This window comes from Neophocaena asiaeorientalis, unplaced genomic scaffold (genome assembly GCF_003031525.2).
Source record: "Neophocaena asiaeorientalis asiaeorientalis breed wild unplaced genomic scaffold, Neophocaena_asiaeorientalis_V1.1 scaffold15, whole genome shotgun sequence".
In the NCBI taxonomy this organism is placed as follows: Eukaryota; Metazoa; Chordata; class Mammalia; order Artiodactyla; family Phocoenidae; genus Neophocaena; species Neophocaena asiaeorientalis.
The window spans coordinates 7465553-7529286 of record NW_020185328.1 but is presented as its reverse complement, the minus strand read 5'-3'; the positions used below and the strand labels follow the sequence as shown (position 1 = coordinate 7529286).

Sequence of the window (63734 nt, the reverse complement as noted above, 5' to 3'; positions counted from 1 at the left end):
TAGTGGCTACATTTGCTGTACTTCACAGCAGTTTGAAAATCAGCAAAAAATCAATAAGACTTTCACTGTGGCTCAGGAGCATCAGAATGTAACGCCTTGAAGAAAAAGACCAAGTAAACCTGAAAGCTGACAAAATATAAAGTAGTGATCACAGGCAAAAACATGAGATGAAGCATCACGCCCTCAGAAGTAGCCTAAGAATTTTGGTAGAATTAACACAAATGAACTTTAGATAAGAAACTCAAAGCATACTTTTGTTTTACAGTTTTAAAATTAGACAAAGTAACAAAATTCATTCACAGTCCAACTAAGGGAAAAATTAGGGATCTGAGCCCAGGAAAATGTTTTTCAAGGACAGTACTTTTCTAGGAAATGTCATACTCCTAACCTTCTATTTTATTAAAACTAAATATCTTAGAATATTTCCACAAGCAAAAATGACCCCTAGTGTTAGGAAATAGATCCCTTAGGGTAAATCATAAGCAGCAATATCATTTATAAATATAGTAATGTTAGCACACACATTTTGTCACTGTTTGTAATACAATAAGCAGCTTTAGCGTACACAAAGACATAAAGCATATGATAGGCAATCTCTTTTCTATTGCCCATCAAATAAAAGAATATCTAATCCTCAGATCCACTCAAGCAATTTTAGATTTTTGTCCTCAGAAAGGACTTTTTTATTTTTGCGAAACATATGCTTATAGCTATGAGTTATAGCAGATGTAACTATGAAGAGAAAAAAAGGCAGGATTTTTTAATAAAAATTCTGGTAGCATTGTCAAGGACAGTGTGTGGAACAATTTCAAGGCAGGCTTCTTGAGTAGTACGTTACCTCTGTATAAGAAATCCTAGCTTTTATGGACGAAATGGGAAATTATTCAAGCTGTTTTAGCTGTGTAAATCATTAGACACATTATAACGAAACTCTACAATTTGTAAGTATTTAAAAGCACTTGTATCATTAAACCTACACACAAGAATTTTGCAGTAGCCATTTAACAGTTAATTTTTATATCTTAAAGAGAAAATTTTGGAAGGAAAATATAACATTAAGGAATAGAGTTCCCACAAGGTAACAAAGAAGTGCAACACACGCATTGTAAAGGGATCTCTTTACCAAGAAAAACAGTACCGAAGGAAGATTGCATTAAGATTCAATAATGAATAATTAAACACAATTATGACTTTTTTATGTGTGTGAAAAATAAATAAACCTAGTAACGTCAAATGTGGTTTAAGAAGCAAAGAGGAAAGAAAACAAAAATTAACAAAAAAACCTTGCACTTGTGATAAATGAGTAAACGCAAAATGAAACATTAAAATACAAAATATAGGCATATGTTTAAGCTTTTTAGAAGCTATTGATTGTAAATGATAGCTACTTATGTTAAAATAAGAGATTTTGTTTGCACTGCATAATTTATCAATGAATATTAGAAAAAATGTAAAAGTAAGAGCTAATAAAATACAGATTTATGATATAGGTTAAAAAATCAAAATTACTTACCTAACATCAAGCACAATGTAATTAAATTCAGAATAAGTTAATATTACATACATTTTGCATGTTAAAAATACACAAAACCACTTTCAAATATATGTTTTGAATTTTGTTCTCAGTTTAATTTGAAAGATTTCCTGAAAGAGGAAAACACCATGTTTCTTCCTATGTGCTTATTGCTGCCAGAGTAATTATCTAAGAAGAATATGCTATGATGATAAACTTCATTACTCAATAACATCAGTAAACAGTAAAATATTTAAAGAATATTGTACTGCATTATGGTTTATTCTATTTAAATCTCACAATTATAGCAGCCTTTTCTTCTTGTATTTCTCTAAGGGATGAATTGCTAGGATTTGATAATCTGCTGTTAATGCAAGCTGATATTACAGTCATATGACCTAATTAAACATTGGGATGCATATTTAAAATATATAATTACCAGAGTGTCATTTTAAAAAAATGTAATTACTAGTTTCTACTTTAATAGCAAAAATTGATGTTCGTGTCAACAGACTATGGAAAGTTTTCTGGAAAATATTTTTCTTCTCTGACTGTAAAGAAACAATGAAAAAAATCTCACTGTTGAAACCCATTATTAATATTTTTTCATGGAATAAATTCTCTTGTCTTTCATCATTGTGGAAATTTCTGCTTCCAGAAGTATATTATGTGTCATTTCTTATTCTCACTTTGAATCCATTCATCTTTCTTTATAGGAATATATTTTCATTTTCGGCATTTGAGAAATCCACGCACAACACTAACGTGAAAGGTAAGTGAAGCAACAAACTTCCATTTTTTAAAAACAAAATAGACTCGAAGGTTTGGGGCTTTGGGGAGGAATTTTTCATTTCTGAATTGCACAAAATCATTCATAATTACCTCTTAGTGATTTGAATATCACAAATCCCTTCTGATTAGCCGTCTTAAAAAAAGAGAAGAATCTTCTTCAGAATTGTTTGGCCCTGTTGGAAGCCCTGTCTTAGAGAATAGCAGATTATGTAATTAAATTGAATCGTGTATTTTCCATAGAAACAAGGCATGATGCTGGAACTGATGCAAGCTATATGCTCATTTCTATATTTAGACTGCTCAGCGTCAACACTGCGGCAGTCCACTGACTGATGAACCAAGAGTTAAGGCATCCTACGTAGCTTTCCAATTTAAAAAAGTACGGAAAAACAGAAATAAGTAGTGACTGTAGAAATGGCTGATGAAAAGTAACTCTTTTAAGGAACTGTTCTTCATTCCTTGAGTGAAAGTATGTCCCCACAAATAGTATTTTCCCATTTAGAGGGTTGATTTGCTTAGAGTGCAGTATAGAGAAGTCTGGGGAAACAGTTAAGTTTAGGATCCAAAAAGGAGATCCAGGCAAGAAAGCAAAAACCTAAGTTCACGGAGGAAACATGCCAAGTCCTTCCAGAAGTTTGTAAGTGAAAATAAGAATGTAATATTGAAGAAAAATGCTCCTTCATTTTTCAAATGCAAAGTGTAACTTAGAGATTACAAGGACAAACCAGGTGTTATTGTGACTACATCTAACACACAACAGCAGTAAGAAGGAAATAAATCGCTGAAGATTTGTCAGCATTTGATGAACTTTATCAAGGACACTCTTTCATACCAGGCTTCACATCCACACCAAACTACAATTGTAGTCCTAAGTACCCAGCTGTGCTGTATTTTGAAATCCTCAGCACTATACTCTAGATTGAAAGTGTACCTTTTACATTTTACCTATACAATCAGGAAAATAATTCAGTGTCACAGAAGTCCCTCAAAATCCAGAGATCAAAAAACTCTGTCAGCGCCTGTACAAAATCTAGGATACGTTGTCATCAGGAATCAAGGAACATCAATCTTAGAATGATTGTTTTAAATCAACAGCAATGGATTATTTATAGACTTGGCGATTGAATGTAGATATTTAAATTTTGTAACTACTTGTCTAAGTATTGAACATTATATTTAACATAAAGAATAAACGGGACTGCATGAGGCACAGTAACATTAAAAACACTAAAGAAAAAGTTTGACATGGAAATCTGTAATCCAGATAAATTTCACTATAATTACCCATCCTTTTTCTAGGACACCTGTAGGTGGAATACAGATATACTGTACAGAGAGAGACGGCAATTTCCTTCGGAGCCTATGCACATATAGATATATAGATTTATCTTTTGAATTTATAAAAATGTTTATTATGAATTCTTTACACAGACACATGACTTATGTGTATGAAAAATATTTAAAGATATGAAGATGATCTTATAATTCTATGTAGATTTTAGACTCAAGAAGACTAAAAATTTGAAGTATAGCTTGTTCCCAGTATTTCTTTCATTTTGTGCCTTAGACATAATGTAATTTTAATAGCATACTGGAACAACAAAGGTGAAAGCTTCTGGATATTTAGCTTCTGTTATTAAAATACCAAATGATGAAAATATCATTTGATATTATGTGATCTTATTTTTTAGAAGAGTAAGTGGGAGAGTTAATTTTCTTAGTACTATTTTTTCTTAAAAATAAAAACACCAAAATATTCTGTATTGGTGTTGTAAAGAAAATAAAACAAAGCAAAACCCACAGCATCTCAGTTTTAAATGATGCTCTAACTGCTCTGCTAGGTCCACTGTGTGTAGTGCTCTGCCACCTGGTGGCTACTTGTGAAAGATCTAGACAGTGTGGACATTCTGTTTCTCTTTTTTCTTTTACCCTCTCCTTTACAGAACTGATGAATTAAACTTCAGTTTGACAATATGCCTGTTGCTATGGGAAACACTGGCTAGTTCATGTGACTTACTAATTTTCTCTTGCCTCATTTCAAAGCATCAGTACAAATTAGCTGCAAGATTAACAGGAGGTTCGCATAAGTTATTGGCAATTGTTAAGTAAAATGAAATTAGCTAGAATTTCTTCATCTCTGCATAGTGCTTTCCTCCAAAGAGTGAGGAACAGCTTATTTAAGTCTTACCATATTCTGCAAACTAGGTAGGGATAGATATTAAGTCATGAAAAGCTGAAGAACAAAGGAATTCATATAATGAAACAGCATTTCCACATATTAATATGAATATTCCTGCTGCTACATCACAGAGGAATGAACTTAGTAGACAGTTTTATATGTCATTTCTGTCATCACATCTCATGGATGGTGTAAACTCCTGGATCCAACCTTTGAATGATGATCACTTAGTAACTGATTATTATGCACTGATGAATCATTCCATAATTATTTAAAAAAAAAGCCACTTGCTGTCATGTCACACCTAGAGTTCAGAATGTAGTTTCTAAATGCCAGGGAATCAGATCTCTTTGACTGAGAATGTGATACACACACACACACACACACACACACGGGAATATTATTCAGCCATAAAGAAGAAAGAAATCTTGCCATTTGTGACAATGTGGATGGACCTTGAGGACATTATACTAAGTGAAATAAGTCAGAGAAAGACAAATATTGTATGATCTCACTTATATGTGGAATCTAAAAACAAAAACAAAACCCCCCAAATCAAGCTCATAGATAGAGAACAGATGGGTGGTTCCAGAGGTGGGAGATGGGGGAGGTGTGGAGGAAATGGGTGAAGGGGACCAGAAGATACAAACTCCCAGTTATAAAATAAATAAGTCATGGGGATGTAGTATACAGCATGGTGACTATGGTTAATAATACTGTAATGCATATTTGAAAATTGCTAAGACAGAAAAATCTTAAAAGTTCTCATCACAAGAAAAAAAATGTTTGTAACTATGTATGGTGATGTACCATTGACTAGACTTATTGTGGTGATAATTCACAATGTATACAAATATAGAATTGTTATGTGGTACACTTGAAATTAATGTAATGTTATATGTCAGTTATACCTCAATTAAAGGAAACAAACTATAAATTAAAATAATTGGAAAAATATTTGTTAGAAGCCAACAATGTGCAAGGCATTGGAGATACAAAAATGATAGAAATATAGCTTTCTCCTTCAAGTAGTCAAAGTTCATTACAGTGGTGGTGGTGGATATGTATATGTGCAATTAATACATGTTCAACTGCCCTTTTTTATTGTTTTTAAGAAGGTGTGGTACATATACGCAATGAAATATTACTTGGCCATAAAAAAGAATGAAATAATGCCATTTGCAGCAACATGGATGGACCTAGAGATTGTCATACTGAGTGAAGTAAGTCAGAGAAAGACAAAATTCATATGATATCGCTTATATGTGGAATCTAAAAAAAGGGTACAAATGAACTTATCTACAAAACAGAAATAGAGTTACAGATGTAGAAAACAAACTTATGGTTACCAGGGGTTAAGGGACAGACGGGGAGGGACAAACTGGGAGATTGGGACTGACATATATACACTACTGTATATAAAATAGATAACTAATAAGGACCTACTGTGAAGTAAACAGTTGTTTACTGGCAAGTAAACAATTTGGTTATTGGGAAAGATTTCACTTTTCCTCTTTCATGGTGTATATTTGGAGGAAGGACTTTCTTTTCAGTGATCCTTGGAATAGCTAAAGAAAGTAGGTCATTTCTGTGATATTCAGATGTGTGAAAAGTTTGTGTTAATAAAATTGACAGAAATCTGGAAAAAGGTATATACAAAGGGAAAGAAATTCCTAGAGCATTTAAATAATCTGCCGCTGATTTGAAAGTGAACCAAAGAGAATTTCCAGAAATAATAAAATAATATAGTCTGTGAAATGTAAAACTCAGTGGGCCAGCTAGACAATAGATTAGATACAGCTGAAGAGGGAATGCATTTACTGAAAGATAACCTGAATAAATGACACAGATTGAAGCACATAAAGTAAAGAGATAGGGGCAAGGGTTGGGAGTGGATGAAAAGGTTAAGAGAGATAGAGAATAGGTAAACTAGGTCCAATATATGACTAATAGCAATTTCAGAAGGAGAGAATAAAGATGAGGAGAATTGTGAACTATAGACTCTAGTTAATAATACTGTTTAAATATTAGCTCCTCAATTGTAACAAAAGCACCTCACTAATTTAAGTGGGAAACTGTAACAGGGAAGGGAGAAGTGGAGAGATGTATGAGAACTTTCTGTACTTTTTTCTCAATTTTTCTGTTAACCTAAAACTGCTCTAAAAAATAAAATCGATTTAAATAAATAAATAGTAACATATGCAATGGGTTAAAATTAAAGTTTAAATTGAACCATTTTAGAGGCAAAAAGAAAAAGGGCTGAGAAGTAAATTACTAGCAAAAAACAAATGCATTAATAATCCAGGACATTGAACATAAGCATTTATGGGTATTAAAATTATTTTGCAGTAAAAGAAGTCTGCATGTTGAGAGCAGTATGGTAGAGCTGGAAAAGGAGAGGCTTGAGGGTCAAAGTTCATTTTTAAAGGCCAAAAGTACTAACCAAAAAATATTCCTTATTATAAAACTTCTAAGGTAGGGCTAGATTTACTCCCCCATCAGCAACAACCAAATTAAAGCCTGTTCAAGGACCACCCACAGAAGGGTGACAGCAGCCATTTTTCAAGATTCTTCAACACTTAGCCCAGGAACATACACAACTCCTGTCAAAAATGGGGGAAGCCCTTGTTTTCAAAACATGGTGCTCATCACTGTTTTTGCTCTCATTTGAAATCAGGTGGCTCTGAAGGAGGCTTTATTTCTTTGGGGTTAAGTTTAGCCCTCGAGACCTTTGCCTTAGCTTCCAGAACATCAGTGATGAGTGCTCAGGCCTTGCAGGCTCCCAAACAGCCACCCATGGTCCTGCCACCTCAAGGGTGCTCCAAGTTCAGGCACATCACAGAACCTGCAGCACTCTGCCCCTTTCCTAGTGAGGGAGGAGGGTTAAACACCCTGGCAGCTATTCCTGTCTTCAGCTCTTGAAGCACCAAGCCCGCAATCCAGGACTGGTTTATGGGTATAATAACATGTGTGGTTGCACAGGTCCCCCTGCTTAGAAGAGCCCTGAACTTACCTTAATGCTCTGTTGTTACCATTTTGTAATTCTTTTTTTTTTTAATTTAATTTTATTTTTGGCTGCGTTGGGTCTTCGTTGCTGTGTGTGGGCTTTCTCTAGTTGTGGTGAGCGGGGGCTACTCTTCGTTGTGGTGCACGGGGTTCTCATTGTGGTGGCTTCTCTTGTTGTGGGCTCTTGTGTGAGCTTCAGTAGTTGTGGCACGTGGGCTCAGTAGTTGTGGCATGCGGGCTCTAGAGCACAGGCTCAGTAGTTGTGGCGCACGGGCTTAGTTGCTCTGTGGCATGTGGGATCTTCCCGGACCAGGGCTCAAACCTGTGTCCCCAGCATTGGCAGGTGGATTCTTAACCACTGTGCCACCAGGAAAGCCCCATTTTGTAATTCTTTTTCTTTTTTAAATTTTATTTTTAATTTATTTTTTTGGCTGTGTTGGGTCTTCGTTGCTGCACGCAGGCTTTCTCTAGTGACAAGCGGGGCTACTCTTCGCTGCGGTGCGTGGGCTTCTCACTGCGGTGGCTTCGCTTGTTGCGGAGCACGGGCTCTAGGTGTGCGGGCTTCAATAGTTGTGGCACGCGGGCTCTAGAGCGCAGGCTCAGTAGTTGTGGCGCACAGGCTTAGTTGCTCTGCGGCATGTGGGATCTTCCCGGTCCAGGGATCAAACCCATGTTCCCCTGCATTGGCAGGCTGACTCTTAACCACTGCACCACCAGGGAAGTCCCTGTAATTCTTAAACATTATTTTTTTAGCTGAAAACAATGGAGGTTTATTCTTTTCTTTTCTTTTTTAAACCGTGAGATGAGGTTTATTTAAGAAAGCATTAGATGTTTTTGTAAGTCCATTAACTTTTCTTTGGGATTTACATGAAAATTCTGTTTCAGTGTGTGTATTTGGATAAGGATTTTTTTTTTCCAATGGAAGTATAGTTGATTGACAATATTGTGTTAGTTTCAGATGTTCAGCAAAGTGATTCATTTATACATATTTTTATATATTTAAGATTCTTTGCCATTATAGGTTAATACAAGAAATTGAATATAGTTCCTTGTGCTATACAGTAAATCCTTGTTTATCTTAAACATTTTTAACGAGGGGCCCCACGTTTCCATTTTGCAGTGTCCTCTGAAAATTATATAGCCTGTCCTGCTCTAATCTCTTATTTATTATATAGTACACTAACATAATAGTTTAACTCCCCCGAATTTCTAACCAAGTGTTGCCAACCCTGGTGCCCACAGGAACCAAGTGTTGAAGTGTGAATGATTGCAGCAGGTGAGACAGGGAGCCAGTAGGTGGTGCTGCAGCTGTAGTGAGCAGGAAAACAAGCATGTCCAAAAGGGGGCGCCAGTCCTTGGCTCTGCTAAGAGCTGGCTCAGTGTAGCCAGATCCTCCAATTTTTCAAGAAAAACTATGTACTTTAAAAAAAAATCATCATATTTTAAAATATTGTTTCAATTAGGAAAAATATCCTCTGTGTGGGCCAAACAAAACACATGTGCTTGGCTGTAACTCAGCCACTAGTTTATGATGTCTGGCCTAAGATTTCAAAAACAAAACCATGTTTTTTAATTTCCCTCTCTGTTTCTCAATAAACTTGACTCAATAAACTTTTCCCTCTCTTTTAGTACACAAAGGTAGTTAACAAAATTAAACAATGGAGAATTCGGGACTTAGTAATAGGTGCTTGCCTCCGTCCTGGGGGAAGGGAAAAAATTTCCTTTCATTATGGATGGATCGATGACAATAAAAACAAACGACAAGGCAACTCTCAATAGGTTATCTTGTATTTTATTACTAAATATCCCTGCCGCAGTTATTAATATTGTTGATCAGGCATGTGGTTTGAATATATAAGTAAAATAACATGTTAAGGGACGCTAAGGAGTGAGTGGGATTCAGTGTCTTCTTGGGCTCTTGGCAGCACCTGGCCGCTCTTCTCTAACCTAAAAGGTCCAGGGTGGTTCTGTTACATCAGGCAAAGGGATTAGGGGGCAGCCCCTCTCTTCCAGAGTCTCATGCAGATACCTTATAGAATTCTTTTTTATTGAAGTATAGTTGATTTACAATGTTGTGTTAATTTCTGCTGTTCAGCAAAGTGACTCAGTTATACACATATATACATCCTTTTTAATATTCTTTTCCAGTATGGTTTATCCCTGCGCTACACCGTAGGACCTTATTGTTTATTTACAGTAGGACCTTGTTGTTTATTGAATCTTTGAACCATAGTTCCCTTGGGGGTCAGTTTGGATGAGTGAAAGAAAGTCAGTGGATTACAAGGCCTTTAGAGAGATTTTTAAACAACAGAATGTGTAGTCATTCCATCACAGGATGCTGTCCTCTACACGCACACGCTTTTCCTACAATTCTTATGTATTTAGGGCTTATTTTCTAAAATTGTTTTCCTTCTTTTTCCATCTACCTGCCTGGCAAGTATTTCCATATTCTACTCATTAAATTAGAAGAAATGTTCCAGATATTCTGAGATTAAGATTTTTTCCTCCCCAAATTCCCTCCTAGCAATACTGTCTATAAGAATGTGCACTGCACGACTTCAAAGAGTGGCATGCACATTGTCATCTGTGGGGAATGTCTCCTTCTCCTGGAGCTGTACAGAGTCCAACACGTAGCTATGCATGTGGCCGTTCCTGCTGGCAGCTGCCTGAGACCTAACGATAAGGACAGTGACTTGACTAATTAAAATATGGGAAGCTCCTCCTATATTATAGGAGGAGCTATGACATGAACATAACATGAATACACAAAATCTGTGATACAGATACCCTGTAACTATAATCGTTGCTTTTTCCTTTTTCGTTAAAAAATCTTTAATTCCTCTCCAGTGCCTTCAGGATTACGTCTGTTACCAGTGGCTTCTAAAAGGGCTGGGTTGATTTTATCAGAACCATTTGGATGAGTTGTTTAAAAAATAAAGATTCCCAGAGAGAAAGGAAAAAAGAAAAAGAGATTCCAAGACTCTAGATTGAAGATTCTGGCTTGAGAGGTCTAGAGTAGGGCCTGGGATTCAGTGTTTTAGAAAGCAGCCTGGCATGCCCAGTCCCATTCCCACCAGGGAATTCTGTTGAACAGCCCTGTTTAGGAAACACTGGTCTACTTCCATGCTGGACCACAAGGCCCTTCACAATTGTGCTTCAACCAGCTTGACTCATTTCATACCACATGTTGTATTTCAGCTTTAATGGAAGATTCACCATCACTGAATACATCATGTTCTTTGGTGCCTCATATTACACATTCCTCTGTCTACAAGAGTTTTGCTTGGATTTTTCTGTCAAGTGAACTTGTGTCTTGGCCTTTAAAACCTAAATGACATGGTATCCCCTTGAATTGTGATGGTAGTACTCCGTTGCCTAGAATCAATTATTCCTGCCAAGTTCTTATAACAGTATGTATTGTAGAAGTGATCCTCAAATATTGTTGTTTCGATACTTCCCCCAAAAGAATTTTTAAAACTCTGTACTTAATATAAAAATTTATTTGCCTCATAAGTTTAAATCACTACCAATGGTATAACTTGTAGCACATTAAAACATCAGCTCTTTATAATAAACGTATGCCATCACTTTCTCAAATATAGACAAAATAATCTCAGTACTTTAGGTCAGGTTCTTGTAAAAGAAGACACCATTCTAGTGCAAGTGATTTATTAAGCAGGAGCTCCCAGAAGAAATGGGGAAGGGAGTGGGAAAAACATGATAGGATTAAGGTGACGTCCCAGCCTTAGCCTGATGCTGCTGGGAGCTTAAATGGCAATTGCACATCCAAGTTTATCCCATTTCTGGGCAACAGAACTGTTTTGAAACTCTGCACTTGTCATTATTGGCTGTGAGACAGTGAGTGTGTGTGTGGTGGGGGTGGGTAAAGGGCAGGAAACAGACTCCCAGGCTTTTTCTCCTCTATTTTAGAATGAAGATGCTCCAGCAGCCTAAAGCAAGAACAGCCAAGCATACAAACTGGGAGATGGGGCACAGCACTAAGTAGATTATATTATCTGGGCAATCTGGATGGGTTCCAGAGGTATCCTCAACAATACCCCATGATGTGATAATATTATTACTTTAAAAAATATATTACACTTCTGATTCTGGAAGATGGAGTAGATATACTTTTTCCTATTCCTTTCACTAAGTGCAACTAAAACCTCTGGACAGGGAATTCCCTGGCGGTCCAGTGGTTAGGACCTGGCACTTTCACTGCTGGGGCCTGGGTTCAGTTCCTGGTTGGGGAACTAAGATCCTGCAAGCCACGCAGCACAGCCAAAAATAAAAACAAAAACTCTGGACACTATGTATAGAATAAACATAAGAAGACTCTGAGAGATGACAAGGGAAAGGTAGACCAGCTAGGGATTTGGGGACCTAAAGAACAACGTAATTGTGAGTTCCTTGGGTTTTCTTTTTACCTCACATATCCCAGGCTGGGCATTGGAAAAGCCAGCAACCCGGAAATGTCAATGGGCTCAAACAAACAAACAAACAAAAAGCCCCAACAAAAGTCTGCTTTCTCTAGCCAAAGAACCAGGAAACAGTCAAACAAGAGAACACTTTTGAAAAGTCACAGCTCTACTGGAGAGGCCCAGCAGTTAGTCAGAGCATAGGAGACAGAACAGGACAGGAGAGGCGGGAGTCATTGTCTCAGAGGTGAAGGCTACTGGGATGGATGAGTTAGCTGGGGTGCAGACAGGAATGCAAGATGAAGGCCAAAGACAGAAACCTGGGAATGCCTACAGCGTTATTACCCTTTAGTTTCCAATTAGAGAACGACTTGAGAGCTTTAAAAGAAAAAATACACGTGCTTGTCCCTGGAGATTCTCAGGTCTTTTCTGCATTTTTTTCAAGGTTCTAAAGATGATTCTAAGGTGCAATAAATGTTGAAAAATATTAAAGTGTTGGAGAGAAAAATAACTGTTGATTCACTATAAACAGGGAAATGATTGAGAAGAAAGCATTCAGGATGCTGATGAAAGGGCAGATTCGGGGGTCTAAGAGTGTTAATGGGGCCAGATGTTGCAGGATGGCAAGAAGATGGAGGACTCAAAATGACTAAGGGAAATATTAGTATCTTACTTTAAAGGCCAAAGAGAGAGTTCAGAGCCATGATAGAAAAAAGGAGTAAACCTGGGCATATATCCAGACAAAACTATAATTCGAAAACATACATGCACCCCTATGTTCATAACAGCACTTATAGTAGCCAAGACATGGAAACAACCTAAATGTCCATTGACAGATGAATGGATAAAGAAGATGTGGTACATATTCACGATGGAATATTACTCAGCCATAAAAAGAATGAAATAATGCCATTTGCAGCAACATGGATGGACCTAGAGATTATCATACTAAGTGAAGTCAGAAAGACAAATAACATATGATATCACTTATATGTGGAATCTAAAATATGACACAAATGAACTTTTCTATGGAACAGAAATAGACTCACAGACAGAGAACAGACTTGTGGTTGTCAAGGGGGAGAGGAGCAGAGGAGGGAAGGACTGGGAGTTTGGGATTAGCAGAGGCAAACTATTATATATAGAATGGATAAACAAGGTCCTACTGTATAGCATGGGGAACTATATTCAATATCCTGTGATAAAATCATAATGGAAAAAGAATATGAAAAAGAATATATACATATGTATAACTGAATCACTTTGCTGTATGGCAGAAATTAACACAACACTGTAAATCAATTACACTTCAATAAAATTTTAAAAAATAATAATAGTTTAAAAAAGAAAGAAAAAAGAAGTAAAGAAAAATCTCACAGTAATTTTGGAGCTTCCTGTACCCTATCCCTGATAAATTTGCTTAGAGGACAGCAGATAGCTATAAAATCAATTGACTTTAAAAAATGAGAGTATGAAATGGTGTCTGTCAGAAGATAAGCATCTGGGATACAAATCTAAAACTAATTTATATGAGGACTTAAGCAAATTATAAAAATATTAGGAAATGCCAAAATCACAACTCAATGTTGACTGCCTCATATAATTTTTCTTACTTGATGTTCTGGTGTTTTTGTCTTTCAATTTATTAGTTCTATGACTAACTAGAAATTTCTCTTTAAATGTATACTTTCTATGATTTGATATTCTGAAAATACATTGTGAAAAATCTTCAATTTATAATGAAAATAAATAGCAAAGTAAATAATAACATATATGCAAAATGGTCTATTAAGTGCTTTCACATTTTTATTTAACTTGATCCTGTCAACACTCCTCTGGTGTAAATATGGGAGGGATCAGAATTACTATTATGCGGAAGAGGAAATGGAAGCCCTTGGAAATTAAGTGATTCGCTTAAGGACCATCTACTTCTCTGTAGCAGTCAGAACTCAAACCCGAGGCTTCTGATTCTTTGCAATTTTTCATAGCACATTTGTTCTATTGAGATTCCTGTGTCATAAGTTATCATTTCTGACCAGGCGTAGTGAAAAACTATGCCCACCTGCTTCATGGAGGATGTGCCAGTGGCAAGCTCTGGTTTGTGAAAAATAATGGGGAAAGAGGGTTCAAGTATAATATTTTGTCCTGAACAAAAAGGGTATCAGTTGTTTTATCCACAATGGCTAAAGAGAAGAAAAAACTTGTCCTTGGACTCCATGGCAACAAGAAGCAAAGTGACCCCCTTGAAGGTTGGAGATTTCGAAGTTAAAAATAAGTAGGGCTTCCCTGGTGGTGCAGTGGTTGAGAGTCCGCCTGCCGATGCAGGGGACACGGGTTCGTGCCCCGGTCCGGGAAGATCCCACATGCCGCGGAGTGGCTGGGCCTGTGAGCCATGGCCGCTGAGCCTGCGCGTCCGGAGCCTGTGCTCCGCACTCCGCAACGGGAGAGGCCACAACAGTGAGAGGCCCGCGTACCGCAAAAAAAAAAAAAAAAAAAAAAAGTAAAATGTTGTTATGATTTTTACTCTAATATTCCTAATGTTAAGGCTCTCTTGAAAGGGTATTATAGTTCTTCTGTTTTATAGAAGTAGAAACTGAAACTTAAGGATAAGCATTAAAAATCATAATTTTATTTTTGCAATGACTATGTGACTAAAAACAATGGTATTTAAGAGCAAATATTGATATTATACACAGCTATTTTTAAAAGCTAAGGGTTTCCCTAAAATATAGAGAAAAATTAAATCTTGTTTTTCTGAAAGGCTGATACACTCAACTAACTAAAATACTCCTATAAAGAGCAGCTTTATAATGTCTATTAGAAACATTATTCTACCCAGACACTTCAGAACCAAATCTCAGTAATCTTCAGGGAAGATAGTAACACTGATTCCTGGATCATCATGATCATCATTTTCAAGTTCTTTATTATTTTCTTCAGTAATACATTTGCCACATGCTTTTTCTGGGTTTCTTTTTTTCTTGTGAGTATATGATGAGTTATTTTTCTCTTTGATTTTCTCTTTGGGATATGAGGTCATAGAAATAGTTTCTTTTTCCAAAGCATGTTGTAGGCAGTTGTAAAACCTGTAAAGAAATAAGGTATTATTGTTATATCTGTGTGTTCTGAAACAAAATGAAATACACCTAGAATTTATAAATTACATAAACCTGATGTCTCATATTAACCTCAAGATATAGAATAAATCACAGAAATAACGTGCTTCTTGCTTTTATGATTTTTTACTTAGGAAAAGAAATGTTTCAGTTCTTTAAGAACAGTCCTGAAAACTGGTTTGGAATCACCTCTTGATAACCTCTATCCTACCTTAATTTCTATTCCAGATATAGGAATCAAACAAAGATTAAAAAAAAAGAAAATATATATTCTTTCAAAAGAATCATAAATGTAATAGAGGCTCATTTTAGAGAAATTGCAAAATATGTGAAGTTACAAATACAGATCACCTTTACATATCTACCTAAAAATAATGACTCTCATATTTTTTCTTTCCAGTTTATTAGTGTATTCTGAATTAACACATCTGTACATGTATACATACACCTACTGTCTTTTATACAATTGTGATATTACATATAAAGTTTTACATTGTTTTTTCAAATTTAATATTTATTGAAAATACTTTCCATATCACTAAATGAACTACAAAATAATACTTTTTAATGGTAGTATAACATTATGCCACTTAGATTGGCCTTAATTTACTTTCAAATTTTCCCAATACAAACAACAATGTGATAAACATTTTGGAAATAATGTGATCTGAGTTTCTAGCTATTTAGGATAGATACCTAGAAATGTAACTGCGTGGTTAAAGGTTATAAATATTTAAGGCTCTTGATAAGTACTACCTGTTTTCCAGAATGGGTATTCAAAAAATATGCTTCTAAGGGCAGAACTTGAGAGACCACTTCACTCATACAGTGAATATTACATCAAAAAACACGCTTTACTTATAGGTGATTACGGTCTCTCATTATTTATATTTTCATTGCTTTGTTTGAAAGTGAACATTTTTTATTAGTTATTTTAATTTTTTAATGTAAATTATTCTTTTCCTTTACTCATTTTCCTGCTGGAGTTTTTGTGTTAGTTTTCAGCATATGTTGGAAAGCAGCAGGATGGCTTGGTATGCTGTGTGTGCTTCACACGAGTGGTCCCCTGGGAAAGCTGAGGTTGGCTAATTCCAACCTCACTGAGTCTCGATTTCCTCATTTATAAAACTAGCTATTATCCTGTACCTAGCAGGGCTATCAGAGGGATATATATGTAAGTACCTAGCACAGTGCCTGGCACCGAGTAAGTTCTCAGAAACGACTATTTTTACGGAATATAAACTCCGTAAGACCAAGGACTCCATCTATCTCGTCTTCTGTTATATTCTTAGCATGGAGTACAGTACAGCCACACTTGGGTAAAAATATGCCAAATAAGTGAATAAATAACTACTGAACAAAAAAGGTAAATATGGATGTATTATCTTAGGTCCCAAATAAAATGATCTAAAAGTTGAGAACTCCTTTGCCGCTGTCGGGATCTCATCATGCTTTAATATCCTATTATAATGGGAGGCTATGACAGGAAATTTCTGACATCTGCAGAAGAGATTGCTATTTGGGCCAATTTTCTTCTTTCTTTAATTCAATGAACAGGCTAAGTTCTGCTTGCAAAAGCTCTAAAACTGCCCTTAAAAACCCAAGATAATCACCTCTTACCAAATACTCCACACAATGCTAATATATACATAACATGATTACTAATATCCTATCCATATTTCAAGAACTTATATACTCATCACTGTACACCTTGATATCCAGCACCATGCCTGGCAGATAATAAGGGCTAATTGATATTTCTAAAATGAATAAATCAATCTCAAAGAGGGAGGTACAGTAAAAGGGAAAACAGTATTTTAAGAGTTATAGCAAAAGGCTTTGAAAAAATTAACTGATGTTTAATTTTTTAGACCCCATAACATGGTAACAACCTTTTCATTTAATGCATTCCTTATATCCTTACTTAACTGAAACCTGGTTTCCCACAAAGACACCACTGTCCTGCATTCCTCTTAAGTGAAGACTGCTTATTATTTCCATACCCTGCCTCAGAGTTGAGTGATAAGGTGAGAATTCACCTGCCTCACCAACAGTTTGCCAGACTAAACTCCTTCATGTGCCCCTCTGGTTATCTAACAATATTCTGTTCAGTCCTTTACATTCATGGAAACTTCTACACTTGGCTTTATCTTTGTCTCCAGGTCTTGCCATCATTCTGGGTGACTTCAATGACTGGTTTTCTTCTCATCTTCCACAATGCCTATTTAGAATGGTTTTAAAAAATGACCCAGTAGCATAACTCATTTTATCTAAATCAAATCCAAGCATGCTACAAAAGGGTATGAATCACCCTTATCTGATAACAAGAGGTTATTCATGATGTGCAACTTTATCTTCTATCACTCTCTACCCAACCCTGCTCTTTAAACTTAGGTAACCAAGTCTTTTCTCTGGATTCTACTGCATTCCTAGAAAATTAAAGATAAGACTAAATTCCTCTTTTATGATCACAGAGAATTAACAGCTGTGTAAAATACCTTGTCAATTACATTAAAAAGGTAATTAAAGAGGAACAGGTGCCTTACTTTAATCTTCTATCAAACAACCTAAGAATTCAAAGCTATATCCTTGGGGTACCAAAAAAACAACTGGTAAAACGGAACAAAGACCTTTCCATTTTGAAAGCCAAGAATAAAACTTCAACTACTTTTTTGTTTTCCTTGGTTAAGGGAACTTTTAAAATGTCCTTTGGGAAACTATCTTACTCAATAAGTCAGAAATTTGTTTTCCAATTACATGTTCTCTTCTCATGATATGACCCTTTATACAGCATTCTAAAGCCCAATTCTCAAAGTGTAATTTTCTCAGCTCTCAAAGGCAACAAAAAGAGTTTGGAGTATAAAAAGAAATATATGCTCAGGTAACTGTTTTTTTCCCCCCTCAAAAGAAAATCAAATTGTCTTCAGTTTTTCTACTTCCACAGTCAAGATTATCATGACATAGGGCAACCTGTATATACTTCGCTTCATGAGAGAACTTTTCAGAACAGTTCTGGGAAAATGAATTCTTGTTTCTCGGATCTGTTAGAGGACCATGTGCAATAAAAAGCTGGTATTTCGTTGACTTCCGAAATAGGAACATAAAATTAATGAAATCTAGGCACAATTTCATACCCTTTTAAGGCTTCCATTATTAACAAATAACAAAAGAAGGCTATTCTCATATATCATGTATTTGGATTTTTAACTGATTTTAAGCTCTAGAATTTTTTATTAAAAAACATGTATGTGGGCTTCCCTGGTGGCACAGTGGTTGATAGTCCCCCTGCCGATGCAGGGGACATGGGTTCATGCCCTGGTCCGGGAAGATCCCACATGCCGCGGAGCAGCTGGGCCCGTGAGCCATGGCTGCTGAGCCTGCGCGTCCAGAGCCTGTGCTCCGCAACGGGAGAGGCCACAACAGTGAGAGGCCTGCGTACCGCAAATAAAAAATAAATAAATAAATAAATAAATAAATAAATTAAAAACATGTATGTGACAGGGCCTGTGCCAGTGCTAGAAACAGGTAAGAAATGTGGTCTGTGCCCTCAGGGAGCTCAGGGTTTAATGGGGGCTGCAGAGCCATAAAGATACACTCAACGTTCCATGAAAGATCATGAAATATTCCTTGGAAAAAAAAAACAATGCCTGGGCTGAATTGCAAGGATGAGTGGAAGCTGGCTAGTAAAGGGAGAGGAATTATGAGAGGAAAAATTGAAGGGAGGGGACATCCAAGGAGGAACTATCAGAAAATACGTGTTTTCACTATTTACTTCTCTGATCTTCATTATCTACTTCTCTGATCTTAAGTATATAGGGAAATGTGTGAGTTATTTATTTACTAGCTTTAGTTCCATTTAAAAAAATAAGACTTGACTCCTTCTCTTCTCCCCCCATTTCTATCTGCTGCCACATTCGGGTTATGTTCTGCAGTATCTCTCCCATTCATTTTGTTACTCAGGGTCCTGTTAATTCTTGCCTGGACTGTGTAGCAAGAGCCTACTCCTGCTTGCCCCATGAGTAAGCCATTTTACATCTTCCAGAATAATCACCCTCAGGCTTTGAAGCCATAAAAGTAGTACTGCTGTTGGAGTCTGTCAGCTAAATTGAGCAAGTATTTATTGACCACTATGCTCCTGTCAGACACTCAGAAAATAATAAGAAACTGTCTTTGCCTTTGGTGAACTCAATATAATGTGTTAACTTTTAAGTTCCTTTATTGTTTAGGATGAACTCAATAAACATTTATTGGGTTTCTACTGTGAGCCAGACACTCTATAAGGTTTTAGGATGAGAGATATTTGAAGTGTGTATATGTATGGGTATGTGTTTGGTTGGTGGGAGGGGAAAGTCAGTCCTATACACAATGTGACCAAGTTGTACTGGGGAAAAAAAGACATGTGTGCAGTTAAACAACTGTAATTTAATGTGGGTCACATTTCTGTTTTCACTGAGGCATAAACTGTAATAATGCTGGTAAATGATAATGAGAATTTGAACCAAGGAAATGGGTAAATGACGTTGAGGTTAAGATAAGAAAGATATTAAAGAAAGGCTGATGGGATATTTTGGTTAGATATATTCAATAGTTATTAGACATATGGGCCTAGGACTCAGGAGAGATTTGGAAGATCTACCAGTATCTGGGGAAGTAGCTAAAGCAATGGGCCAGGAAAGGAATCCTGGAGAACGACAGCATTTAACCAACAGATAGAATAACAAGAGAAATCCAGAAGGAAGCTAAGAAAAAGCACCACAAACAGGAAGGAAAGCAGCAAAGTGATGTAACAGAAATTCTTACCGACAGGTATATGAAATAGTGCTCAATGTCACTAATCATGAGGGAAATGCAAATCAAAACCACAATGAGCTATCACTTCACACCTGTCAGAACGGCAATTATCAGAAAAACAAAAGACAACAAGTGCTGGCAAGGATGCTGAGAAAAGGAAACCCTCGTATACTGTTGGTGGGAATGTAAAATGGTGCAGTTCCTGTGGAAAAGAGTATGGAGGTTCTTCAAAAAAGTAAATATAAAATTACCACATCATCTAGCAATTCCACTTCTGGGTAAATATCAAAAAATAACTGAAAGCAGACACTCAAACAGATATTTGTATACCCATGTTCACAGCATCATTATTCACAATAGCTAAAAGGTAGAAAAAACTCAAACATCCATTGATGAATAAATGGATAAACAATATATGTTAAATACAATGGAATATTATTCAGCCTTAAAAAGAAGTAAACTTCTGCAAAGGAGGCAAGACTATACAATGGAGAAAAGACAGTCTCTTCAATAAATGATGCTGGGAAAACTAGACAGCTACGTGTAAAAGAATGAAATTAGATCACTCCCTAACACTATACACAAAAATAAACTCAAAATGGATGAAAGACCTAAATGTAAGCCCAGACACTATAAAACCCTTAGAGGAAAACACAATCAGAACACTGACATAAATCGCAGCAATATCTTTTTTGATCTGTCTCCTAGAGTAATGGAAATAAAAACAAAAGTAAACAAATGGGACCTAACTAAACTCCAAAGCTTTTGCACAGCAAAGGAAACCATAAACAAAACGAAAAGACAATCCTCCGAATGGGAGAAAATATTTGCAAACAATGCGACCAACAAGGGATTAATCTCCAAAATTTACAAACAGCTCATGTGGCTCAATATCAATAAAACAACCCAACCAAAAAATGGGCAGAAGACCTAAACAGACATTTCTCTAAAGAAGACATACAGATGGCCAAGAGGCACATGAAAAGATGCTCAACATCACTAATTATTAGAGAAATGCAAATCAAGACTACAATGAGGTATCACCTCACACCAGTGAGAATGGCCATGATCAAAAAGTCTACAGACAATAAATGCTGGAGAGGGTGTGGAGAAAGGGAACCCTCCTACACTATTCATGGTAATGTAAAGTGGTGCAGCCACTGTGGAAAACAGTAAGGAGGTTCCTTATTTCAATAGTTATTAGACATATGGGCCTAGGACTCAGGAGAGATTTGGAAGATCTACCAGTATCTGGGGAAGTAGCTAAAGCAATGGGCCAGGAAAGGAATCCTGGAGAACGACAGCATTTAACCAACAGATAGAATAACAAGAGAAATCCAGAAGGAAGCTAAGAAAAAGCACCACAAACAGGAAGGAAAGCAGCAAAGTGATGTAACAGAAATTCTTACCGACAGGTATATGAAATAGTGCTCAATGTCACTAATCATGAGGGAAATGCAAATCAAAACCACAATGAGATATCACTTCACACCTGTCAGAACGGCAATTATCAGAAAAACAAAAGACAACAAGTGCTGGCAAGGATGCTGAGAAAAGGAAACCCTTGTATACTGTTGGTGGGAATGTAAAATGGTGCAGTTCCTGTGGAAAAGAGTATGGAGGTTCTTCAAAAAAGTAAATATAAAATTACCACATCATCTAGCAATTCCACTTCTGGGTAAATATCAAAAAATAACTGAAAGCAGACACTCAAACAGATATTTGTATACCCATGTTCACAGCATCATTATTCACAATAGCTAAAAGGTAGAAAAAACTCAAACATCCATTGATGAATAAATGGATAAACAATATATGTTAAATACAATGGAATATTATTCAGCCTTAAAAAGAAGTAAACTTCTGCAAAGGAGGCAAGACTATACAATGGAGAAAAGACAGTCTCTTCAATAAATGATGCTGGGAAAACTAGACAGCTACGTGTAAAAGAATGAAATTAGATCACTCCCTAACACTATACACAAAAATAAACTCAAAATGGATGAAAGACCTAAATGTAAGCCCAGACACTATAAAACCCTTAGAGGAAAACACAATCAGAACACTGACATAAATCGCAGCAATATCTTTTTTGATCTGTCTCCTAGAGTAATGGAAATAAAAACAAAAGTAAACAAATGGGACCTAACTAAACTCCAAAGCTTTTGCACAGCAAAGGAAACCATAAACAAAACGAAAAGACAATCCTCCGAATGGGAGAAAATATTTGCAAACAATGCGACCAACAAGGGATTAATCTCCAAAATTTACAAACAGCTCATGTGGCTCAATATCAATAAAACAACCCAACCAAAAAATGGGCAGAAGACCTAAACAGACATTTCTCTAAAGAAGACATACAGATGGCCAAGAGGCACATGAAAAGATGCTCAACATCACTAATTATTAGAGAAATGCAAATCAAGACTACAATGAGGTATCACCTCACACCAGTGAGAATGGCCATGATCAAAAAGTCTACAGACAATAAATGCTGGAGAGGGTGTGGAGAAAGGGAACCCTCCTACACTATTCATGGTAATGTAAAGTGGTGCAGCCACTGTGGAAAACAGTAAGGAGGTTCCTTAAAAAACTAAAAATAGAGCTACCATATGATCTAGCAATCCCATTCCTGGGCATCTATCTGGAGAAAACCATGGTTGGAAAGGATATATGCACCCCAATGTTCATTGCAGCACTGTTTACAATAGCCAACACATGGAAGCAACCTAAATGTCCATCGCAAATGAATGGATAAAGAAGATGTGGTACATATATACAATGGAATATTACTCAGCCATTAAAAAGAATGAAATAATGCTATTTGTAGCAACATGGATGGACCTGGAGATTATTATACTAAGTGAAGTAAGTCAGACAGAGAAAGACAAATATCATATGATATCACTTATGTGTGGAATCTAAAAAAATGATTCAAGTGAACTTATTTACAAAACAGAAACAGATTCACAGACTTAGAAAACAAACTTACGGTTACCAAAGGGGAAAGGTGGGGGGAGGGATAAATTGGGATTCTGGGATTGACATATACACACTACTATATTTAAAACGGATAACCAACAAGGACCTACTGTATAGCACAGGGAACTCTGCTCAATATTCTATAATAACCTAAATGGGAAAAGAATTTGAAAAAGAATAGATATATGTATATGCATAACTGAAACACTTTGCTGTACACCTAAAACTAACACAACACTGTAAATCAACTATAGTCCAATATAAAATAAAAATTAAAAAAAAGAAAACAGCAAGCCCGCAAAAAAGAAAAAAAAAAGGTAAACTTCTGATCACACTACAACATGGATAAACCTTGACAGCATTATGCTAAGTGAAATAAGCCAAACACAAAAGGATAATGGAGGCAAGACTATACAATGGAGAAAAGACAGTCTCTTCAATAAATGATGCTGGGAAAACTAGACAGCTACGTGTAAAAGAATGAAATTAGATCACTCCCTAACACTATACACAAAAATAAACTCAAAATGGATGAAAGACCTAAATGTAAGACCAGACACTATAAAACCCTTAGAGGAAAACACAATCAGAACACTGACATAAATCGCAGCAATATCTTTTTTGATCTGTCTCCTAGAGTAATGGAAATAAAAACAAAAGTAAACAAATGGGACCTAACTAAACTCCAAAGCTTTTGCACAGCAAAGGAAACCATAAACAAAACGAAAAGACAATCCTCCGAATGGGAGAAAATATTTGCAAACAATGCGACCAACAAGGGATTAATCTCCAAAATTTACAAACAGCTCATGTGGCTCAATATCAATAAAACAACCCAACCAAAAAATGGGCAGAAGACCTAAACAGACATTTCTCTAAAGAAGACATACAGATGGCCAAGAGGCACATGAAAAGATGCTCAACATCACTAATTATTAGAGAAATGCAAATCAAGACTACAATGAGGTATCACCTCACACCAGTGAGAATGGCCATGATCAAAAAGTCTACAGACAATAAATGCTGGAGAGGGTGTGGAGAAAGGGAACCCTCCTACACTATTCATGGTAATGTAAAGTGGTGCAGCCACTGTGGAAAACAGTAAGGAGGTTCCTTAAAAAACTAAAAATAGAGCTACCATATGATCTAGCAATCCCATTCCTGGGCATCTATCTGGAGAAAACCATGGTTGGAAAGGATATATGCACCCCAATGTTCATTGCAGCACTGTTTACAATAGCCAACACATGGAAGCAACCTAAATGTCCATCGCAAATGAATGGATAAAGAAGATGTGGTACATATATACAATGGAATATTACTCAGCCATTAAAAAGAATGAAATAATGCTATTTGTAGCAACATGGATGGACCTGGAGATTATTATACTAAGTGAAGTAAGTCAGACAGAGAAAGACAAATATCATATGATATCACTTATGTGTGGAATCTAAAAAAATGATTCAAGTGAACTTATTTACAAAACAGAAACAGATTCACAGACTTAGAAAACAAACTTACGGTTACCAAAGGGGAAAGGTGGGGGGAGGGATAAATTGGGATTCTGGGATTGACATATACACACTACTATATTTAAAACGGATAACCAACAAGGACCTACTGTATAGCACAGGGAACTCTGCTCAATATTCTATAATAACCTAAATGGGAAAAGAATTTGAAAAAGAATAGATATATGTATATGCATAACTGAAACACTTTGCTGTACACCTAAAGCTAACACAACACTGTAAATCAACTATAGTCCAATATAAAATAAAAATTAAAAAAAAGAAAACAGCAAGCCCGCAAAAAAGAAAAAAAAAAGGTAAACTTCTGATCACACTACAACATGGATAAACCTTGACAGCATTATGCTAAGTGAAATAAGCCAAACACAAAAGGATAAATATTGTATGATTCCATTTGTATGAGGTACCTGGAATAGTCAAAATCATAAGAGACAGAAAACAGAAGAGTGGTTACCAGGGGCTGGGAGTTTGGGGAGTGGAGAATTATTGCTTAATGGGCATGGAGTTTCAATTTGGGAAAATGAAAAGGGTCTGGAGATAAATAGCAGTGATAGTGGTGGTTGCATAGCAATGTGAGTGTATCTAATGCCAATGAACTGTATAACGGTTAAAATTATAAATTTTAGTTATGTATATTTTACCACAAAAAAAACAACCATTGGAAATATTCATTTACTTTTTCAGTCTAATTTGCTTTATTTTTATCAATCTTATATGCCAATATATTTGGCCCTTTTACTCTATATTTAAAAAAAAATTTTTTTTAAGATGCCATGTTTTTTTAAATTGGAGTATAGTTGACTTACAATGTAGTGTTAGTTTCACGTGTACAGTGAAGTGAATGAGTTATACATACACATATATCCACTTTTTTTAGATTCTTCTCTCATATAGGTCATTACATAGTATTAAGTAGGGTTCCCTGTGCTATGCAGTAGATTCTTATTAGTTACCTAGTTTATATATAGTAGTGTGTATATGTCAGTCCTTACCTCCCAATTTATCCCTCCCACCACCCCCTTCTGCCCTGGTAACCATAAGATTGTTTTCTACATCTATAACTCTATTTCTGTTTATTCTACATTTTATTTAACATTTATTGTCTTATTACAGTTGGTGAGAAGAAGAACATGGCTAATTCCATCCAACCCAAGTCAGTCCTGATCTCTTATTAACAGCTACAAAGATAGCCCTCCACTCGTAATGGGTAAATAGATCTCCAAACTTCATATTTTTTTACCTGGAAATCATTATGTATGAAATTTTCTTACTCTTCCCACTAAGAAGTGGGCTTAGGAATTGTTTTTTTACAAAAGAGGCTTTTTTTTCTATTAAAATTATTTTACCTTTTGATTTTCGTATCTCAAGAATATTTCTTATTGCTGGAATGTTACACATTAGGATTTTAACTTTTAAAAATTCTCTTATTATAGTTGTTTGAATTATGAAACTTTGGTCCTGTGAGAAACCAACTTTAGTACTCAACGTCTGATTGCAGAACTCATCACCTCCAGTGTTTATTTTTTCTCTTTTCCACAGCAGAAGAGTAACTCTTTCTCTGCATTTGGTTGAATATACAGCTGTTCCCAAAGGAGCTCCCTAATTTGTTCACCCTTTCTGAATTCACATGTAATCTTCTAATCAGTATCTTAAGAAACTTTTTACCCTTCTTTAATTTTTCACTGATTTTATATGATGAGCATGACTCTCTAGATAGCAGCATGCACACCATAATCTCGAAACATATTTTTGAGTCAAGGGATTTAAAGCATAATTTGATTTTATAGTTGGTGAACGTGACTCAGTTAACTTCACCAGGTGTATAGTTAGTTGATCTTGGGCTATATTTATAATCTTATTGAAATTCAAGTAAGGAAACAGAGAAACTGATTTGCTACCTCATACATTTTCACAAACAGTCTCTCTAGAATACTATCTAACAACCGTAGTCAACTTTTGGAATGCTACCAGTAAGTACCTACATACAGTTCAAACTCTGTAGTCTGGTGGAGTGGCTGGGTACCTTCAGTTGCTTACTTGAAATCATCACTATATTTAGAATGTTTGCTCAAAGAACCTTGTGTCCAGGTAACCTCTCAGCTTTTTTCAGCCAGGCTTCCGCTAAAAAATTCAGTCCTAATGCCTGAGGACATCCACTGTATGTCATGAATTACTTCTCTCCAATGTGTCTAGACTAGTACAAGTTATATACCACTGTTGGGAGAACTGAGAAATAGTCACTCGAATAATTTTGTTAATTCTGTGGTTCAAATAAGGAGCCCTGGTTAAGAAAGCCTGGATGGTGGTACTGATGTGATTATAGGTTTATTCTCTGTATGAGTCGGTGAACAAGGAGAAAGGCTATCCTATCCTAAGAATCCATGACATAACACGGACAGGGCCTGTCATTATACATATGCCGTCTAGTGTATACTAAAATTGTTCTTTATGATAAGTAGGTACAAGAAAAATGAAGCCAAGAGAGTTGAGTAAGTTGTGGGGGAAGTAGGATTTGAACTCAGTTCTGCCTCTGGAGCCCATTTCTACCCCTTTCCACCATGCCACACTGCTGCCACTGGCACTTCTGGTCTTAGCTGCTTCATAAAAAGTTCTAGGTATTAAAGAATTTTAAGCAGGCAAATTAAGCAATAGTATTCCTTTTCATTCCAGACAGGATTCTGATGGTGATACGGAGAATGGCTTAGCAGAAAGACATACTGGAAGCATTCTACTATGAGACCAGCTAATAAGGTTACTGCAATGGTCCTGAATAAAGAACATGGCAGGAAGGGTGGGGAGAGAAGAATGACTCAGGAGTTACTTAGGCAGTGATTGGCTAGTTGTGAGGTGACCAAAGGGGTGGGGGAAAAAGCAAAAAGAAAATTATAAATGACAACAAGATGACCATCAGTCCTTAAATAACTCAGAAATTTACATCTTACTGATGGTAGGTCAGTGGCATTTATCTTCATATATAAAAGGCAGCATAATAGTTACTTCTTTACATCAAAGATTCTATTCTTAGGAAAAAGCTGAAAAAGAAAGTCATGTAAAATTAATCTACCAGGAGGTGAAGTTTAAGAACAAGAGAAATATAAAGAAGTGACTGGATAGCCATAATCCTTCTGACTGGTACAATTATGCCAATTCAAATCTAATGCATGACAGGAGTGGGGTTCTGAGCTAGCCAGAGGTATAAAATATTTATCAGACTAAAATTAACCAGGCTGTTCTCCTCAAAAGGAGATTCTAGGTAGTCTTCAGTAGTTTACAACCAGGAGGCAGAGTGTACCTCCTCCCTGGCTGCCTTCAACTGGATCAGTTATGGTCCCTGGGGCTGCTGGGCTCACGTACCTGAGTGATTGTTTCTCCTTTATGCCTGTTGCTGGCAGTCACGTGTCCCACTAGCCTCCATGGAGCTTCCTCCCCTTTATGCTCCATTTAGTACCCACTGCAGTCTGGCCTACTCTCATCAATTACTTGCATCATCTTAATTATTCGTGATAAGGCTACAAATATAAAAGCAGTTGGGAGTATAAACTGAAGATGGTGTATATTAATAGTTTCAAAGAAGCCCAAGGCATGTAAGATTGTACCTTTCAATTCTCTTCTTGTTTTCCTCCATTTTTTGATTTGCTATCTTTATCAGGAAGTTGATATATTCCTCTGTCACCATCAGTTTTCCTTTATGGGTTAATGGAACTTCTAAGCCATGTGTGCTCCGGACAGCCTGCAAGGAGCAATTTAGATATGATGACTTATGTACTGGAGAAACTGAAGGTAACTAAAGAAAAGTCCCAGTCAGGGCTGTGTTTATATATAGTTTAGCTCCATTACAACATTTAAGTTTGTGCTTTGATATAATTTAGTTAAATACAGTTGAAACAAAGGAGATTCAAATAGATTTTCCCATCGCATAAAATCATTTGTAAAGCAAGTCATTCTATACATTGTCTTTCAGAGAAGCACATATTATCAAAGAATCCAATGAACTTAACAGTATCACTGTCACTAAAGCTAAGGAAGCTTTAATACACTATTTAAAGAAAAGAAATAAATGAAACCTCAACAGAAGCTTCAAGGGAAAATCAAAATGGACTGGATGCTAAAGGGCCTCTTAGCACTGCTTGAGCAGGGTTGTTACAAGATAAACCATGCCTTTTCTACCTCACAAAGTGGCTGCTTTCTCAATGCTTTAGGGTTGCCGATGAAACAGTCAACATATTCCAAGTAAATCCAAACACTGGATATAGGTTAAGAAACAACAAAAACTATTATGAGGCATAAAAATTCATTCAACAAGCCTTTACTAAGCATCTGCAGTATTCTAAGCCCCATGTAAGGTATGAAGGTACAGGATGAATATAACATGGTCCCTGCCCTTAAAAGAGCTAACACTTCTGAACTGGAAACAAACAAGTGAACAGAGCATCACAATACATCATGGTGCTACGACAGAAGAAACACATACGTGTACATGTGCATGCATGCACGTACATGTGCACACAAAATGCTAAGGAAATGTAGAAGAGGAGCAACTAACTGAGACAGGTCGTGGTTTTACGGGAAATGTGGCATCTGAATTGGAATTTTAAAGGGTAAGTGTAATTTCACCAGATGTAAAAATGGGAGAAGGGGAGCATTCCAGCCAGAGGATTAACTTTTCTATAGTCATGGGAACATCAAAAGCATAATACATTTGGGAAATAACAAATAGTATTCTGTCTGGCTGGGGTGGAAGTATGCTGGCAGAACATGAACATAAATAAGGCCTGAGAAAACACCAGGAGACCTTGACTTCTTTAAAAGGGGGATTCTGACAGTGTTGGCTAGAGGGACTGAAGGAGAAGATGGGTAGGAGGAAGACCAGTCAGGAGAGCACTATAAAGATAAAGGTGAGGGACGATGACAGCTCAAGCAGGCACAGTGGCAGAGGGCTTGGACAGGTGGAGTCAGGAGTGAGGAATCAGAGGTAGATGGGACAGGACTTGTCGCTAATTGAATATGGAAGATAAAGGAGAGAAGGTGAAAGAGTAGCTCTGTTCTTGCCTGGGCCACCACATGCAGTGGGGACTGAGATGGGGATGCAAATCAGTACTATAAGCTTTCATTTTCTATTTAGTCATGCTTTACAGATGTCTTCTTCTTAAGCCACCTCATTTTGGAAAATAGGTTGTCTGTTAAAAATAGAAAAAAGTAAAGTCTAGGGAGCTAGAATGGAAGCCAATCTGAAGTAGTTCAAAAGCAAACAATGTACACCATGCCAAACAGTAAACACAAACAGTAGCTACCACGTGTGATCAGAGAGAATAGGGCAAAATCACTAGGGGTTGGCTTGGCCAGGAAAGGACTCAGAGACGCTGTGGGACTTAGAAGGAGCCTTAAAGATCTTCTAGTCCAGGGGTCGGCAAACCTTTTCTGTGAAAGGATAGATAATAAATATTTTCAACTTTGCAGGCCATATAATATCTGTCACAACTACTCAATTTTGCCATCGTAGCACAAAAGCAACCTTAGACAGTAATTAATCAAATGGGTGTACTGGAACTGCCCGCCTGGGGGCTGAATGTGGCCCTAGGGCAGTAGTTCGATAGATCCCTGATATAGCTGAGACAATTCAGTCCCTGATGGATCCAGGCAGAAGACTTTAGACGCCCTGTCTGTGATTCTTTCCACTACATCATGGTGCTGATTAAACTGGGCCTTGACTATTTAGGGTGAGGAGGACGGAGAGAATCAAGTTAAAAGTAAGTGGAGGGGAATACTGTAAAATAAGACCTCAAATGTAAATCTAACAACTCTAGACTTCGCCCTGTACAGAAAAGTCAGTCACTGAAGGTTTCTGAGCAAGGGAATGACAAGAAGATTTGAGTAGAAGGTTATTCAATAATCTGGATTACTTCATGATCAAAATATTGCTTTTTGCCAAAAGGTGTCGTACCAACATAGTCTTTCCTCTCTTTCCCACTGTTATGCCGGAGTTCCTGAAACCAGAATCTATTGCCACTGAATGCTGTAAGAAAATAAATTTGTTAAATTTGGACCATCTGGCTAATCAAATAAACACTTTAGCCCTACAAACTGCAGAAACATTTATAACCCCAAATCTATAATTAAATAAAACACTAGTTGATTAAACTAGCATTGCATTAATTTTGGTAGAAAATTTAAAGTTTAAAATTAAATCTACTCACATACCTATAAATTCAAGTATAATCACAAAATTTTACCAGAATCTGTGCATCCTGCAACTGTCGACACTGCACATGAAGAACAAGTGGTTCAAATTTCAAAATGGCATCGCCATTCGCTTTCTTTAGGGCTACAATCTAAATAAACGGAAAATGTTAGGATCAGACACAAGTACATGATCCTGTTCTTTGGTGAACCTTTATCCTACATAACTTCAATTCTTCCAAGGAACTTTCAGACTTATTCTGCATCCTTCCACAGTAACTTTTCCCTCTGTTTTCTTGGCCCTCTTTCTCCAAAACTTATTGATCCACTTATTCTTTTAAGAGACCTGATTTCTAATTCTCCCATAAACCTTCTGTGTCATTCTTTCCAACCATACCTCAAAAAAGTCAACTACTACTCTATTTAATTCCATAGCAGATTTTTCATTAAGGAATATGGTACATAAAGACTAGAAGGTCTAGAAGGTACTAGAAGGTCTGTCTAAATGTTTTGCTGTTAGATCGAGGTTTGAGACACATATACTATTATGTCTCAGCTAGAAGCTATATAAGGCAGTTGTTACTTCTGTCTGCCTAGTCTCCTTGCACCATCTTCCCTCCTTCACATCATTTGATTCTGGTGGCACTGTCAAGCGTGACCCTGTCACTCATCACTCCCACTATCATAATATCAGAGACGCCAAGTGCCTAGGTGTGATCAAGGATAGCATTCCATTCTACTGGCAAAAATAGCTGATCTCAGTGGGGAGAACACCTAACCAGGAAGGATGACTCAGTGTCCTTTGGAAATGATACATGGATCTTAAAAAGTAAATCTTTTTCTGCTGGGGTTGCTGGCAGCTATCTTTCCTGCCACAAAGATTATCTGCCACAGAAGAGGAGAAGGGCAAATATACAGAGAGAACCAGTACCCAAAGGAGATGGAGACTGAGTGAGCTTTGAAGACAACATTTAAGCACCTGAGCCAGTAATGTAAAATGCCTGACTAATGCAAACTTATATGAACTCATCTAAACATTTTAATTTAGGAAACTAAATAATCCAGCGCAGATAATAACCTCCCACAACTTAAAAAAAAGCCATTGTAATGAATTCTCTTTAGGCTTTATAATCTAGTCATTACGATTCTATACATAAACCACCTTGAATTTTCTATTCTTTTCATATGTATTTAAAGTGACTGTGAATTAAAGTTTATTTCTAAATTTATATATAAAAACTTACCACATCATCTTTCACACAGGGTTTATGTGTAACCAGTAGCCAGCAACAGTTTTGTTTCTGAACCTCAGAACCATTTATACCCTAAAGTGAAAAAATAACATAATTTAATTTATCATATAATATTTACAAAATAATAAGTACAATGTATAGCATATTTTAGGCTTTCTTAAATTAATAATCCCACGTGATTTTAAGTATTACTGAGAACAATTCAACAGGCTTTTGGGTAAAGTTAACATAAATGTTAACAAAAATGAAACCAAATTATTTGAGATAGAAAGAAAGTAATTTGTTTATTAAGGTAAAAGAACTTAATAAATATTTTCTGAAATACGGTCATGATTTTGTCAGAAGCAAAGGGATTATCACAAGGGACTGTACACGAATAGCCCCTAAATTGTACTCTAGCTGTTTTATATGATTAGCACAATATTAAAAAAAATATTTTTTGAATTCCTTTTGTAAGAAAGCACTGTTCCAGTCCCACACAGGACCTACCACTTTTTACTGACACGTGATCTGTTCATACCTTCCTATGTCCCTAGTCGCTATAGGCATAAATTTGTGACCTCTGGATTAGACCTTATGTGTAGTCCCAAAGGGCAGAGCTAGGATTGAAAGATCAAAATTTCAAGAGGGCAAATATTTTAACGTAACTTTTTGCTTATTAACTAGAAAAATGTTTATTTGCTAAGTTCTATGAGGTACTTTAGATATAAACAGATCCTACCCTCAAGGACACTGGAAAGAGGATGCAGGAAACACATGCACTTTTAAATCACTATACTTCTACAAGGTAACTTCTTTTTTTTTTCTTAAAGTTATGCATTTTCTCTTTCTTTTTTCTACAACGTAACTTTTATACAGTGGGTACACAGGGGACTTTGCTGTCTGGCTTTGGAAAGGAGAAGAGCTGTGCTTGTCCTAAATAACTGATTTGTTTTCACTGAATGACCTCAGTGACTTATGTTTTTGGTCTTATGCTGGCTGCTCTAAATCTTACAGCCAAATGTGTGGCCCACCTCTAGCAAATTTACAGAGTCTAGTGGTATATTTTGAGAACTAATGCCATCTCTGCTTCATCTTATCTATACTCCCTTTATGCAGATTTTCTCACTTTTTTTTTCTATTGCCTATTTGTAAGTTGATCCAAATTCTTCCAGAAATAAGGCAAAGTGAAAATAAACACAAGGTATAAGATAATACATAAAATGAAAAGAGGTTCTGAAAAAGTCCTAAGGCAGTTCAGAAGAAATAGTCATGGCTTCCAAATGGATGTGTGTGTTTGTATTCAGGTAGAAAAGGGGAGTCTGGGGATGTACATCTCAGATATGCAGAAATGGGGGAAGACATTTTAGGAAAAATAAACATGAGCAAAGGCAAAGGCAGATAAATATAAGAGGGAAAAGAGAATAGTTGTTTCAGTAAACAGATTAAGATGAAGAGAAACAGCGGAAAATAGAGCTGAAAGGTATACTAGAGTATTTCAGCATAGATGAGTGACATGCACAGAGCTGTGCTTCAGAGAGGGGAATCTATTAACTGTATGTAAAATGGTTTGGGGTAGAAAGACTGGTAGAGTTCAGTGAACATGTAGAGTTCAGTGACCTGTTAGGAAACCACTGCAGAAATCCAGGTAAGACAGGGCAGGAGAAATGGAGAAAGAGAGAGAGCTCAAGACAAGCAAGAGTGCCAGTGCTCAGGGGGCAATGGAAGCAATATAAGAATGAGCAGGCCCTGCTCACCTGGGAGACCGGCAAATGGTCTGTCAGTGAGGAGCTAAAGAGTGAATTTATGAGTGTGCTGTCTTTCATGCTCTGAATTCAGTCCTAATGTTAAAGTGAACACACAGCTAACTTTTACAGTGCACTTAATATGCCAGGCACGGTGCTAAAGGTTTCAAATAAATTATCCCATTTCCTCTACATAGAATCCCTATGAAGTGGATACTCTATTATCCTTAGTTCATGGGACAAGAAGGGGCTAAGTTTAGATAACTTCCCTAAAGTCACATAGCCAATAATACCCAAAACTGATCTAGAATCTAAGCAGTATCACTCCAAAGCCTGAGGGACTGACCACTATCACAGACTACATACTAATGTACTTTCTCAGGTAATGTAAAAATTACCAGAGTTGTAATAACGGAGTGAGCCACTAGGAGGCAGTGAACTTCTTAACCATAGCGATCTTCAATCAAGTGGTTAACAACGATTTGGTAGAGCGGTTAACGAGAAGACAGCCGCCTCGCCAGGCTGGGAAGTCCTTAAAATTCCTTAGTATTAAAAAAATAAAATTCTCTAACCCTTGCAACTCAAGATCATTCCCAGGCCAGTAGTTTCAGCATCACTTGGGGGCTTGTTAGAAATACAGATCAGACCCTACTCTAGACCTACAGAATCAGAATCTATTTAAAAATATCTCCAAGTGATTCACAGACACATTAAAATTTTAGAAGCATTGGTTTAAGTCACCCTCTCAGTTTCCTTGATAAAGAAACCGAGACCACCGGTCAGAAGAATAAACACAGACAGGGTGTTACATTGGGTGAGCACAAGGCTCCTGGTGTTGCACACTATAGGGCAGGCGCTGGAAGGACACAAAGGGTCCTGCTCACCCGGTCTAGAAGGATGATGCGGCCAGCGCAGGAACTGGTGGTGAAAAACTGTTCTCGCCCATTTAGGAGCTGCACAAGCTCTACCACATCCTCGTCCACACTGCCTTTCCGGCTGAGGTCCGCTTTGCTCAGACACTGCGCCTTCCATCTTCTGAACTCTGCGCTACGATCCATGCGATGAGGGAGTCAGGGTCTGCACTTTCACATTAACCCCGCCTTTCCCTGGGGGTAGCCATATTGAAGCCAGTGGTGGCCGGAAAGGTCCAAACTCCTTCCTCGGGCCCGCCCCTGGGGGCGGGGCTAGGCGGAGCCTGAAAGCGCCGCGGATGACGCGGCCCGTGTCTTTTTTCCGTGGAACCTGAGGGATCCCTCGCAGATTTTGATTTCCCATTCTAGAACCGGGTAAGTGGTTTAAAAAGCCCCCTTAGTTCAGGCTGCGGAACTCCCCCGCGCTCGTCCCAAAGGAACCGAGCCGGATTTTGGCTGCGCTCCTGTCCTGCGTTCCGTCCTCCCCTAGAACCAGTGAATAAGGTGTTCGTGGCCGAAGTTATTCCCCTCCAGGGGCTGCAAGTTGGTCATCCGTAAATCACCAGGGCAGTATTACTTGCTGGTCCTGAGAGCCCGGCTTTGCTTTCTGGCAGCGTGAGCGTTTCGGGTGCCACAGCGGGGCGCCCGTTGGTACTCCCCCCATCCCGCTCCCCCTGCCTATCCTCCCTCTAGATTTCCCCTCGGCCCGGTCTGGGATCTGGATTCCTGCGGCCGCGCGCGTTTGCTGTGACCCCCCGCCACAGGCAGCCGGAGGAGCCAATTTCTCCTTTCAGGCTCCTGTTTCCCAGGGCTCTTTCTGTCCGGCCTTTCCTCCTGCTTTGCCATCAGAGTTGCCGTCTTACTTTTGGAGAGAAATGTGTAGATTTTTTTCATCCTCCGCCCCCCGCCATGGCTCCCACCTAGAAGAATTTTCAAAAGAAAGAAAATTAACAAAACACGCTGTGAACACATCGTGGGATATTTACGCAGTTCCTAGAGGAAACTTATATCAGTGACCAAGAAAGGTGTGTTAATGATTGAACCACTGAAAGGCTAAGGTTTGGACTGTTGGTCCGCAACTAGTTGAAATGGCGGTGTGATTCCCACTGAAACCACTGGGATGCTCCATGAGTGTCTGGTCAGCAGTAGTAAATCCCACCGAGCTCTGCTCCATCCAGTCTTTTCCTCAGAATACCTGGCGGGGTTTAGAATAATTATCTATTCAACTCCTCCTCCACCCCTTCTTATCAGAAGTGGGTACTGAGATCCAGGCCAGTGAAGTAACCCGACAAGGTCACATGGCCAGGAAGAGACTTTTCTGTGGCTACTTTTAATTGTTAAAATTTTTTCTGGGTTAAGAATAATAAATAATATGCTGACATGAGTCATTCTTGATCAAAAGCAGCACATTTTGTGTTTTATTCTCTTTCCAAGTTTTTTTTTCTTGCTAGAAATTCTTACTTAAGAATTATTTAAAAATTTTCTGTTTGCTTTTATGATATGCCTTTGCTTTGGCTTTGTGAATTGATCTGTTCATTTTGTGTGAAAATATATTTCCCACATTTTCCCTATCTCTTTAATTTTCATTTAAACCAAATGGATTCAAGTGTAGCTTGGAAAATATCACTATTTGAGGAAGAATTTTAAATTCTGTATTTCCTCCATTTGCAAAGTATGGTTGGCAACCTTTCAGAGGTAAAAAGTAAAACCAACATTAAACCAAGGTGCTCTAGTTTTTTAAAGATTATATTTGATAAATAGAAAAACCTATTTGAAGTATGGGCTTAATTAAAATACACAAGCAGTGTGACAAGCCTGCTGCTGACTGCAAATGATTTACTCTGAATAATAGAGCTTACAGCATGTCAAGCGTGCTCTGAAGCACTCACCATGTGCTGTTGCAGTTCATCTTCACAAGGACCCTATGCTAGGGAGTGTTGGCCCCATTTTACAGATAGGGAAATTATTAGTTTTCCTGATAGAATCACATCCAGTGTATCTCTAGTGGAGCCCTTAACTTACGGGCATTTGAAAATTTTCAGACTCAGAGCAGATACCTTAATCATAAAATATGTAATGCTACCTGCAATCTCTAAGAAATTAAAGGTCCTATATGCCAGCATTTCAAAGGGTGAGATGAAAAGGATTTTACAGTAAGGGGAAAAAAACACCTAACAATATTTAAGGTGTTGGGTTCCAGCTGTGCTTCCGTGTGACCCTGGTGAGCCTCTTAACCCCTTGAATGTTTTCTCATCCATAACATGGATAGTGATTTTATTTCCACTTCTGCATACAATTAAATGGTGGTTTTAATAACTGTTGCTTTTCTACCTATTGTGAAAATTATATCAATGGGTGTGAAAGATGTGCTTTTTAGAAGAAATCAGGTATCTCAAGGGTTTAAGAATTGTAATTACTATTAGTGTGTTGTGTTATTTTATTATTTCTTTAGCATAGTACCTATATTATGAAGCAGATGAGGATCCTGTGGGTAGTTGAGGGGGTTCAAAGGCAATGAGTGCAGATTGGAGCCTGATCAATCATGGTGGCAAAGGTTCAGTGGGAAGTAAGATCTCCAGAAACAAAGTAGAAGTCAGAGCTGTCAAGGTCATGCCCTGTTTCCTTACGAGCTCCATAGGATAAGGTGTAGTACTGGGCAAAGAAGGGGGGTCTTCTAAATCCAGAATTAAGGATGAATCTCCTCCTTCCTTTGTTCTTTTCTTCCAACTTAGCAAATGTCCAAAAGTGAGGGGAAAAAATGTATGTGCTAGATATTTTTGACAGATCCTATTTCAGGGTAATTTTGCTTTTATTATTGCTACAGCTTTTTGAGGGTACCAGTGATGTCTGTTGATGAAAAGATAGATGCGAGAGCTTGAAAGAAATAAATAGGTAGGAAGTAGGTAGATATTGAAAGTGGAAAAAGAGCTACTCCTCTTAACCTGGTATGTGTGTGCATTGGGGGAGATGAGGGCGGAGTGGGCAGGAGCTGGGGAGCAGGGGGGCTTGTTCTCTTTGCCCTCTGTGCTCTCTGAGTTTGGTACAGTGCCTTGCTTACAGTTAACGTACAAAAAATACATGTTGAATGAATAACAACCAGTGTTTGGTATTAGTGTTTTGTTTAAATGATCCTCTGGACTGTGAACTCTTTGAGGCTAAGGACTTGATTTTACAAAAAAGTGCTGTAAATATTGTCACATTAAATCAAAGATGACTATAGAATTATAGAACCAAAGATATTTTAATGAATAAGAAATTGGAAAGGAGAAAATAGATGGGAAAGGAACTGTGATATCACTATGTATAGGAGTAAACATTTGTCAGGTTCTGTGCTTGATACTTGCCGTCTCTTGCATAGTAACCCTGAGTGGAACTCAAGTTTTCAGATGAAGAAGCTCAAAAAAAGTGACTGCCTTGCCCAAGACCACACAGCTAGTACATGATAGATCTGGGATTCATACTGAGAACCGTCAGATTCCACAGCCCACACTCTTTCCATAACACCATGCTGAAGACAAAAAGGAAAAAACAAAAAAAAAATCTTCTTATTTTCAGAGTGGAAAAGTCTGATCTGTGCGACCTTTTCTTTTTCTGTTTTATTTTCTTTATGTATATATTTCACTTTCTTCTCTAAGAAATACTCAGCTTGAGCGAAGACCCAAATAGAAATGCGGTAGTGAGACTGCTGGGTAGGTATGGCGTGAGCTGCCTTTTCCTGGTCCTAGCTCCCTGCACAGGACTTCTCACCCTAGGACTGCTTGGTGCTCTACAGTGCAGTGAGGCTTCTGCCTGCTTCTGCCCCCCTTTTTTTTTCATAAGAGGACTGCCCTTCAGGATATGTCATTGCTAAACAGCCTTTTAGCAATGGAGAGTTTAGTTTCTCCTCTGTGCTAGGTACTATATTAAATCATTTTAAATAAAGGGTTTTTAAATGACACAACTTTTGATTAATTATATCAAGAACTTCCCATTAATACCATCAAAGTGCTTTGATTCCCTTCACACGTGGAAGGCTACTTTATAGTTAGCATGGGCTCCGTTCTGAGGAGTCCTGTGTTGAACTGCAGTACAGTAAAGATCTTTCATCTCAAGCCCTAGTTTCTGCAACTCTTTTTGATGTTTCAGTGGCTCATGGTTGGTGAATATGATTATTCCAGAAGTTAGCAAAGATGTTCCCAGTGGTGGCAGAGTCTAACGATATTTGATATGGTTAATTTCAAGAAATTGTCATAGCTCACAAATAAAATTATGGAGATCAGTCAAAGCCCTTTCATTGCATCTCTATAGGTATAAGATTTTCAAAGTTATCCAATTCTCTATATAAATATTCTTTACCTTTTCTAAACTTATTTTAACTCTTGAGTTTTCATTTCAATATTAACAGTGGTAGCGGAGAAAGGTTAACTATAAATTACCCTCATGATTAAAAAAGATTACATACAAAGCAGTGTTTTTAGTTTTTAATGTTTGTTCTTCTTTGTTAAGATGAATGAGCTTCATAAAACTAAGTGTTTCAACATTGATAAATCTCAAAAACTTAATGCTGAGAAGAAAAAGCAAGTTTCAGAATTCAGTACAATATGATCCAATCTAAATAAAGTTTGAAAACATGCAAAACAATAACAATAGCACATATTGTTTACCAATGCAAATACATGTGGCAGTGGTATTACATCATGCCTGAGAAGGATGAGCACTGAGTTTATGGGAATAGTCATCTCTTAAAACTGTGGGACAGAAATGGGATTGGGGATGGGTACTGGAGACTTTGGTTACATGTACATGTTTTAGGTTTTTACAATGTTAAGATTTGTTAAAGCTGGGTGGCAGTTAAATGTTTATTATATTCTTTATATTTCTTTCTATATTTGAAATATTACATAATCTAACAAAAGAAGATCTATTTATCTAATATTAAGAAAACTTAAATTAGCTCCTAGAATTCCAAGATGTTGCAGCCCAAGCTTACACCAAAGGAAACCTAAGATATTGTATCATGCTTCACCTATCCAGATGTTTTTGTTTGTATGTTTGATTCCCTTGTTGAAGGCACTGAATCCCTACAGGAAGTAATATGAAGTACTTTGCTTTGTAGCTGAAGGATTTGTAAGATGAAAGGTCCTCAAACATGAAATGAGATCAGTGGTAAGCTCATGATTTAAACTGTTGTTTGAAAAATTGTTTGATCTTCTCCCTCCAGGGGAAAAAACATAGTGATAGCCTAGATACAATATGACAATATGTTAATTTTTTTCCTTAGTATCTAGGTCACCATGGCGACTGGACAGAAGTTGATGAGAGCTATTAGAGTTTTTGAATTTGGTGGACCAGAAGTGCTGAAACTCCAGTCGAATGTTGCCATACCAATTCCGAAAGACCATCAGGTGGAAGTCATTACTTAAAAACAGGCAATAATTACGCTGAGTGTGCGTCTCTAGCACATCAAGCTAATGTTCGAAAGAAGCAAACTCACAATGCTTTATAAAGACATTGAATTAGGACAGAGTTTACACTGTTTGCCTCTATAAGCTCTGACAAGGCTAACATAATTCTAACTAGTGAAGTAAATGTATGAAAAGGAATAACATCTTATAAGAAAAGTTTTAAAGTTGAGAATCATCTGTGTAATTGGATTTTTCTGAATGGAGTCATAAGTAGGTTTGAACAAGTTATTCTATTACAGACTTTCAGTCATGATCTTTGTTTTATGCATGGGGAAAATAATTTTCTTCTGCATACATGCTTTTTCGCATATAAGAAAATTTAAATGCAGAGTTTAATCATTTCTGGTGACTTCAACAATATACTTTTTCAATAAAAATTGTGTATTTTTATTATTGCACCTTCCATGGCTCTCAAGTCTAATTTCCTTAGCAAGCTTTATGAGAGTTTTTACAGTGTGGCCATAATTTGGCAAAGATTTATTTCTTACCGTTCCTTCTCAACAGACTGCTGTAACAACACAAGCTTTATCTGGTTTGCCTGAGAGGTCCTGTCATTCCTTCTGTCTTTGCACATACTATTCCTTTAACCTGAAATAGCCTTTTTCTCCCATTCTGAAAGAATTTCTACTCATTCTTTAAGACCTAGCTCAAATACACGTCCTTTATAAGACCTTTCCTTACTTTTATATCAGAAGTAATCGTTCTGTATCAGTTAAGGTAAAATTAGCTTCTATTGTTGATGTAGCCTCAAAACGTCAAGGGTTCAACAATAGAAAATGATGTCTCATTCACTAAATTCCACAATTCTAAAATGTTGGTGGATAGAGTTCTCCTCCAAAGTGATTTAGGGACCTGGATTTCTTCCATCATGTGGCTCTGCCACCTTCAACACCTTTCTTCTGAGTTTGCTATGAAAGGGTGGAGACACTATGTGAATCGCCTAGGAAGGTCTTTGTGGGCCAGGCCTGAAAGGAGCTCTCATCACTTTTGTTCACATTCCATTTGGCTACTCGTAACTGTGAAGGAGCCAGGAAGGAATATTCTTTCTACCTGCCTAGGAGGAGGAGGAAATAGATTTGATGAGCACATAGTGGTCTCTGCCACACATCCGCTCATATTTCCACCACTGTTTTTCCCAAATGTTTATAATATAGCACATAAACCATTCTGTCTTATTTCTTTTTTCTTTTTATTAGTGCACTCAGATTTTATTTTTTAAATTTTTATTGGAGTATAGTTGATTTACAATGTAGTGTTAGTTCCAGGTATCCAGCAAAGAGAATCAGTTATACATATATATATATATCCACTCTCTTTTTTCTTTATATTCTTTTCCCATATAAGCTGTTACAGAGTACTGAGTAGAGTTCCTTGTGCTAGACAGCAGGTTTTTATTAGTTATTTTATATATTATAGTGTGTGTATATGTTGGTTTGTAAAACTGTAACGTGAGCTCATTGAAGGCAGGGCTTTCCTCACCATTTTTATAGCTCCCATAATCACTACAGTCCTAGCATAATGCTGAATGAATGCCTAAATGCTCTGTTTGAACTAAAGTACATTGTTATTGCAGGTTCTAATTAAAGTCCAAGCATGTGGTGTAAACCCGGTGGACACATATATTCGCTCTGGTACTTACAGTAGAAAACCACTTCTACCCTATACTCCTGGCTTAGATGTGGCTGGAATAATAGAAGCTGTCGGAGAGAGTGTATCTGCTTTCAAGGTATTACATTTTTAATTATTTCTATTTTAGCTTAATATGTATGTATTTTTTTAACATTTTTAACATAGCTGTAAAATATATCTGTGTTTAAGTCTTTAAAAGGCCCCATTACACAATTTCTGCCACTTGGGGGACTCCTCTAGTCAAAAAAGAAATTACCTTTTGTCCAGGGACCTTGCTTGTCTGATTGTTGGGAATAAGTGCTGGGTCATTTCTGTGTTTCCATATCCCCGCAGAATTGAACTATGATCCTTTGATTTGACAGAAATACGTAAGGAAAGAAAAGAAGCAAGGAAATTATACTATTTCCTAACTCTTGGTAATACACAGCCAGCATAGTTTTTTATTTCTTCTATAAAATTAGTTTCACAGAATACAGGGAAGGCTAATTCTTTTGAATAATCAGTAAAAGATGAAAAAATGCAAGGTCAGCTCTACATTTTTAGAGCTGTGACTCAGACCAAGGTGACTGAGTCAATGAAAATGTTATGATCAGGGCTTTCGTTATTTATGTGCCAAAAGACATAAAAAACATAGTATATTCATGTTCTTTCATCTTTCCTCATGATTCCTTGACCTGCTCAACTATGGCAGCACATTTACCAAAATTGAACTGAGACAGCGAAGATTAACGTGGCCCGGGCCCAGGAAGCCGGGCAAATTCCTACAGCTTTCCACTCCTCCGCCTGTGGCACTCTGGCTTCTGCCCCCACCGCTCCACTGAAACGATGCTTGCTCATGTCACTAATGGCCTGTATATTGCTGGAGCTAATGGGCCCTTTTATGTCATTATCTCTCTTGACTTCTGTGTGACATTTGACACTCTCAGCCACTTACTTTTCTTAAAAATCTTTTTCTTCAGCTCCTGTGACATCCTCTCTCTCCCTTCCTCTCTGGGCATCCTTTTTCAAGCTCCCTTTTCTCTGCATGCCCCTCACATCTTGGTGTGTTGCCCAGCTCTCGCCGTCCCTACTTAGACTCTGCTTTTTATATTTTCTCCCTCATGATGGTCTCATACACACCCTTGGTTTCCATTATCACATGTGATATCCTTAGCTTAGAATCTTCTAATAAGCTCTGGACCCGTGCTGTCCAAATACAGTAGCCACTGGCCACACATGGCTATTTAAAATTCACATTCAATTAAAATTAAAAGTTCATTTACTCAAATGCTTAATAGACCCAGGTGTCTAGTGGCTACCCTATTGGGCAGTGCAGATGCAGAGCATTTACATCATCACAGAAGGTTGTGTTGCAGGGCACAGGACCCACATCGGCAGCCTCCAGGAACCTCTTATTCATTGTGTCTAAAAGGGAGTTCATCTTTTCTCAGAGCAGATCTGCTGCTGTCTCGTGTGACTGTCTTAGTGACATCTGGGGTTTGAGGCTTACCTCTCCATTCACTCTCCCTCACTCAGCTCTCCCTTACTGGAACTGTTTCCTCTCTCCTCTTTTCCTCCCCACTGCCTGTAGTGTAGTTCTGGTTATCTTACATGGTCCTTTACCTGGATTTCTATAATAGGTACAACTTACCACCCTCCCTTCTTCCCCTGAGAATCTATCCTTGCTCTATAAGGAGTAATTTGCTAAAATGTACTTATGATTATTATACATCTCTGTTTTAACTCTTGCATTAATTCTCTGTAGATTTCAAGGTACTGCTGGAACTGCTTATGTTATGAAAGAAGACTGTTTCGTGCTCTCTCCCCCACCTATCTTTTTCCATTCTTATCTCCCATTCCTTCTCACCCTGTAGTTTATTCTTTAGTAATAACTGTTTGTTCTTCCCTGCATATCCCATGCTCTTTCATCTCTGTGTCTTTGTTCATATTGGCTCTTCTGCATGGCAGAACTAAACTGAAACTTATAAACATGGGTTCAAGGGCTTTTACCCTCCAGCTTTCATTTCTTTTCATTTTATCTCCCGAAACTATTACATTCCACACATTAAACTACTTATTCGTTGGGAATGAATCCTGATGATTTCTCAGCACCTATTCCTGCCACTGTTCCTTGACGTACTTTGTTTCCTTCATCCATAATGACTTTTCCCAGGTCTGGTTTTCAATTCAAGATCTTGTTCTGTCCTTCAAAGCCTACCTCAAATACTAGTTTCTCAGTGAAGCTGTTCTTGAGTCCTTCAACTTAGAAATAATTCCTTTCTTTTTCTTGTACCTATCTTTGATGGCCCATCATATTTGCCTTGCTTTGTAATTATTTCTATCCTTTTTTTTCCTCTTCCTAGCATTTAAGAAGCTTGAGATTAGGGAGAGTGTCTTGCTATTAATATCCATCACAGAACTTGAAGTACTACTTTCCATAGTGGATTCTCAGAACAGGTTTGAATTATATTGAAATCAATGCAATGTGTTTTTAAGCTGTAAAAACAGAATTAATCTTAAATTAGTCATACTTGACCATTTGCAGGCAACACTGTTAAGCAGTGATGCTTGTCTTTGACTCCTAGATGCCTTTTGTACCTTTTTTATCACTACCTCACCACATAGTGCTTTATTATAGGGCAAATTTAAGTATATTGAGAATTATTGCCTTACTGTTTTGCTTATTCCAAGGAATATTTCCTTTTTTATTCTCTTTAAGAAATAGGAGTTAGCTTTTATTGTAATTCATAGCTGACATAGAATTCAGCTAATAAATGACTGAGCCGGGATTTGAATGTAGGTATGGCAGACTCTAATGTTCATATTCTCTCTACTACATTGAGATTGTTGAGGCTAGTTCTTTAACAGACCTGTGAAATAGATTATGAAAAACTGTATTCTCTTACTTTATCTTGGGTGTGTGTGTTGCAAGGGGGCAATAATGAGAAGAGGCAAAAAATGATAATGATTTTCATCATTGTACAGTGTACTCCTATACTACTGAAAGCAATGGAAGACTGTTCTTTCTCAAACTTGGCCACTAAGTCTGGTTTTAGGCTGACCTGCATAACAACATGAAAAATATTCTCTACAGGTGTTTTTTATTTTCCTGTATCTTTGTAAACTAGTGTGTGTGTGTGTGTGTGTGTGTGTACACTCTCATATATATTTATTCTTGAATCTGTAATCCTACATAGGTGGCAACAACTCTGTTGCCTATTTCATGCTCAATTAAAAAGAAATCTTATAAGATTTCCATGTATTATGGAGAAAAAAAAGAAATAGGAGTTAGGAGAGGTGCTTGTACTGGGCAGTCTAATTTCCCTAGTGTGCAGGTTACTTTGGGCAGGCCTGTAGTGCTTGTGTGGTGCCTTACCTTACCCTCAGTCACGCATCTGCTTTCCAGTAGCAAGGACCCAGCAGACGTTTGTTTATTGAGAGTTTTTATGTTTCTAGTGCTGTGACAGGTGAAGACATCTGTCCTGGCTCATCTTTGCTGTTCAGGATCCAGGCAGAGTTGCCTGCTTTTTGGTGTATGCATGAAAAATGAGGGAAATACAGAAACAAATCTATGGAAAAGATTTAGAACAGGTGTTTGGTGTGTGGAAGAAACCTTACATTTTATTTGTTTCTTCTCCCTAGTATTTTGGACCAAAAAAAGAAAAAAAAAAGTTTTATATTAACTGCCATTTACTAACGGCTTGATCTGAGCTAATTACTGAACTTGTATGTGCCTCAATTTCCTCATCTGTGTAGTGGGATTATCTAAAGGGAGATAATGAAAGTACTTTCCTCATGGGCTGTCATGAAGATCAAATTAGATAATACTCATTAGACACTTAATGCAGTGCCTAGCACAGCAAGCTCTCAATAAAGGTTAGTTATCATCATTATTATTAGACCATGCTGGACATTCTTTCTTTTATTTTTCCTATTTCCCTTGATTTTACTTCTTACTAGTTCCCATTAATAGAACATTTTTAAATGTTCGGTATTTTGAAGTTATTTTTATGAGACCTTAGGACGTAGAAAACAGTTTATAAATACTCATTTATTTCTTGTTATAAAGGTTGCATTATAAAGGATCGTACCCATTTTGACATCATTTTTAATCCCTAAAGCGTTTATTAATTTATTGCTTTCCCCAGAAAGGTGACAGGGTTTTCACTACAAGCACAATCTCTGGGGGCTACGCAGAATATGCTCTGGCAGCCGATCACACTGTTTACACACTGCCAGAAAAACTGGACTTTAAACAGGGAGCTGCCATCGGGATCCCGTATTTTACTGCTTTTCGAGCTCTGCTTCACAGGTAATGATACACTCTGTCAGCTTTATAATCAGCACTAGAGGAGGGCAGCATTAACTGGAGGAGGATAATATATAATTTATGCTTCCTACCACCCGTCCACTGTTGGTCATTTTTGGTTCCCATTTGGTTACCATTAAGATTTATGGAGTAGAAACTGCTAATTTGGGAGACTATTCTAATCACTGAAGAAAAAAAAGAAGAGCAAAACACTGTCTTTGTCTTCGACATGCTCACAGTCTAGTAAGGGAGGGAGTAAGGGACTAAGAGTAATAATATTGATGTATAATGTGGAAAGGGCAGTGGTAGAGATGTGCATAGGTATCTATGGGATCACAAGGGATGTGCCTGTGGTGATGAGCTAGGGCTTCGTGGCAAGATGTAAGACTTGGATTATTTTAAAGCCGTGGTTCAAAAATCTTGTTATCCAGCTCCAGAAACTAATTACTGCAACTTAAAAGGGCTCTACCCTAGACCCACTGGTCAGTTTCCATGGATGATACCTGAGAATCTGTATTGTAATTAAATTCTCTAGGTATTTGAAAAGGATCAGAGGGACTTATCCTGGGGAAGGGTAGCTGGGAGTGGGGAGGGCATCCTAGACAATGGGAATAGTTGGTGTGGGGGGCAAACATCATGGTATCTGGGGAGAAAGAGCTATAGCAGTTTGTTTTTGTTAGATAGAAGATTTCAAGGCAAAGAGTGCTGAAGAATAAGGTTGGGACATAGTAATCTCTCAATAAATGTTAGCTGCCATTATCAAATAGGCGGGATTCAGATAATAAAAAGCTAGATTATAGCGCTCACACATTGTTCCGTAAGGGATTGGGGGGGTCATTCAGTGGTTTTTTTCAGGAGAGTGATATTGTCATATTTGTGTTTCAATAAGATCACCTATTTGCTATGCGAAGGATGGATTTGATGACAGGAATGGAGAAAGAGATGGGAGGGTCTTATAGAAGTACCCTCTAGGAACAATACTTAAGGGCTAGAGCAAGGGTCGTGGTAGAGATGGAGAGGAAAGGACAACTGTTTAGGGGGTAAATTCAGAAATATTTGGTGACTGCATGTGGAGAATGAGGGAGAGAAAGAGCTTAAGAATACTTACAGCTTTAAACTTGGGTAATGTTTACTTTGACAAAGAGAAGGAGGAAAAAGTTTCAAAGGGAAACTGAGTTCAGTTTTGAATGTGAAAGTAAGACAGACATCGTCATGGAGAAGTCCAGCAGTCTGTCGGATGAAAGAGTCTGAAGCTTGAAGCTTGGAGGTATAAATTTGGGGCTGTCAGCATGTGAGAGCTGGCAAAATGAAAGTCATTGAAATCCCTCAGGGAGTGAGAAGAACAGTGGAGTGAGACTAGAATCTTAGTGAGCATTAACATTGAAGAGTGTGGTCAAACGTAGGGGACAGAGTCCTAAGGGAACCAAAGGGAGTGTATCCCAAGGGCAAGAGAGTCCAGAGTCACCATGTCTGTTAAACATCTGTTAAGCTCGTAGGTGTTGAAGACAGGAATACCTAGGTTATAGTATTGTCTCCACCTACTACTGGTCAAGTTGCTTTCCTGTCTCAACTGTAGTTTACTGACTTGAAAAACATGGATGATAATAATAGCATGTACCTCATGGGGTGTGCTGAGAATTAAATGAGGTAATTAGTGCATGTAAAGCTCTTAGTATGTGAGTAGTACAGTCAGTGTGGGTAGTGTTAGGGGTAGTAGTTGATGTTGCTAACAAGGAGGTAAGCTAGTTGTCAAATGCAGCAGTGAGGGCTATTTGGGAAAAAATACCAGCCGGGCTTAGCAATTAGGAGGTCATTGGTGGCTTTCATCAGTTCATTTTCAGTAGAGTGGTGGACAGAAGCTTGATTGAGTGGGTTGAGGAAGGAAAAAAAAAATCGATTCTTGAATGGAGACTACTCTTAAAAAGTGGGGGAGACAGGCAGGAAGGGGTAGAAGAGTACTTGAGGAGAATGTGGGAACAAAAGGTTTTTTTTAAGGATGGACAGGACTTGGACATGTTTGTAGCTGAGAAAGGATCTGTCAGAGAGGGAGAGATGGAAGGCTTGGAAGAGAGGGCGGAGTGGCAGATGGAACAAGATCCTGAGCAGGGCAAGGAGACGACTTAGGACAGAGATAGAGAGATTGGCTTCAGGTCGAAAGGAGAACTCATCTGTAAAGCTTGGAGGAGGTAGTGTAATTATGGAAAGTTGGTGGGCAGGGAGGTGAGACGTTGAAGGAGGAAGACAGAGAGAAGTTGGGGCAATGTATCATGGGGTCCAGGCTGACTAGGGAGGGAAGTGAGGCCAGGAGCAGCAAGAGGGCAGAAAAGGAGCAATTGAGAGACAGCGATCTGTGAAGCTGAAGAAGTTTTGAGAGAGTATGGGCTTACAGAATCAGGATAGGAGGTTAATATTGCTTGTTAGTGTCTCATATTCCTCAGGTAGAATGGTTAGGGGTGGCTACCAGGTGTAGGGAGAGAGTGGTAAAAGCAGAGGAGAATTCAGGAATTGTGATTTGCGGGTTTCCTCCCGTGAATGTTGAAATCTCCCAGATTGGGGCTGGATTGGGGGTGGAGGAGGAAGCCTATGTGCCAGGTCCTAGTCTTCAGTAACTGCGATGGGGTGCTACAGCAGCACAGAAGGCCAGGCCACATGCTTCAGGCCTGCCGTGGGCCCCAGGGACAGAGGACTGTTAGTTAGGGTTCTCCAGAGAAGCAGAACCAACAGAATGTATATACTGATAGATTGACTTGTGGAGGCTTGGTGAGTCTAAAATCTGATGGGGAGGCTGGCAAGCTCTAGAGCCCGATAAGAGTAGCAGTTCAAATCCAAAGGCAGTCTGCTGACGGAATCCCTTCTTGCTCTGGGAGAAGTCTGTCTTTGTTCTATTAAGGCCTTCAACTGAATGGGCGAAGCCCATCCACATTATGGAAGATAATCTGCTTTATTCAAAGACTACTGACTTAAATGTTAATCTCATCCAAAAAAGCACCTTCACAGAAACATCCAGAATGTTTGACTCATATCTGGCACCATGGCCCAGCCAAACTGACACATAAAATTAACCATCACAGTGACCCTACACAAGGATAGACGGATCGTAGCCATGGGGATCCAGGAGAGGGTTAGCCAGCTTTTTCTCCACCCACTGCAGGCCCAGAGGTTTAGGAGGATGTGCTTAGTGTGTGAGGAGTTGTTTATAAGATTTAAAAAAAATCATTGGGAAGTATTTCATGACGCATAGCATAACATTAGTAATCCTATTCCCTTACATTTGTATTTTACTTTTTTAAATGTTTTGGTAATACCTATCTCAGTTTATCATTGCAAACCCTCAGTTTAACTCACTGCCCTCAACCCCTCATCTCCAAGCAAGCATGTTGGAGAAACTTCATTTACTGACACAATTGTCATTTGTCAGCTGTTGGCACGGGGGCTTGAGCAGGACTCCAGGTTACTGTGTTCTCACTCCCAGATTGAACATAATGTCTGTACAGGGTGGCCACGCCCTATTGTCCTGGTGAGTAAAGGATCCTTGCTGGGCGTCAGATCTGGATCACAAATTGGTTGCTGGCTTGTGACATCAGCACTTGTCCATCTGAAATGATAAGGCATCCCTCTTTGTCTTGCTGCACGTTCCATGTTCCATGTTTTCAGTGTAATAGAAAAACAGTGGTATGAACCAGAAGTAAAAAGAATATGTCATTTCACCAGAGGGTCTGGACATTTTAGGGGCTGACAGGGGAACCTGTGTGACAGGATTTATTGTGTTTCGTACTCTCTTACCATCGCTGACTCAGCATTGCTTCCTGAAGCGAGGGCTTAGAGGCTGTGCAGCCAGATGTTCAAAGGCATGGAGAAGGAAGGCAGTAGCTGCTATGTTTACTTGGGTATTGCTCTGTGTTTACCGTGGAATAAAGACTGAGCTGTAATGACCCTGTTTTGCGACACTTTCTGTGGGACTGAATGGCGGACTCCAGTTCCTCTAGGTGAAGCAATTTCACTTAACACACCAACAAGGCCTCTGAGAAGGTAGCCCAATAACGTGATCCCGGCATCCCAACGGTGCCTGGCATGTGATTGACTTCCAATAAACATTTGTTGAATGAATAAGTGAATTGAAGGTTTACTTTTATCTGTGGCTCTGAAGAACCATTGTTTGATCCTGTGGAGCTTGGAGAATATCTTGGGTTATATAGCACGATGAGTTTCCTCTTTGGGTAAGTGTTAGTTGAACTGAGGGTAGAGTTCTCTTAAGAATTATGACAAGCATTGAGCTTAATTAGCTCCAGAGTAAGGTGATGAAGCTATACTTTCTTTTTCAGTGCCCGTGTGAAAGCTGGAGAAACTGTTCTGGTTCATGGGGCTAGTGGAGGGGTAAGTATTTGTTCTTTAAGTTTATTTTTAAAAGAGCTTACGTTTGTGCGTTTCACGTTGTATTTCTTTAAGTTGTTTTTAAAAGCCAAATTTGTAAATATAGTCAAGGGTGCTTTTTTTCTTTTTGTAGCGAGGCTTCTTTAAATTCCGTCTTCTGAAGGTGATTCCCTGTCATTAGTTTAGCATTTCTTGGTTAATAAATTCAATAGATTACCAGGTCAAAAATGTATGCATTAGGTTTTCCACCTGTGTTGGGTATGGACCTAGATAAGCCGGTTTTGTTTTTCTCTTCAAGTAGTGAATGTTACAAGAATATTTATTTAGAATTTTAAACAGTTCTTTAAGGTTAATGTAAATTCTACATTCCCTTAGATAAGGAAACTAAGGCTCATTAAAGCTTTACCGCTGTTGCCCCAGACAGCACTGCAAAGCCACACTGCGAGTCTTTGTCCTTTCTAGTTCCCTTCCTCCTGGCCTGCTGCGCTTTGATGACATTCGTGGGGTACATAGTATACAGCTGTGTCCCTCACACCACAACCCATGGCTTAAAATGCTAATGGGGCTGCGGGGGAGGGGGACTCAGAACTTATAAAATCAGCCCTGCAGTGAAATCACGCAACGCAAGGCTGTCAGAAACCTCTTCAAGAAACTGGCTGTCAATCTGCCTCCGAGGAGCTTAGAGGAAAAGTTAGAGCTCTGAGGCTGGAATTTAACAAGAAATCCACATGACCTCTATCCTGCACGTAAAGGCTTTAGAAATTTTGGAGACAGGATTTCACATTTTTAAAATACAAGGCCTGGGGCTGGATGGTTCACCTTGAGGAAGCTGCTTAACCCTTTCAGGGCACTGTGTATTCCAGAGAGTAGATGGAAAGAAGTAACCTATTGATGGCACATTGTTCCCAGAATAATGAGAGGCATCCTGAAAATGTGAATTTACCTCTAAACGTGGCCAGATAATACAAACAGAGAATTCAGACCTCTGCATTATCTGTTACTTAATGTGAATGTATCACCAGGTTTCACACCCAGCTTCCTGTGTACCTTCAATAGATTAATTCTGAAGGATTTCACGGATCAGACTATTTACTAAAAAACACCAAGATTGTCTTTCTGGGGCTTGAGAAAATATGACAGATATACCTTGTCAAAAAACGCCCATTGTTTAGCTTCAGCGAAGAGGCTATTTGGGGGTTAAATTAAATTTAACCCTAAATAACTAAAGGATCTGTCAAACATTCATGTATTTAAATTGCTTTGGCTTTCAGAGAGCTAACCTTGTGCTCTGTATCAAAGGGAGAGATTTCAGTAGGAAGGGGAGAGAAGAGTTTAAAGAAAATCTCTTTTTATTCCCTTTACTCTCTTGTAAAAAGCCAGGTTGCTTCACCATGATTTTTTTTTTAAAGGCAGAATCCGCACTGTTCCCTGTGCTGGCTGAGTTTGTTAAATCCTTGGCTGGCGGGGATAGGCTGGTGACCTGGTGTGTGAAGCACTTCTGATCCTCCCTGCCCTATCAGAGGGAAACAGTGCTGGGTTTTGTCTTGCTTCTGTTTGTACTTTCTGTCCTCATTTAAATCAAATTCCTTTGGGATTATGTTGTGTATTTAAAATGGTGTAGAATGTATGAACACAGCTATTATTCCGATATGTTGGTGGGGAGTGCCCTATTTTAGCATCAGCAAAATAAATAGAAGAAAAAATAGTTGATACATCATGATATATGATCTATTGAAGGAATATTGTTAGTATAATTGTTGACAAGAATAGAATAAACAGCACCTTTAAAATAGCTACTGAGTGCCCCTTTGAAGTAGTTAGAGCATAAGGAGGTATATTTACATTAACTCTTAGGTTGAAATGTGGTTTTATTAGAAGCCCCCTGTCTTTTTAATTGAAAATTAAAGTAGCAAAAATCAGTCATGCTAACCACATAGTGTATTGTTTTTTCATGGAATTGAATGTCTGTTGCACTCAGTAGACAGTGAGTTCCCAGTGTTTGTTTGGTGAAATCAAACAGATCCTCACCATAACCCAAGTGGGTTCAGGCTCATCAGTCCCATATGCCATACAATCTTTAAGGTCTATTTCAGGCCTGGGAGTCTGTGATTCTGTTACAATTTTAATTAGTTTCTATCATCATTTTTCACCTTAATTCTTTTCTATCATGCCTAATCTATAATCATTTTACCTTCCTTTAAACCAGTGGTTATCAATAAGGGGTGATTTTATATCATCTCTTCTCCCCCTTGGGGACATTTGGCAGTGTCTGGGGACATTTTTGGTTGTTACAACTGGGTAAAGGGGTCTGGCATCCAGTGGATAGAAGCTAGGCATGCTGCTAAACATCCTTCACTGCACAGCATAGTCCCCACTGCAAAGAGTTACCCGGCCCAATAGTGCCAAGTTTGAGAAATCTTGCTCTAAATGTATGGGACCCTTATCTGTGCCATTCATTTGGCATGTGATCAAACGTATTTCCTAGTATTGCAATTTAAATAATTGCTTTCATCTATATTCCTAAAATAATTTTATTTCTCCTTTATACTAAGCACATTTATCTAGTGCTCTAGTGATTTCATCAAGTCCCGTAGCTTTAAACTGATGAATCTCAAATTTACGTTTCCATTTCTGAATTCTTGTTAGCCCATACCCATATTCAGCTGATGACTTTACATCTTCAGTTAGGTGAGCAACATACAGCTCAGCATGTTCAAAGTGAATTCTTAATGCTCTCACTAACTTGATCCTCTCTAATCTTCCTTATCCCAGTCAATCTACCCAGTTAATCTGGCCAAAGACCTGGGAGACATCCTTAATTTTTCTCTTTTCCTCACCTTCCACCTTCAATCTATAAGGAAGGCCTGGTCTTCCTACTCCCATTTCCCCCTACCTTCCTTTTGCCTCTCATATAATTGGAATTTCTTTTAAAAGCCTAATTTGGATCATATCCCTCTCCTGCTTAAACTCTCCAGTAGTTCTGCATGGCTCTTAAATGTAATCCAAAGCCTTTACCTCCAAGGCCCTGTGTGCCTTGGCTTCTCTGTGCCCCTCTGGCCTCATCTTCTGCTGTCCAACATGTCCCACCCTCAAGCCACATTGACCCTCTTTCATTTTTTTTTTTAAATAAATTTATTTATTTATTTATTATTTTTGGCTGCATTAGGCCTTTGCCACTGCACATGGGCTTTCCCTAGTTGCAGGGATCGGGGGCCACTCCTCATTGCGGCACGCGGGCCTCTCACCACGTCGGCCTCTCCCATTGCAGATCACGGGCTCCAGGCATGCGGGCCTCAGTAGTTGTGGCCAGCGGGCTCCAGAGCGCAGGCTCAGCAGTTGTGGCACACGAGTCTAGCCGCTCTGGGGCATGTGGGATCTTCCCCGGCGAGGGATCAAACCCGTGTCCCCTGCATTGGCAGGCGGATTCCCAACCACTGAGCCACCAGGGAAGTCCCACATTGACCCTCTTTCTGACCTTTGAAGGCCCCAAGCTCATTCCTGGTTCAACCATGACCATTCTGCCTACAACATCTCCAGCAGGCTTCCCCCACCTTCACGTGCTTATCCCTCACTTCATTCAGGTCTCACCTCTTCAGAGCAGCCTTTCCTGATGACCTAACTGGCCCCTTTCCCTATCTCTTTATAACCCAATAGGCTGTTCTAGTTTTTTCAAGTACTTTTCATTTTCTGAATTTACTTTATTCATTTATTTTTTCATGTGTTTATTATCTTCCCCCTACCTTAGAACATAAAAATCTTGCATGAAGAATCATGTCTTGCACATAATAAATAATAAACATTCATCATATTAGTGAATAAGTTAATTTGCTCATGTATGTACCTGTCTCCTCCACTTAAGTGGTAGAGGCCTTACCTTTGTTATGTAATATTTTATATGTACAATTAAAGTATGAAGTCAGTGAGCACATTTTCATCATCTTTAAACCCTGTATCTTTTGCACAAAGCAGATGCTAAATGAACATTTTGTGCAGTGGTTACAAACTCAGGCTCTGCAATCTGATTTGGTCCAGCTCCTGTTTCCATATATATAAGCTTCAATTTTCTCATCTGTGGGCCAGGGACAATAACAATATCTACTTCATAGGCTTCTTGTGAGGATGAAATGAAGCAATACATAGAAAGTATTGAGTGTAATACCTGGCATATTATAAATGCTCAGTAATAGTTAGCTGTTGTTCTTATTTCTTTGTTTAGGCTCTTAAACTTCTTAACAATAGCTAGAACCTAGAAGAACCTAAAGTTCATTATATGTATTTAATAAATGTTTGCAGGGATGCAAAGAATCTAAAATGTTGGGCCATATTTTGTTTTTCAGGTTGGAATAGCAGCATGCCAAATTGCTAGAGCTTATGGCTTAAAGGTTTTGGGCACAGCTGGTACTGAGGAAGGACAAAAGATTGTTTTGCAAAATGGAGCCCACGAAGTGTTTAATCACAAAGAAGCTAATTACATTGATAAAATTAAGGTAAAATTGTTCTATAATTTTATAAAAGTAAAATTTTGTTTCATGGGAGACAACATTTTTTTGGTAAGTTCTTTTATCAACTACTCTCTTAAAGTTGTTTGTTTTGCTTATGTGTGTTTTAAAGATTTAATTAGTTTAACAGAGATGTCTAGTTTTCAAACCTTCACTATCATTTCTGTCTTGTTTATTTTTACTAAGCAAAATATAGCCTCTCTAGAGGCATATAGTTATAAAAACTGGTACTCTTTAATGCAAATCACATTTTAAGTAAAGCCACAGCTTTGTATTTGCAGCTGTAAGGCAGGTTTTTTTTTTTTAATATATATTGTGAATATTGTGAAATGATCACCATAACAAGTCTAGTTAACATCTGTCCCCATACACAACTATAAAATTTTTTTTCTTGTGATGAGAACTTTTAAGATCTACTCTCTTAGCAGCTTTCAAATATATAATACAGTGTTATTAACTGTAGGCACCGTGCTATGCATTACACCCCCATGACTTACCTATTTTACAACTGGAAGTTTGTACCTTCTGATCCCACCTTTACCCCTGTCACCCGTCCCCCACCTCCACCCCACCTCTGGCCACAAAAAGGTAGTCTTAATATAATTTCTGTTGGTGTATATTTTCCATAGAAGAGAAGTTATCCACTGATTAAAAAGTGGATCTGTTTAGCCTAGGGAGTAAAGTTTATTTGTTTACTGGATACTTTGGAGGAGTGAGCACTACCTCATCCAAAGCGCGAGATAGAATTTAGTTATTATTGCATCCATTCCATTGCTGCAACAGAATTCAAACAGATTCTGAAGTTCTCCATTTGTGCTATAGTAGCAGTTTACTAAACACCTATTACTTTGCTAATCCCCAAACTACTTGCTCATGTTGAGAAAGAATTGGTATATTCCAGGTACTGATTACTGTGTAAACAAGGTCATTACAAACTGAGGAAAAATATGACCGAGAGTTTATTACCACTAAATCATCTTGCCAAAAAACTGAGTTAAGGCACTCCTTTGTTATATGTTGAGGGAACCTAAAATTGATTGAGTATGCACTCAAGACACCAGTATCAGAGATGAAAAATTGTCAGTTATTTTAAGAATATGTTTTTGTTTTGCAGTCTAATTCCGTCTCTTCTACTGGTTCCTTCTGCTTAAGTCTCTCTCATTCTCCAAAAACTTTCTCTTAACCTTTTATCTCCTCCTCCCCCTCCTTTACCACCACATTTCTTGAAAAAGTCAGGGGTACTTACTGCTCTTACTTCCTTACCTCCCACTGCAGTTTTGCTTCCACCCCAGCTACTTACACGGCTTGTCAGGGGTGCTGGTAAGCGCCTAGTTACCAGGCAGCTGCTCTTGGCTCAGTCCTCATCCTGTCTGACCCTGACCACACGAAGCTGGCTCTCTTCTTACTTCTCCGACTTCATTTTCAGTCTCCCTTCTCTTCATTTTACTTAAATGTTGGTATTCCTTAGGTCTTTCCCCTTGCTCTCTAATCTTCTCTGGTGCTGCACCTCCATCCTGATTCATCTCATACACACCCTTATACTGCTGGTTTCCAACACTACCTCTGGCCTGTTTCATTCCTTCATGCCATCAGTCTACTAGATATTGACACTCATCTGGTCCCTCAGGACAGAAACCCACATTTCATTTCCTGTCCCTGTTGTTTAATCACCATTCTCCCTCCTACCCATCAAATTGGTCACCTCATCTATCAGTGTCATCTCTGACATGCCTTTCATATACGTCTCTGTTTCTCTTTTCCATTCATTGTTGTGACTTAGTTTAGTCCTCATCTTCTTCAGCCTTGACTATTATTCCCAGCTGAGCTAATCTCCCCTCTGTCTTCTCTACTGTCTCCAGCATTATTTGGTTCTCTGTTTAAAAAAAGGAAGAAAGAAAGAAAAAAGTCTTCAGAAATAACTGAAATGAGAGCTCCATGAGAATAGGAATTTTTGTCTTTCTTGTTCCCTGCTGTAACTTCAGTGCCTAAAACAGTGTCTGGCACAAGAATTAATTAATGAACACCTGCCCCCCAAAAGTCCAAATCTTTTAACCTGCATTTGATGTGTTTTCACAGTCTGAACCAATTTGCAATTTCTTGTCTCCCACCTCTTCCCCCACCCCCATCTCTTTCCCAGATACGTTCTCCAGCTCCGCTGGGCCACTTTCCAGTTCCAACCTGTACTCTTAGTCCCTATATCTTTGCTTTTCTGTTTCTTTTGTCCAGACCGACTGCCTCATGTCTAACTTCCTCTTGCGCCCTCTTCCTTCTGTTTTACTTAAGGAACTCCTACTCATCCCTCAGGGCCCAGGTCATCATCTCTGTGGAATTTTCTCTGACCTTTACAGGTGATCAGAGTTGTAACTTTTATTCCCTCCATAACCTGTGGTTTATTTCTGCTAATATAGTACTTAGCCCATCACATCACAGTGAAGATTGTAGTGTTTTCCATCTTCCTCACTTTGTTTTGAGCTCTTTATGTCCATCTTGGCATTTTTAGTACCTCTCACAGTGCCTGACACAGGTATTCATTTTTTTGTTAAAATAAATGAATATAAGGTAGATATGTATAGCTTATTTAAGATCCAGTTTTAGATGCTGGGAACCGACATCTGAGAGCCCAAAGGAAAAGAAATAGTCTGCCAAGCTGATTGTAGACCACTTAGAGCAAAACTGAATGCACACACACACAAAATCCTGCAACAGCAAACAGCCAGTGATTTTTTTCTTTTGTTTTCTGTTTTTTAATAAAAATGGGAAACCTAATGTCCAGTTTTGGATTTTTGATTTGTTCCTTCTTTCTCTATTGAAGTACATTTTGAAGATAGAAAATTTTCAGCTAAGGAAAAAGTACTTTATAGTCAAGTTGAGTCTAAGTGCCTGAAAATTTTGGACAAATTTTATTTCATTATAGCAATTTATTTAATACAGACCTTTATCATTTTAGATGTTGTAGCTAGTACCTTGGAATTACAGCATCACTATATAATTACATTATCTTAAAATTTGCATTATTAGTCTTTAAAATATAGCATCTTATGTCATTTGAAACACAGTTCTGTAATATATGGGACTATGATAACAGTTATTTTTCCTAATCTACTCTGCATTCTTTTATATAGAAATCTATTGGTGAAAAAGGAGTTGATGTGATTATTGAAATGCTAGCTAATGTAAATCTTAGCAACGATTTGAATCTTTTGTCACATGGAGGACGAGTAATAGTAAGTATTTCTTTTTTTTTTACCACTTTGTAGTTTTATCGTAATTTAACTCTATTTTGCAGTCATCTTTAACTATAGACATGCTGTTTTTCATACTAGGTTGTTGGCAGCAGGGGTCCTATTGAAATAAACCCACGGGACACCATGGCAAAGGAATCTAGCATAATAGGAGTTGCTCTCCATTCATCCACCAAGGTAGGAAAAGAAGTGACTCTGATTTGGGTACCTTAAACATTGATATAAGTTGTCTAGTCAGGCAGACTGAAAATTTAAGTAGATGTTAAAGTTAGTTATCTAAGTGGGTTAAGGATTAATTCCTAGAAGATAACATCCCTAGAAGATAGGGTGATTTTCCAAGCCAAGGCACTTATGAAAGAGAAAGGAGATACTATTCACAATTACTAATTACTTCAGGACGATAGGTATTTTGTAAACTGAGACCGCCACAGACAAATTGCACTAAATGGTTAACCTATAGAGAACTACTTTTTTTGTAGTTCTGGACAAGTTGACAAAAGCTACGTATTTGTGAGAAATTCTTAATGTTTTTTTCTCTTAGATTCTGAAAAATTTTAATGCTTCTGAAAATTAAGTCATGTGTTCCTCTACTGAAAAAACGTTTTCTTTTCCTCAGGAGGAATTTCAGCAGTTTGCAGCAGCCCTTCAAGCTGGAATGGAAATTGGTTGGTTGAGACCAGTAATAGGTCCCCAGTATCCATTGGAGAAGGTGGCCCAGGCTCATGAAGATATCATTCATAGCAGTGGGGCTACTGGAAAAATGATTCTTCTCTTAAAATGATTAATCCTTCCACAGATTACCTGCATAATTAAAGGTTTCTTACCTCAGTTTTACGTACACTACATTTGCTTTAATTAGCATTCATTTGATTCAGTGAGTTTCTTATATTAAAAAAAAGATTTATCTTTAGCGATCATAGACATTGGAGTGCAATTGATTTTATAGCTGGCAATATTCTTTATGCCTTCTGCCTCTCGTCAAGGATTCATCATAGTAGGAAATAGAATATTAGTGGTCACTTGGCATTGGAGGGCATTACAGAAATTCCTAACTGATACTTGATCATTGATTCCATACCTTTGACTAAAACATGCTAATTCAAAGTAAGACTGCTTGATTTCCAAGCCTACTTCTTTATAAGAACCTTATAGGGACTTCCCTGATGGTCCAGTGGTTGAGACTTCACCTACTAGTGCCGGTGGTGTGAGTTTGTTCCCTGGTTGGGAAGCTAGGATCCCACATGCCTTGGGGCCAAAAAAACCAAAACATAAAACAGAAACAATATTGTAAAAAATTCAATAAAAACTCTAAAAATGGTCCACATCCAAAAATCTTAAAAAAAAAAAAAAAAAAAAAAAAAAGAACTTTATAAAGGTTCTTTAGTCTCTGATTAGCCCAGAACTATATTGGACTCTGAAGATTTTCTGACCTAAACAAGACACCTTTTCCAAACTAATCTCATCTAGATCTACAAGTCTCTCAGAAGGGCAAGATAAATGATGTCCAGAGAAATTTGTTAGTTTTCCAATATATTCCCCAATATATTGTGACATTCACTAGGTTAATGATTGATTACCAGTGATCCATATTCTGTGAGGACAGGAGCCTTATCTTTGGTATAATATGATACTAGGTGCATAGTTTCCAAATAGATGCTTATTGATTGATTCAACTTCAAAGTAGATTTAGAGTTACCTGTTTGTGTGGTGGGGATCATATATTTTTATTTAAATTAATAAATGAATTTACACATTAAGAATGATCTGCTTTTGTTATTATGACGTGGTAACTACAGTAAATTCTAGAGGAAATTAAAAACTTTTTCTAGTTTGTCTTACATATAGTACTTGCCTTACATCACTTTTATATCACTGTTACTTCCTAATAGTGTTTTGCGTTGGAAGTTTTTATCTAAACTAAATTAAGGAATGATTACCTAGAAATCTTGCCATCAATATTATGTCCCAGGAAATGAGGTTTGATTGTTATTTTTGTTCTTGCTTTTCTTCATGTGATCACAGCCTCCTATCTGTTAGTATATTATATGGTTGATTCTCTTGACCTGATTTGTTCTGTTGAACGACAATTTCTTGTTTGAATGTGGAATCCTGCTTTCACAGTGAACAGAAAGCACTGCTAACTTCTATAATTGAGGGCTGTCATTGGCTTCTGGCTCTACGTGCCATGGCTGAAGTGGTTTTACTGTTAGCATTTTCCAAGTTTATTATTTCTTTTACAGGTTAGAGTCTTGTAGAGTGAAAAATAACGTTTTTAAAAATTGTTAAAAAAACAATGTCATGAATCTGGAGATTAGCATTTTATATACATTTCAAAATGGAAGATTCCTTCCCATTCAAAAAGATAAAGGAATAATTATTCCTCAAAAGTCAGTTTAATCTGTTTTCACATTTGCCTCATCTATAGAATAAGCTAAGGCATACCGCTCACTTAACACTGCACAATCCATTGATACAGTTCAGTTAATTTCAAAGGCAAAGCTAGCCAAAGTTTGTACATTAACTACCATATCTATGGTTATGTAGCATTGGACATGTTCCCTGTACAAATCTCCTTGTCGTTCTAGTTCTGCTCTTGTCCATTTTCAGCAAACTATGTTCACTGCACTGTTGGTGCTTATAGACCAAGGGCTACCACCCCATTCATCAGTGCTGTCCCTGATACGAAGTAGAGAATAACCTGTAGAATCAACAAGCATTATTTTGCGTTTCAACCATCTGAATTTCTGTTCCTATTTGCTTTGACCTTAGAATTGTATTTGCTTAGGATCATATAATGTGTTAAAAGATCAAATGGATCAGCCACCCTGAGCCTAAGAAGGCAAACTATCATGCCAAAGGTTTATCCATTTATCCATTATTTCAAAAGTATTTATTGAATACTTAGAGTTTCAGAAGGCACCATGCTGGAATTTGAGGATACAAAGATGTATAAGACATAGTCAACATCTTTGAGCTTAGAGCTGAGTAGGGATGAGAGCTGAGTAAAACATGTGTATGTATAAAGAGATTTAATTTAAGGAATTTTCTCTTACAGTTATGGAGCCCGACAAGTCTAAATCTATGAGGTAGGCTAGCAGAGTTTTTATATTGCAGTATTAGGTAGAATTCTTTCTCTGGGAAACCTCAGTTTTTGTTCAATGCTTTCAACTGATTGAATGAGGCCCACCTGCATTATTGAGGGTACCCTACTTAAAATCATCAGGTGACTCTTTGTAAACACATAAAACATGATGACATTATGTTGACACAAAACTGACCATCACAAAGGGGTGACATGGGGATACAAATGAGGGGCACCTAGTGTAGCTTGGGATTTCCAGTTACACATTTAATATTTCAATGCATTTGTTACTTCCTGCTATCCAAAGTAGCTTTGGCCATAGAAGTACCAAAATAACTTGGATGCTTCTGAAAGGGGAAAAAAAATCAGGGAGCATTGTATAATGTCCTTAGCTCAGCTTTACTGAGACAAGAAATCCTATGTGTTCCAGGGGACCTCCACAATTCACAGTGTAAAAGCTTTTTCTCTGCACAAGACAACTCAAGAACAGCAAGACTGATCAGGTCACTTTGACCTTGGCTCTCAGCCTCCTCAACCATGTCTCACAGACAGGAAAACACCTTAGCTCAATCCTTAATTTTCTTTCCAACACTACCTTGTCTTTCAGTAGAGCAATTTTTTTTTTAATGTCATTTAAAATTGTCATAAGACAATTTAGCTAATCCATAGGGCTTAGGAATAGCTCATATTGTGGGAGCTTCCTCCATCCAAGGAAAGAGCCTGGGAAATGTATCATAGAAATCTAGATTCACTTTGGCCTGTGTCAATGACCACTAGGTGTTGGTGGGGACAGTCCACATATGTTCTTCAAGAGGGAGTCTAGGGCTTCCCTGGTGGCGCAGTGGTTGAGAGTCCGCCTGCCGATGCAGGGGACGCGGGTTTGTGCCCCGGTCCAGGAAGATCCCACATGCCGCGGAGCGGCTGGGCCTGTGAGCCATGGCAACTGAGCCTGCGCGTCCAGAGCCTGTGCTCCGCAACGGGAGAGGAAAAAGAGGGAGTCTAACACTGATCCCAAACTGATTGCATGATACAGGTGCTCATTAATTGTGTTTCAAATGTGGCCACAGATGAGCAGTCTTGGATTTTATCCTTTGCTAGTTTCATGTAAAAATACCCACAAAGACTGCGACACTACTAATAACTAAAGATAAGAGGAAACCCTGTACCAAAATCCGTTGGGAATTTATATTAACTTCAGTGTCAATCATTTGATTTATTGACCCACATTAGCTGCAGAGTAGGTAAGAAAAAGCCTCCGCTCAGTCACTGCCTCTAACGCAGGCCACAAGAGATACACTGCCTAGAGAATCAAACCCCTTATTACACAGAAATTATCTGAGCCAGCTAGGGATGTATGCCCAGCCCTCAGGATCCCTCATCTCCTTTAGAGACTACAGGATTCAATTTTTAGTACAACTGCAGATTCAGGAGGAAGGGGAACTTTGCACTCTCGGATGTACAGTCACCCCAGAGATGGCCTTGTAGATGGATGGAGAGTAGCAGACTCTCAGATTGCAGCAAATACAGCACTCATGCAAAGAACATTTGACCGTAGCAAAGCCAGACTAAGAATTGTGGAGCTGTTGACTGAAAAAAGAAGAAAAAGCACAATGTGAGAGTTGCGAGTTAAGTTTTTTATTTGGGACAGAATGAAGACTATAGCCTGGGAGACGAGATAGCTCTGAGAAACTGCTCCAAAGAGGTAGAGGTGGGGAGGTCAGTATATATGTGATTTTGGTGAAGGGGAAGTACATACAATCAAGCACATATTTTTTGCAGAAGATTACTGCTAGTCACGAGGAGCAGATGTCACCATGAAGGATTTTAGTGCTTTTCTAAATACGAGGAGATGCAAGAATTGGGCTCATAAAATCTTCTCCTGAAAATAGTTATCTGAAGACCTGTTCTGCCAGTTTTTCCCAGAGCACAGAGTGCCTCATTCCTGATCTCCGCCCTGAACTCCTTTCAGTGGGTGTTGAAGGTCAGCAGCTGCAGTGGCTCATAATTTGATCCTTGTAGAGGTAGATGGCAAGTGCCAATTTGTAGGTGACAACAGAAGATGCTCATGCCCTAGTTGAGCAGGCACTGGAACTGGCACCAGCACTTAGGAGACCACCTCACTCCAGATGTACATCTGAAAAGAACTGAGCTCCCTCATGAGCAGGGCGTAGAGCCAGGGCACATGAAACCCTCTGGTAGGGTTAAGAGCATGGGTTATGGAGGCAAAAGACCTGGCTTTAAATCCTGGCTCTAATACTGACTAGCTGTGGAGTCCTGGGCAAGTTGCCTAGTGATTTGGAGTCTCAGTTTCCTTACATGTAACATGGTAGTAACATCTACCTCAGAGTTTGTACAAATTAAACAAGCTAATGTCTATGAAGTACTTATTGGCACTCTGTCTTACACAAAGATGTGTCTAAATAATTATTCTTTCATTTTTATTAGCCATAAAGAATAAGTTGAGAAAAAGGGGAGGAATGAAGAGAGAGCATCCTGAAATATGCAAAAAATAAAAGGAGACCCCCAACACAGATTCTCTATTTACAAATAGGAGGTACAGGTCAGCATTACTGACTACAGAAAACTTCATTGGTCATATGGATAAATTTTATCCCTCTCCAAAAATGTAAAGAAACGGGATGCGAAAAAAAAATAAGGTAGAGCAAACAAAAAACAAATACAAATGCAACTTTTGAATTATGTGTGCCCCCTCCAAAAAACCCAGGAAAAAAATAGTAGTTAGGGAAATCTTTACTGAGCTAACCAAAAGAGCTAAGTTTATTCA

General features: G+C 38.0%; 2 protein-coding genes across 4 annotated transcripts; one reads left to right on the top strand and one right to left on the bottom strand.

Moving 5' to 3' along the window:
* Positions 1-14414: 14414 nt before the first annotated feature.
* TYW3 (tRNA-yW synthesizing protein 3 homolog) lies at positions 14415-34611 on the bottom strand. 2 transcript variants are annotated; one of them, XM_024734598.1, is made up of 6 exons: positions 34368-34611; positions 31751-31831; positions 30560-30658; positions 30271-30342; positions 27926-28059; positions 14415-14994 (listed from the first exon to the last, which is right to left on the bottom strand). In XM_024734598.1, exons 1-6 carry the CDS (start codon positions 34539-34541, stop codon positions 14766-14768), a joined length of 789 nt encoding a protein of 262 aa, XP_024590366.1. In that variant the 5' UTR covers positions 34542-34611; the 3' UTR covers positions 14415-14765. The 2 variants fall into 2 exon arrangements, with proteins under 2 accessions (XP_024590366.1, XP_024590367.1); XM_024734599.1 differs by lacking the exon at positions 30271-30342 and having other exon boundaries at positions 14530-14994; positions 34368-34604.
* A 77-nt stretch (positions 34612-34688) lies between these two features.
* Positions 34689-58710, top strand: CRYZ (crystallin zeta). 2 transcript variants are annotated; one of them, XM_024734583.1, is made up of 10 exons: positions 34755-34769; positions 39490-39539; positions 39655-39778; positions 41412-41564; positions 45595-45758; positions 50078-50129; positions 54464-54613; positions 57748-57849; positions 57949-58044; positions 58484-58710. In XM_024734583.1, the coding sequence occupies exons 3-10, from the start codon at positions 39668-39670 to the stop codon at positions 58646-58648; spliced, it is 993 nt and encodes a 330-aa protein (XP_024590351.1). In that variant the 5' UTR covers positions 34755-34769; positions 39490-39539; positions 39655-39667; the 3' UTR covers positions 58649-58710. The 2 variants fall into 2 exon arrangements, with proteins under 2 accessions (XP_024590350.1, XP_024590351.1); XM_024734582.1 differs by lacking the exon at positions 39490-39539 and having other exon boundaries at positions 34689-34769.
* Positions 58711-63734: the final 5024 nt, after the last annotated feature.

Bases quoted from the DNA above. Each gene is read 5' to 3' on its own strand.
- TYW3 (XM_024734598.1), bottom strand. From the start codon at position 34,541: ATGGATCGTAGCGCAGAGTTCAGAAGATGGAAGGCGCAGTGTCTGAGC. The intron at 28,060-30,270 runs GTACGACACCTT...TGCTCCTTGCAG, and splicing joins AGAGAGGAAAGACTATGTTG to GCTGTCCGGAGCACACATGG. The intron at 14,995-27,925 runs GTACAATCTTAC...ATTTCTTTACAG, and splicing joins AACAAGAAGAGAATTGAAAG to GTTTTACAACTGCCTACAAC.
- CRYZ (XM_024734582.1), top strand. From the start codon at position 39,668: ATGGCGACTGGACAGAAGTTGATGAGAGCTATTAGAGTTTTTGAATTT. The intron at 54,614-57,747 runs GTAAAATTGTTC...TCTTTTATATAG, and splicing joins ATTACATTGATAAAATTAAG to AAATCTATTGGTGAAAAAGG. The intron at 58,045-58,483 runs GTAGGAAAAGAA...TCTTTTCCTCAG, and splicing joins CTCTCCATTCATCCACCAAG to GAGGAATTTCAGCAGTTTGC.